This window comes from Musca autumnalis, unplaced genomic scaffold, assembly GCF_047663935.1.
Source record: "Musca autumnalis isolate F117 unplaced genomic scaffold, ASM4766393v1 scaffold_7, whole genome shotgun sequence".
NCBI classification, from domain to species: Eukaryota; Metazoa; Arthropoda; class Insecta; order Diptera; family Muscidae; genus Musca; species Musca autumnalis.
In genome coordinates this window covers 956,642-1,028,730 of record NW_027412310.1, presented here as the reverse complement: position 1 = coordinate 1,028,730, position 72,089 = coordinate 956,642, and the positions used below count along the sequence as shown (strand labels likewise).

Below are 72,089 nucleotides of genomic sequence, written 5' to 3'. Positions count from 1 at the left end.
ACTTTTCGTGTAGCACAGTGTTAAAGTTGAACATATTTTTAAAATTTAAGAAACAGGTTAAAATAATTAAATTCTGCAGCTTTTAAATCGCCAAAACGTAGTTTTTGCTACATAAACTTGGCATTTTCAAAATGGATATTTAAAAAAGAGGTAATTCTTAATATTTTAGGAAAAAATTGTACTGAAAAAGTCTTGTAGAAATGTGTTTAAAAAATTCGTCAAAATGTGTCCAGATTTTGCATAATTTTGAAATGTATTGGAGTATAACAAAAAAGAGTGTCGAGAAGGTCGTGAGAATTTTGTTTTGTATTTTCCTCTTGATTTTGTCTTTGATATTGCGCAAACAAAACTTGCGTCTTGCTTTCGCATTTTGAGTTATGTCAAAAATGGTGGAAATAGATGTGCGTAAATTTTTTATTGCATTTTGGGGTTTTTGTTTTGATTTTCCTGTTATTGTTTTACAGTATGTCGTGTTTTGGTTTAATGTCTGTGGTCACCCTACATAAGACAATGTGTGCAGGACCACCATTATGTTATAGTTACTATATATAATGATTTATATGAAATAATAGCGATGCACAAGGGGTAAAATCGGAAAAAATGGAGATTAATTAACACAAGTAAAAAAAGTATCAGTCGGCTTGGCCGACAGAGATATACCCTCAGCCTGTGTATATTGAAACAATTTTTTCCCATAAAACGTAGGTATTTAGAGGGTTTTAAAAATTTTGAACGCATGAACCGACAAATATGTTGATTAGATTAAAGAGCAGAAGTTTTGCGGGGGAATTACTTAAAAGAATGGATCGACATTGACCATTATGGAAGTCGATCTCCAGCCACTACATACGTTGCCATAGGGGGGTTTTACTCCCTTTGGGCTGTCTGCTTAAGAAGTGTGGTTTTGCCCCTGAAAAAACTTTTACCATCATAATTGAGGCAGCGAATGCAAGTTGCTTCAACAAAAATAAAAGTGATTCGATAGCAGGTCTTAAAGTGAACTTATCCGAAATTTGTTTGGGAGGTACTGGATGAAGTGGACAAATATAGTCCATATTTGGACCTGATCTATATCTCGTAGATATATAAAGATGTGTTAAGTATGGACCAATTTGGCCTCTCCCTTCAAAAGTTACCGTACGAATAATTTTTCCGAACATTTTTGAAATTTTGTGGTGTCATAGGGGTTTTGTGAAACTTTCAAGCTATTTTCTCAGGAAGTTTGGACTTGCCCCTGCTGGAACTTGTACCGTCGTATAATAGGAGTAGACCAATTGAGTCCATATTGGAACCTCATCTAGGTCTGCTACATATTTGACGATGAGCAAAGTATGAACCAAATCGGTTACCCCCTTAAAGAGTTATCGTGCGCACAAATTTTCCGAACTTTTTTGGGGGAGGTACCGGAAGGAGTGGACCGATATAGCCCATCTTCGAACTTAAACTAAGTTTGGGCAAAATATTACGAAAGCCAAAATTTGAACCGAATCGGTTCATCGGTTCGAGAGTTATCGTGCGCTCCAGCCAGCAGGACAGACAGACGGACGGACATGGCTGGATCGACTCCAAATTGTCTGAAACACATTTCGTCCAAACATACTTGGGGTCTAAAACCATTATTTCGATGATGCACATTTTCATCGTATCAAAGTGTATATACCCTTCTTAGCCTAAAGGCTGAGGGTATAAAAATTAAATTCGGTTTTTGGTATAACTGTCGTTACATGGTAAAATGGTACAAAATTCTAAGTCTTTAACCAAAATCTGAAGATCATATATTGTTTACTTCTACAGTTACACTGTGGTAAAGCTAAAGAATTTTTAATAATTTAAAGAGCACCATAAAAATTAAATTTTTTTGGTGTATAAAGAGTAATATTTTTTACGCATCAAGATTGCCCTTTTTAGAATGGAATCGTCAACTTCAATTAGACATCTGAGTCTTAGAAAAATATATTTATGGCAAAAGAAGTTTAGAAGAACATTAAAAATTAATTTAAAATGTATCCATTTTTCCTATTTTTGAAAAGTATTCATAGTTAAAAATGTAGCGGAATATTTTATATGGAGGTTAATCCAAAACGAGAATATATAGAGATGATGTTTGATAGAAATATTTTCCATCCCTTCAAAATGCACAATTTGTGCTAGTTAAGTTGCAATATATGCATAAAATATTCGAAAACCCCCTAATTTGATTGTACCTCTATATGTGGCCGATACCAAAACATTCACCTATATTGACAGATTTTCACACTATGAATTCTTAGGCATTCAGAACTATAAATCCTAATTTACAGATAAATGTACTAAAAAATGTGGTCAAGACCCTCGAAATACATAAAATCGGGGGATACCCTTGTATGAGAGCTACACTAATATACTGACCTAACTTAATAATTTTTTGCCAAATATTAGCTTAACCAATAATTTATCATATTAGAAGATTTTAGATTCATCAAATAAGAAATGTAGGCAAAACCGTAAAAACACTTCATAGTTTTTATGGTACCCATTTATGAGAGCTTCGAACATACCTCTCCAATCCCTCAATTTGCTCCAAAACTGTGTTCCGTTATATTGATTGAAGTGTAAACATTCAAAAAATATTAACATTAGATGACTCAAATGCTTCCCTGAATTAATCTCCGTTTTTTGGAATCTTGCCCCAATGTGCAGCGAGGGGAAATGGAATGGACTGTAAGTATGTGTGGACAAACAAGCAAACTCCCTTAAGCCTAAACAAAATCAAAGCCATAACTTTTATTTGATTGCGTCGCTCGGCAACAGATAAAAACAAGAGCTATGTAATGAGTGATATGACAATTTTGATGGCCATTCGAGTGGAAACATATTGTGGATCAAATACCGAAAGAGATGACGCTAATATTAACTATCAGTGTTCATGTTAACTTACACGTTGTTTTAGTGTTGATTTATATTTATGTTACACTGAATTATTATCGTAACGTTGACATTATGTATATTTATTTATTTCGTCTATGGAGTACAAATGCCTTACAGACTAATGCATTAAAAATAAATTAATTCTAACCTATTTTGTAATTTTATAATAGTGTCAGAGAAATCTTAGTTTGACTGTACATTAATTCTATTAAATTCGCAAAGGATTTTTAAGGTTGGCTCATTCATTGCATACATTGTTCTATGATAAGGTATATAAAAATATTCAGTATTCCTCAGAGAACGGATAAGAGCTTTCAAACGTATTAATTCCAGAAGTTGGGGACAATCAATCAAACCATCCATTTTGCATTATTTAACACACTTTTCTTCCGAAAAATATTAAATCCACTTCAATGAATATAAAACTGGAGAGTTGTAATTTTTAGCGAAGATAATGCTTATAAAATTCATGAATAAACTTCTACGAGGGAAACTAAGTTGCCAGATTTTGTGGCCCGCCAACAGATAAAAACAACAGCAGTGTAATGGATGATTAGTACACTTTTTTTTGCATATTGGAACCTTACATAGTAGATGCTTATTCTTCAACGGTTATAAGAACAAGAAGGAATTCAATGTTAGGTATATATTAGATAATTTCATAATTAATTTTTCGAAGTTAATATCAATTAGTTCCATTTAAACAATGTCGACATTACAATACTTTAAAAGTATTTGGGAGATATTCTTAAAATTAGGGATTTTAGTTTTGACGTATTGAACAAGTATGAAACGGCTATATTTGGACGGGAGCGACCATGTGATGCCACTACACCACTACCTCTGTGCACTAACTTTCCACGGAAATCCTTTTATATGCTTGCTTAAGGTACGTTAGGTTAAAGGACGCGCGTCTGTTATAAAGACGGCCGCTCCATTGTGAGACCTAATGGTCCATTATGTTCATCCTGGTAGTGTGCTGAGAGAGAAAAATTTACGGAAAAGATAGTGGACGGAAAGAGTAGTTGATTGACAGAGTATATATAAAGTTTGGAAATTAGATTAGTTAGAGATTGGATCGTGTGTTCACCCATGGTACGCAATCTTCTCGTTATATGCTGCTCGATTGTCTCTATATCTTCTTCATCTTCCCTACATTGTCAGTTTTGAATGACAGATTTGTTCAAATAATCGGTTGCTTGCTACTGTGGCCGTTCATCTTTGTCATTCATCATGCAAGCACAAAATATTTTGTGGTTGGTGGACGGTTGGACAGTTATCTATAAAAAATTGACATTTAAAACTGTCAAAGTGTACTGCACTTAACAGTGATATGGCACATACATATATACATACACCCTCATTGCTGGAAACGTAGTACGTTTTCGTTTATTTTATAATGGAGAGTCGGACAGTTTTGGCTACATATAGGTACATACATTGTTAAAGTTCAAATTGGCTTTTTTATATTTTATTCTGAAAAAAATTAAATATTTATTTCAATATTGATTTTTACTGAAATGTCTTAAAAAAATTATAACAGTTGTGTATTTTTCGATACACTGAACAAAATTACGTGTATCTTTCGATACACTGTTAAAAATTATTGGTATATATTTCGATATACTAAATTCAATTTGCTGTGATTTTCGTTACAATCAATCATTTTGTACAAAATTAGAAAAATTTTGGTAGTTTATTCCAATTTTCGTTCTTATTTTGCATTTCTGCTTTTAATTTTCGATTAAAATGGCCCTCACATCATACGAGTTCTTTATTCGAGCAATTGATGCTCTAATTTATTTCGATGCGAGCTTCACTTCTTTACGTGATGAAGATCTCGACATTTATTTTCTAGAGGTCTATGGGTCAGAGGCCAAAGAACTATGGAATAAAGTCAAAGACACATTTGATAAGTGCTTGGATTATAATCAGACCTCCGAAAAGTCAAATACTTGTGACATCACTTCCGCTAAGACAAAATATGATGTCGCATACCGATCATATATGCATGTCTTGGCAAATATAAATAGAAAGACGACTTCACTTCGTGCAACACCACATCCTTCCATGCAAATTCCTATTCAGGAGAATTTGACTCCAAGGTTGGATGATTCGCATCCATCCAGTAGTACCACTTCGGCTCCTTCTACAAATGAGAGTGCTACGCACAATCTTAACTTGACTCCTTGTGATATTGATGTATTCAATGGGGGTTTTGAATCATGACCAACATTCAGAGACTTGTTTTCAACAGTCTACATTAACAACTCCAGCATAAGCGACGTCGAACGGTTGTGCCATTTAATCAAAAAAACAAGCGGTGAGGCTCGGGAACTTGTTTCCAAATTTCCTCTCACCCATCGAAGTTTTAATTTAGCATGGAAGGCATAATTAGATGCATAGGACAACGTCCGCATCTTGGTTATTAATCAAATCAAAGTGTTATTCAACCTTCCGGTCTTAAACAGAGAGACAAGTTCAAGTCTGAAGAAATTAAAAAGTGGTATAAATAGGTGCCACTTCATCCAACAATGTTGTAATGGGGACATCTATGGTGAATGTTATTCACAAGGGTACTTCGTATCCGGTTCGTGCCAGCATCAGAATCATCATTCATTTCGGAGCGAGTGGTTTCTAAACTCGGTATTTCTACCAACTCCGCTTTATCCTCCATTACTGGACTTAACCAATCGGTTTCGGCTACTTCTAGCCAAATCTCCTCCATTGAGATAGGGTCTTCGTTCAATAGACATTTATCTATCAAGGTTAATGCTTTGGTTTTTTCAGAACTCTCCAATAATTGCCCCACTCTTTCATCTAATATTGATCTGTCTTCTCGACTGCCAAATATAAGTTTGGCAGATCCAACTACGTTGGATTCCGGTCGATTGGATCTCCTACTAGGAGCGGACATTTATCCTAAAATAATTACTGACGGTATCATCCACAACGTAATTGACACTTTATTGGCACAAAATACTGTCTTTGGCTGGGTTCTAACGGGACCAATTCCATCATCAAATAATCGAACGTCTTCGAAATCAAACGTTTCCAATAATTGATCTTCCAGATTATAGTTTTATATTTCGAAACATTTCTATCGATATCCGGTCGTCTTGTTTTAAAAACGCTTCGAAAAACTACGTTAAACTATTGTAAGACGATCATTACCATGTTCTATGCTAAGGCGTCTCCTCCACGGGAGTTGCACACACCTTTCATAATCACCAATCTAGGACTTTCGTCCTGAACGCCAGTAGACACACTTCTGGTACTTCCAGCCGCAACTTAATGTTTTTCGACTAGATCAGCACGCTCCGCTCTCTTCTACGAGAGATTGCACAGCGGCCTGCTCCATATCAAGGCTTCGCCTGGACTATGATACGGCGTCTCCTCTACGGGAGTTTGTACACGTCTTTCATAGTTCTTCAACAAATTAATATCTACAAACACTCGCTGGGATCATCGTCCCGGAGCCTGCTCTTCTACGAGAGCTTGGACAGGCGCTGTTTGTTTGATTAACCGTTAACTATGATAAGGCGTCTCCTCATCTGGAGCTTGCACTTGCCTTTCATGGTTATTCAAGAAGTAAATACCTTCAAACACTTGCGCTGTTTTGCTTGGTTACTCAACTAACTTTTACTAACAAATAAAACATTTTCATCATTATCGCCATCCAACTGCTCACTGAATTGACAGCTACACATTTTGTATATTTACTATTATAAAAATATTCGTTTATTTTGCAACAAACGTAGTTTTTGCAAGGCCGGCGGAATGTTAAAGTTCAAATTGGCCTTTTTATACTAATTCGACTGACTTTCAGTCATGTGTCAACCCCCCTTGTCAGAAATAGTCTACTACGTAAATCATTCAACTTTGCACTTTCGGCGCAAAGTAATATTGACATATTCTGACAAGAGAGGCTGACAGTTTGCCCGCCAAAGTCTAGCTTTAACTACGTTGAGTAGAGTGTGTTATTGGACACAGAATAAACGAACTACGTTCACGGACTCCGTCCACTTAACAATAATAATTACTAGACATCGGATTTTTGCATGTTTTTTATTTCTCATCCGATTGGACTCAAATTTTGGATCTAGGCGTTTTGAGGGTCAAATTTTCGATATTTGGGGTCATATCAAAAATATGCAAAAAATATGCAAAATATATGCAAAATATATGCAAAAAATATGCCAAAAAATATGCAAAATATGCAAAAAATATGCAAAATATGCAAAAAATATGCAAAATATGCAAACAGTTTTTGGTCGAAAATCGTCAAAAATGTCGTAAAATTTACAATTAAAGTTGGAAATAATCATCAAAAAAACTTTAAAGTGTCCTAAATTAAGACTGTTGGCCATTCAAACGCCGATTTTTTAGCAGATTATTGTGTTATTGATACCTCTTACGACGGTGTGGTGTAGGGTATATGGTATTGTAATACTATTTTTATTGTTAAACTATGCAAAAATATAAAATTTGATAAAATATCAATCATTTTATGTAAATTTAATATTTTCTTTGTCTTAATTTGTAGCTTTAGGCTGGTTTTAACTCAAAGGGAAGAAATCGATGTCGGATTTTTTTAGGAGGGGGTGCCGCCTGATTAGATTTAAGATTAAGATTGCCAATTGAGCACCATTGGAATAAGTTAACACGTGCTACTGGAGCCTCGAAGTTATGAAAATCTCGTCTCTCTCGGCGACCTATATCTGTGAAACAGTTAAAGCTATTTGCCAGTATTATGCATTAAATTAAAGGCCATTCTGTTTATTTTATATTCAAAAACAAAATGCGTAAGTATTACTGAATTCGAGATAGAAAGCCAGTGTCCCGATTAACGTGACTACGTACGCCTTAGGGCGAAAATGGAGCCTATCTGGGTGTATAAGTTCGATACATTGATTACGTCACTGTATATGTTCGATACATTGTCCTCCCCTTCCGCAGCATTACAATTATAACCACATTAATTGGCCGCTCCTTCGAGCACAATGGGGAAATCTTCTCTGCCTTACTTTTAGGAGCCATATTCGCTTAGTTCGGATGCTGGGAGAGAATATTCATTCTTTCCCACACTCTCTCCTAAAAGTCACATTCGCTTAGTTCGGATGCAGAGGGGCGCTTTCCAATGCTGCGTTCGTCGTTGTTGATCTCGACCTTGTTAGCGCTATTATGCACATTGGCGACGTCACTTGTTATTTCGCTTTCGTTAACAACACACGTCATAAAGGTAAAGTTTGTTTCCTTGAAACACATTACTTACCAATAAAGAATTGAAAAAACTTATATCTATACAAATTACATACACCACATTTGTTTTATTTCTTTTCTTTTTGGGATTCGTCTACACTGGTATCACGCCAACATTTGGTCCAATCGAGCCGGATCAAAAACCTGCATAAAGAAGTTGTTGCTAATTTGGTTTTTTTCCCTATTTTTAAAGGAGAACAATCAACATCACCAACATCCTCCCTCATCAGTACGCATCGTCTCACCAACAACCACATCAAAAATCATTAAACCATCATCCACAAACAACATCATTAAAAGGTACGTAGTTCAGTTTCTTTTATATTGAGCATACCGCGAGTGTTGTTGTTTTTACATTTTTTTTTCGGGTTTAACAAAGTGATCTTTTGATAATTTGTTCGCTACGTCGCGTACTGGTCGCCCTACAACTGCCTTAACGCGTGTGTTATTACATCGAAAACTTCTTACAGTCCACCAATCGTCGTACATTTGCTAAATAATCGTATTAAAATAACCAATATTCCCAATATTGTGTCTTTATTTTAATACATTAAATGATTATTTACAAAAATCTAAAATATTCTAATTTAATTTCTGCCTAATTTGCATTCGTTCGCATTTTATTGGATTTATTTATTTGCCGGTAGTGCTTTTTATTTATTTTCTCCCTAAAGGCTTTCGTACACACATTCTCTTTGTCGTTGAAATCGTCAGCCACTAGTGAGAAAAAACATTAACAACACTGCTAATATCCAAGTGCCCTTTTTTCTAATTATTCGCAAAGCTACCAACAATTTCTTATTTGTTTTCGTAGTTTTATTTGTCGTGTGATTGCAACAACAATAATACCCAAAACTTCCAACCGGCTTTTTACGCGTCGTTTAATAATATACAGAGCTACCAACAAATTCATTTCTCTCCCAACTATCGTCGTCGTTCGCTTGTTTGGTTGTGGGTCAGTTAACTACTCACATACGTCCATCGCTCTGCTGACGCTGGTTGTGTTTTATTTTTTTTTATTTTGTGCGGTATTCGTTGCGGGCTGTCGCACCTTGGGCACAAGGGTAAAAAATATATATTTTTTGATAAATTTTTAATAAAAAAATTTTTGTTATTTTTTCTCGAATATAACTTCGGGTTGCGATTTAATATTGATTGTTCGTGATAATTTACGATTCAAGCACCCTACAATCAGCATTATCGACCCTATTTATGTAATAAATTACTGTTTTTTTCATTCTTTTGGAATTATTTGTAACTTTTTACCTATAATTTCAATTCTAATCCTTTTCAACAATTTTTTTGGATCAATTCGCCTTTACCACATAGTGTGAAGTGCACCCTACTGTCGGTAAAAGATTGTGTTTTTTCGAAATTTTTCGTAATTCTTTTTCCGTTCTTCGTTGGTATTAGCCATCGTGCATATTCCTCTCGATATTTTCTGCAAAATTTGACCGTGTGCACCCTACATTCGGTTCTAGTTGACTTTCTAATATAGTTAAAACGTGACTTTTTGAACTTTTTTGAATTTTTCTCGATATTTTTTGGTCTCTTCTGTCTACCAATGATGTCGGTCACTGCATTAACCCAATTTATTCGCGCTTCTGACAATGTTGTCAAATTTATAGCGGTTTTCAACCTTATTAAACCTGAAAATCATAATGTTTTCAATCTGGAGATTCGTAACACGGAACTCCAAGATTTGTGGAAGAAAGTGAAGGATACTTATGATAGGTATTTGGATCATCTTATGTCTGTTGAAGGTACGAATTCTGAAGACATTTCCTCAGCCGACGCAAAGTATCAAGCCACTTGCGAAAGCTATGTCCTTTGTTTGTCGACTATAAATGAAAAACTGGAGGAGCTTAAATCAGTAAAGTCTCCCCCTGCTTCCCCATCGTCATTGCTTATTAGTACTCCGCAAAACCGTCCATCTCAAAATAGTCAACAACTCAATTCTTCGATTCGTGGGTCTAATAGGCCTAACATTAGTCAACCACCTGCTTCTAATGGTGGCAATATGTCTATCAATAATTCGATTTCTCCACATTTGTCCACTCCTGTTCATCTAGATTTTCAGAACCCTTCGGACATTTCCATTGGTAATTGGAGTCTACCACCATACGTTTCCAATAATATGCATAATCTCAAGTTACCACCTTACGACATTGAGGTTTTCCGTGGTGACTTTTTATCGTGGCCCACATTCCGGGATCTTTTCTCGGCAATGTTTATTAATAACACTGGTTTAAGTGACATTGAGAGGCTTTGTCACTTGGTGCAAAAAACAAAAGGTGAGGCTAGGGAAATCGTTGCCAAGTTTCCACTCACCCATAGGAGTTTCGCTTTAGCTTGGAAGTCGTTAAAAGACACTTATGATAATAAACGCATTCTGGTTCACAACCATCTTAAGCTGCTATTCGACCTTCCCGTGTTCGAAACTGAGACAAGTTCCAACTTAAAAACCCTACAGCGGGGAATCAATAGTTGTATTTCTGCTATGTCAGTCTATGATGTAGCTACGGATCACTGGGATCCAATTTTAGTCTTCATTTGCCAACAGCGTTTGCCTAAATTAACTGCAACGTTGTGGGAACAGAGTATTAGAGACAAATCTTGTTTATCCTCGTGGGATGAGTTGGACAAATTTCTAACAGAAAGAATCCAAACATTAGCCTGCTTGAGAGACATGAGAGGTTCCTCTTCTAATTCAATGCCGAAAAGTAAAGTTAAATCTAACTTAGCTACTTCTTCGGCCAACAACAAATCTAAATCTTTCTGTATTCTTTGTAAAAAAGAGTCCCATTCACTGCGCACCTGTCCTAAATTTAGAGCACTTTCCTTTGAAAAGAGATTTGAGACTGCTAAAAAGCAGGGTTGTTGTTTAAACTGTCTTTCAGTGGGACATTCAGTCAAAGACTGCTCTAGTACCCACAATTGTAACATTTGCAACGGTCGCCATCATACTATGTTGCATAGGCCCACTTCAACTACTTCCTCTAGACCACAGACATCTCTTCCCTCGCTTACCCATACCAATCCTCAACCACTAGATGCAAATGTCGCTTCCACTTCCACTGGCGCTAATCCTACAGTTATGAATAGTAACTCGTTCCATGCATCCCAAAATCGAAATGTCTTGTTGGGTACAGCCATGGTTAACATTATTCACCTAGGAGTTTCGTATCCTGCCCGGGCTCTTATCGATCCCGGCTCAGAGACTTCGTTTATTACCGAATCTCTGCAAAAGCGCCTTAAATTGCCCACCGTAGCTGCTACGGTTTCAGGCGTTAATGGTTCCGCATATGCTACTTCGAAGAAAAATTGTGCGCTTCGCCTAGGTTCTCGTTTCGGATCCTCTTTAGTTGTCGAAACTTGTGCGTTTGTGCTTTGTAAAATATCGGGTAACCTTCCGTCATTTTCCCTCAGTTCAAACATCACTTCTTGTTTGCCTAATCTTCGTTTAGCAGATTCTCATCTTTTCGATTCTAGGCCTGTTGATTTATTGTTGGGGGCAGATTTGTATCCACAGATTTTGCGGGAAGGGACGAAACGCAACATTGGGGGTTCATTGTTAGCCCAAAACACGATATTCGGCTGGATTCTGACTGGTCCCATGCCTTCTTCCTCAGTCCAGGTCTTTACGACTGTGTTGGATATAGCTGAGGAAGAATCTCTCGACAAAACACTACTCCGGTTCTGGGAACTCGAAGAAGTACCCAGATTGAAGCATCCTTCACCATCGGACATGTTTTGCGAGAAGAATTATCGTGCCACGACCGTGCGAGATTCGGAGGGTCGTTACGTAGTAACGCTTCCCTTTAAATCCGAGTTTCCGCAAACATTGCAACTGGGGGACTCTCGTAGTAACGTCTTAAAACAGTTTTGTCGGTCGGAAAATTCGCTTCTTAGAAGGCCTTCAGTCAAAACAGTTTATGATCAGGTTTTGCAAGAATACTTGTCGTTGGGACATATGTGTCCAGTTCAGCCCCCTCAACCTTATAATTCTCTCTCTTGCTACCTTCCACATCACCCTGTTATCCATCCTGAAAAACCGACCACAAAACTTCGCGTAGTGTTCAACGCTTCAAATAAAACGTCAAATGGTGTTAGCTTAAATGATCTTCTCCATGTTGGGCCAACTCTTCAAGCAGATTTAGTTCTCTTAATTTTGCGATGGCGTTTATTCAAATTTGTCTTCAATTGCGATATCACTCAGATGTATCGCCAAATTCGTGTTGATCCCAAACATTCACCATTTCAAAGAATTTTGTTTAGATCTTCTCCTTCAGACCCTATCCAAGATTATGAGTTGCAAACGGTCACATTTGGGGTAAACTGCGCGCCCTTCCTAGCCATTCGTACTCTTCTTCAGTTAGCCCAGGACACTCAGGCCGATTTTCCTCTCGCCGCGCATATTCTGCGCAACTGTATGTACGTAGACGACGTACTTGCTGGCGCTCACGATATTCACACTGCATTATCATATCGTGATCAGCTTGTTGATGCTTTAGCCACTGCAAAGTTTGAACTGAGGAAGTGGACATCAAATCACAAGTCCATTTTATCTCGTTTTTCACCTAACGAACTCGTTGATGCCCAGGTCCTTTCATTCGTAGAATCCAGTAGTTCCAAACCCTTAGGAATTCGCTGGAATGCACATTCCGATTCATTCTTTTTCGAGGTAGACCCCCTTCCTAAAAGGTCTCAATATTCCAAACGGGAAGTCTTGTCATGTATAGCAAAACTTTTTGATCCCGTAGGTTGGCTTTCGCCTGTAATTGTTGTTGCAAAGATCATTATGCAGCAAGTTTGGTTAGACAAGATAGATTGGGATGACTATCTTCCTACCAATACAAAAACCTCTTGGGAGTCTTTTATCGCAAATTACTCGTCTGTTAATTCAATTAGTATCCCTCGATGGGTTCAATATTGTCCAGAAGGCCTAACTGAGTTACACCTCTTTTCTGATGCCTCGGAAAAGGCATATGCGGGGGTAGTTTATTTGCGCACTCAGTCTCCACTCGGTCAAGTTAATGTGCATCTTTTAACATCAAAAACCAAGGTTGCACCCATAAAATCGGTCTCCTTGCCTCGTCTTGAGCTGTGTGGAGCAACCTTAGCCTCCGAACTACTCAAGTCCGTCGTAAATGAGATTCATATCCCTATTAATAGAGTTTGTTGTTGGACCGATTCCACTATTGTTCTTTCCTGGCTTCGTAAAACACCTTCTAGTTGGACAACTTTCGTAGCTTACAGAGTTAGTCGAATTCAAGAAAATATAGGAAATGGTCAATGGTATCATGTCAGATCCGAAGATAACCCGGCTGATTTGGGAAGTCGTGGTGTTTCACCTCAAGACCTAGCTAATTCTTCCCTTTGGTGGCATGGTCCTGAGTGGTTATTGTTAGATTCCTCGCAATGGAGAATAAATGACACCACGTCAATCGATACTGATTTGGAAATGCGTCCAGTCAGAAGTCACTTCTCCTTCTTCAATTCTTATCAAGACATTCTGGATAGATTTTCGTCACTTGGAAGAGCTTTGAGAGTATTGTCTTATGTTTTCAGATTCTACAATAATTGTCGCCCAAATTCTCAAAGTCGTAGAACATTCACTTCCATTGCTTTAGAAACATCCGAGATTAAAGCGGTTAAACTCCGTCTAGCTATTCTCGCTCAAAAAGTCCACTTTGCTGAAGAGTACAAATGTTTAATGGAGCAGTCTTCTTTGCCTTCTAAAAGTTCCCTTCTTCCCCTCAACCCTCGTTTGGATCAAGACGGTGTCATGCGCCTTAATGGCCGTTTAGCAAAGTCCCCAACACTGTCATACACTGAGTGCCATCCCATAATATTGCCATATGCTTGTAGATTTGCCCGCCTGCTTGCAGAATTCGTTCACGCCATTTCCATACATGGTGGAAATCAGATGATGCTCCGTATACTCCGTATCGAATATTGGGTTCCTCGCCTAAAAAATCTTGTTCGGTGTGTCATCAATCGTTGTAAAACGTGTATCCTTGAGAAGAAGCGGTCATGTAATCAAATCATGGCTGCTCTCCCTCAGGAGCGAACTGTAGTCACTCGCCCTTTTCACACTACAGGAGTTGACTTCGCGGGACCCTTTGATATGAAGTCATTTACGGGTAGAGCGTGTCGAATCACCAAAGGTTATGTATGTGTCTTCGTCTGCTTTTCCACTAAAGCAGTTCACTTAGAAGCCACTACTGACTTATCTTCTGGCAGCCTTCTATAGGTTTATTGGTCGTCGTGGTTGCCCTAAGACAGTGTTTTCCGATAATGGGACTAATTTTGTCGGCGCATCTCGTGAAATTGAAAGTAACTTCAAAACATTCATTAAGGAAGGTCGGGAAAAAGTCTGTTCTTCTCTAGGTTTTCAAGAGATTTCTTGGCAGTTCATCCCAGCGGGTGCTCCCCATATGGGAGGTCTGTGGAAAGCTGCAGTCAAAAGTTTTAAAAAACATTTTCGCCGACATGCAAAAACGTTTAAGTATACGTTTGAAGAGCTTTCAACTGTTCTAGTTCGCATCGTGGCTTGTTTAAATTCCCGACCCCTTTGTCCTATAAATGATAATCAAACGGATGCCGTAGCACTTACTCCAGGTCATTTTCTCATCGGCGCTCCTCTTCTTTCGCCACCTGAAGAAGTACTAGTCGATTCCCCTCTTAGTTTGGTCAATCGATATCGTAAACTAAAGGCTCTCACACATCAATTTTGCATTCGTTGGAAAGAGGAATATTTAGTAGAATTACACAAACGATATAAATGGAAACATCCTCAGCGCAATCTTCAAATTAACGATCTTGTTGTGCTCCGTCATGAGCAATTACCCCCTACTTCGTGGAAGCTAGGACGCGTCGTTCAAATCCATCCTGGAACGGATGGTCACGTTCGGGTTGTAGATCTCCGGACGGAACAAGGCATTGTTCGGCGACCAGTCACGAAGATAGTTGTAATCGACCATGAATAACTATACACTTTCATTCGTTGTCATATAAATCTTTGTTTGTATAGGAATGGCTTCATCTGCGGATATCTTCCCAGTCGTCGTCTTGCCAGAAGAGGATGAAGACATGATGTCAGATGGAGAGGTTGAGAAGGAGTTGCTTATTTCTAAAATTGACGAGGTTGTAGCAGCCTCTGACCGGAGGGCTCCAGGTTCGTCAGGTGCGAAAAGCGTAGCTCTTCCTCAGCCAACAACTTCATCAACACAAACTAAGGTCGATTCTAGGCCATCTCAACCAAACCCAATGTCCTGTCGCTTATGCTCCTTACCACATCCTCTATATAAGTGTTTTAAATTCAAGAAGATGTCACATCATAAACGGTTGCGATTCGTGATATCTCATGGGTATTGTCATAACTGTCTCCAGTCCAACCATACATCGTCGGGATGTCCATTGGCTCAATTGTGTCATTTTTGTCGAGAGCCGCATCATAGTTTGCTGCACTCCCGTGAACGCACCCCGAGCCAACCTACTAATCGTAGTCGTCGTGCAAACATGCGTCCTAATCCGCCTACAACCGTCGTTCGTCCTTCCGTCGAATCTCCTGCTGCGAGACCCATTCCACCACTACCAATTACGCGATTAGTCACTCTGGCACCCACAGCTGTTGTCCGTATTTGTTTCCAAAACGGCAGCATGCTAGTCCGCGCGCTGATCGATCCATGTTCGGGTGTCAGCCGAATTTGTGAGACTTTGGTCTCACACCTAAATTGGCCAGTTTCGTCGGTGGATGGCGCACGTTATTGCGACATTATGGTCACGTCGTGTTATGACTCTACCCAGCGACAATATATGACGGCTCAAGTTGCAAAATTGGATTGTGGACGAACCCCCCCGCTTTCTATACCACCATCGATCGCCGATTCTTTTGTGGGGCTCCCATTGGCGGACCCCGAATTCTTTAAATCTCGTGCTGTGGCTTTGGTGTTGGTGCCGGAAATTTACTCCAAAATTATTATCCCGTCCCGGGTTATGGCTCAACCTGGGTTACCCACCGCCCAATACACGTCGTTCGGCTGGGTCATTTCGGGTGCTGTATACCCCTAAATTGTAAAAACAAAACCAGAATTATAAAATAAATTTGAACTCAATAAAATGAATTAATCGAAACCAAAACTGCTCAATGAAACTGAATTACTGTATCTATATCTTCATCTACATAATTACTAACTATAGTTTTAAGTTTTGCTTGCGAATTAGTCTAACCCTGTTGCCTTGCTGATAGCACGTCAAGGTGGGCGGCAAATGTATAAGTTCGATACATTGATTACGTCAATGCTGCGTTCGTCGTTGTTGATCTCGACCTTGTTAGCGCTATTATGCACATTGGCGACGTCACTTGTTATTTCGCTTTCGTTAACAACACACGTCATAAAGGTAAAGTTTGTTTCCTTGAAACACATTACTTACCAATAAATAATTGAAAAAACTTATATCTATACAAATTACATACACCACATTTGTTTTATTTCTTTTCTTTTTGGGATTCGTCTACACTGGTATCACGCCAACACTGGGTATAGCCGACTACTTGGAGAACGCATTGTTTTAGTTATTCGTCCGGTTGTAATTTGTGGTGAGCTCGACTCGGAGTTAATGTGACGTTTTTATGAATTTCGAACAGTTGTTCTTTTGTAAGTTTGGGCCGAATATTTCCGGAGAAGTTTCCATCTTCGCTTTGTTAAGATTTTTGTCGCATTTTGACTCTTTACGGTGTTTTGTACTGTCGGATCAAGCAATGCCAAGCCAACAAGTTCAGGACTAAGATACCATAGGTGATTTATCATTTTTTATTTCCTTTTTCTCTCTATGTTTTCGTATTTCAATAGATTTTCAATGAGGTCTAGGTCTTCTTTTGATGCTAAACGCTTCGTAGAATCCGAAGAACCATCTGTCCCGAAAATAATCAAGCGCGGCTTCAACAAGAACTCCTAACAGTGAAATTGTCATTGCTGCTGGACCCCTGTAAAGTATAGGAACGTTAGTCGTATCATTTTTCTACAGTAGAAGCTCTCGGAGAGGACCCACAAAAAGTATATGATCTTTAGAAGTGAATAATTTAGATTTAAATTATTGTTTGTTAACAATGGGTTAACACATTTGAGTCCTTAAAGGGTTAACCTCGTTTAGATCTGTCAACGTCACTGTCAACAGATTTCAACGACTGGCGAATGGCGCCAAAGCCTCCACCTTCCTTCATGTTATGATCGTTGACATTTACTTATTCTCGTCTCTTCTATCTCACGATACGAAGTCGCGCTCCCCCGCTATTGTGCAAACCAGGTAATCTGTCTTACCAACCCTTATTTATTATTATTATTATTAATAAACTCGGCCTTTGCCATTATTATTTAAAACTAAAACCCCACTATTGTGTTTTTATTTATTTATCGGTTTGGGCTTTGCATATTTCCCCGCATTGGCGCAAACATTGGTCCATTCGTACCGGATTACGAACGAGCTGTTGTCAAAGAAGTAATTGTTTTCTTCTTTTTTTGCAAAGCATCAACATCATCACCATCAATACAGTCCACCCACATCATCTCATTATCAATCTTGTTTACATTTAAAGCAAACAGGTACGTACAGTGAAAAAAGTGCCGGTGAAATTAAATAAATAATATTCTTAAAAAGAAATAAATATCGAAGAAAAAATTGTGTGAAAACAACAACAATCGCGTCGTTTATATTCCTTGTGGCCGTTTTACAACGCGTCGCGTACCCCGTCCCCCTCCGTCTTGAATGCAAATATTGTTTTGCCGACGGCAATTGAAAATAAAGAAAAAATCAAAATAATTGAAGAAAAGTGTATTTTTTGGCTTTTCTGTTGAAAATAAAATATTGATGTGCGGTGTCATTTTAATGTGCATAAAATTCCCCATCGATTGGTGTAATTGAAATTTTAAAATTGTTAAATTTTTTGCAAAATTGCATTTTTAATAATTAAAATATTATTCATAAATCACCCCCAAAAAATACACGCACTTCAATTGCATTGGTTTGTTTGTTTGTTCGTTCGTCCACTAGTGATCAGTAATAGGTGTACCTACACACAAACGCCATAGAAATCATACGGCTAATATCGTTGCCTAGTCGGTCAGCCACTTGATACGCATATACATACATAAGTTTGGTATTGTCTGTTGTGTTACAGGTGACCCTCGATATACGCAACGTAACATATTATACAGGTGACCCTCGATAAACGGAACCAACATAAAATATTAAAATTTTTTGAATTTTATTTTCGATTATTGAGTGATAATTGGGTGTTAGAAAACGACGTTTTTGAAAAAATTAATAACGCGTACACCCTACGATCGGTCAATACGACTTTTTTAAAATAAAAAAGTGTTAAACTTGATATTTTTCGTACGGAATTTGAAACTTTTAATTACTCTTGTAGATTTTTGATTAAAATTTTTATTTTTTAATATTTATTTTTGGAAAATACGCTACTACCGAATGTTCGATTGCCTAAATAGTAGGTAAACTGTGGAAATAAAAGTTATAAAATCTCAATATTTTCGGTAGAAAATATAAAAATTAAAATATTTTGAATTTTTTGTGCGCGAAAATACGGTTTTTGGAAAATTACCGGGAAAAATATACAATTTAATAAAAACTAACCATTTTTATATATTTTTTGATATTTTTTTGGAATATATTTGAAATATTTATTATTTATTTAAAAATTTTTCACATATTTTGCGTCGTATCTTTGCATTTGGTTGCTAAATATCTCATCGCAGATTATAATTTTGGTGATTATAGACCAATTTTTTGATATTTCACTATTGTGTGAGAGGTTCAAGGCATTTATTTCGCGAACATTTCCGATTTCTTTGGCCCTATAGTGCGGTTTCGTTAGATTTTCGGAAGCTTTTGGTGTTTTTCTTGGACCTTTGAAAAATTCGGTCGATTTTTTGAAACTTTGGAGTTTGTGGATAACTTTTTGATCCCTTTGTGGTTTCTTCGTATATCGTGCGAAGTAGAATCAGTTTTATTCTTGGGTTTTGAATACATTATAAGAGCAAATCGTGCTTTAGTCCTTCCCTTCTTGCTTGTTGTAGTACATATTTCGGGAAACTTGTTCAAAATGCCATTCACCCCAATAGATATGTTCACTAGAACTTCGGATGCGGTCATCCAGTTTAATGCTCGTTTCAATACGATGCGTGATGAGCAGCTTGATATTCATGCGCTACAGGCTCATCTTAGTGCATTAGAAAAACTTTGGACACAAGCACAGGAAAAATTTGAAAGGTGCTGTGATTTTATGATGTCGTCAGTAGAGACGACGAAAGAGGTTATCGATGCGGTCGATCAGAAGTACAATTCGTCATTTCAAATTTATGTCGACTGCCAGTCAGCAATTAATAGGAAACTAGGGCAATTTAAGAAATATCGTACCTCCTCTATTAATGGTAGTATTTGTGGTTCGGTTGCTTCGTTGATAGAAACGCCAGGAGAGAATTTAGCTAAGTCGCTTAAAGAAAACCCGCAAGCAACGCACAACAATTTGAGTTCTTCGACTCATGCTTCTCGCGAAAATCATTCGCAGATAGAAACTCCGCTTTCCTCTATGGCGAGAAATAATAGTGCCAGTTTTAGGACTATGGATGAAGTTTCTCATTTGGATTGTGTCCACAACCTTGCCCTACCGCCATGCGATACGGACATTTTTGAAGGCGATTTCCATTCGTGGCCAACCTTTAGGGATTTGTTTACGGCTATATATATTGTTAATGGTCGTCTTACCGACGTAGAAAAACTTTGTCATCTCGTTAGGAAGACTTCTGGTGAAGCTCGCGAGATTGTATCGAGGTTCCCCTTAATTAATCGTAGTTTCGAGCTCGCGTGGAAGGCACTAGTCGAAACTTATGATAATCCCCGGCTTCTGGTTCACAACCAATTGAAAGTTTTGTTTGATATTCCGGTCCTCTATAGTGAGACTAGTTCGGGATTAAAGTCGATCCAACGTGGTATCAACGGATGCCTATCGTCGATGTCCGTGTATGATGTCAACACGGAAAATTGGGATCCGATATTAGTATTTTTGTGTCTCCAGAGATTGCCAAAAATCACTCAGACTCTTTGGGAGCAGAGTGTAAAAGATAAATCCTCTCTTTCGTCATGGAAAGACTTGGATACCTTTCTCACTGAGCGAATTCGTACACTCATGTGCCTTCATGATATGCGTGGTACAGATCAGTCTAAGCGGTCAAATAATAGTAAAGTTCAAGCGCATCATTCGAATACCAGAGTTTCAGAGCCGCCGCGTTCTCCCCGCGCTTCGAAAGGTTCAAATTGTATAATTTGTCAAAATCAGCGTCATAAATTGTATGACTGTCCCCACTTTAAGAGCCTTAAACCCGCAGATCGGTACAAAGTGATGAAACGTCATCATCTTTGTATTAATTGTCTTAGGAACGATCATGAAGTAAAGAATTGTGATAGCAAACGTCGGTGTTCGAAGTGTAATAAGACCCACCATACTTTGTTGCATCGGGAGGATATTACATCGAATAATTCAACTCGAAGTTCCACCGTGACTAGCCATGTCCCCCAAAATTCTAGTACTACTTCTTCGACTGTCCCCCCTAATTCGGAAAATTGCGCACCATCCACGTCCGCTGGTTGCTTGCCCCGACAAGTGTTTCACGCCGCGCAGAACAAAGCTGTACTTTTAGGTACCGCAATGGTGAATATTGTTCATCTAGGTGTTTCGTACCCTGCTAGGGCGTTGATAGATCCTGCTTCAGAGTCCTCTTTTATTTCCGAGCGACTCCAAACTCGTTTGAAGCTTCCTGTTCGTTCTGCGAATGCTGTAATTTCAGGAGTTAGTTGTTCACTCTCGGCCACTGCTAGTAAAGCTTGTCGTATTCAAATTAGCAGTCCCTTCGACCCTTCTCTGGAATTAGAAACCAACGTTTTAGTTTTGCGTACCATTTCAGGAAATCTCCCCTCTTTTATGGTTAATTCTGACTTAAGGTCGCAAATTCCCGATCTTCGCTTGGCAGATGTTAACCTTTTTGAATCTCGTCCTGTCGATTTGCTGTTAGGTGCTGATCTGTATCCCAAAATATTGCTAGATGTTTGTCGTCCCATTTTGTCTGGAGCACTACTGGCTCAAAATACTGTATTTGGCTGGCTTGTTACGGGTCCTGTCCCTGCAGCACAAGTTCGAACTTTTGCCACTACTGTTGAGGTAGCAGAGGAAGACAAAATCAACCAGACCCTTTTGAGATTCTGGGAAATCGAGGAGACTCCCAAACGCAAAATATTATCCCCAACGGACCGTTTTTGTGAGGAGAATTACGTCCGAACTACTCGTAGGGACTCAGAGGGTAGGTATATTGTTACGCTGCCGATTAAATCTGAGATTAGCGCTATCGGGTACTTGGGAGAGTCTCGCACGAACGTCCTCAAACAATATTTTCGGAACGAGAATTCTTTAATGAAAAAACCTGAAATAAAACTAGTTTACGACCAAGTATTATCGGAATATTTGGAACTTGACCACATGAGACCGGTATCCGCAAATACTTCAATGGATGTCCTTTCGTGTTATCTACCCCATCACCCCGTGATAAACCTTGAAAAACCGACCACGAAACTTAGAGTAGTGTTTAATGCCTCAAATAAAACTTCGAATGGGCAGAGTCTTAACGACATATTGCACGTAGGTCCAACGTTACAGCAAGATTTAGTTCTTTTGATCCTCCGTTGGCGTATCTTCAAATTCGTGTTTAACTCGGACATTACTCAAATGTATAGGCAAGTTCGTGTGGACTCAAAGTATTCGCCTCTTCAGAGAATTTTGTATCGGGATTCAACAACAAAACAAGTCCAAGACTATGAACTACAGACAGTGACGTTCGGTGTAAATTGTGCACCATACTTAGCGATTAGGACGCTTCTTCAACTGGCAGATGATACTGAGTCAGAGTTTCCCCTCGCGGCGCATATATTGCGAAAATGTATGTACGTTGATGACGTTTTAGCCGGAGCTCACGACATCGAGACTGCATTGGCAGCTAGGGACCAGTTGATTAGGGCACTATCGTCGGCAAAGTTCGAGCTGAGAAAATGGACAGCGAATAGTAGAGCTATTTTGAATCGTTTCCCCCCTGAGCATTTGGTAGATGCTCAACTTTTATCGTTTGTAGAAGCTAGTAGTTCTAAACCCTTGGGCATTAGGTGGAATGCGCGTTTAGATTGTTTCTTCTTCGAAGTGAGTCCTATTGTTAATAAACACTTCACTAAAAGGGAAGTTCTTTCGGCAATTGCAAAATTGTTTGACCCCGTCGGATGGTTGGCCCCTGTGATTGTTAGGGCGAAAATGATCATGCAGAAGATTTGGCTGGACAACATTGGTTGGGATGATCCACTTCTGGCAGCTACTGAGGCTGAATGGAGAAGTTTTGTTGAAACATATCCCCATGTTAACTCGATTAGGATACCTAGATGGGTTCAATATGTTCCAGGATTTTCTGCTGAACTTCATGTCTTTTCCGATGCCTCGGAAAAGGCATACGCGGGGGTAGTCTATATACGTGTCGAGTCCCCTGATGGAAACATTTTCGTTAATTTGCTATCGTGCAAAACAAAAGTCGCCCCGTTGAAATCAATTTCGCTGCCTCGCTTGGAACTTTGTGGAGCAGTCTTAGCATCAGATCTATTGAAAACTATTGTGCGGGAAATAGATCTGGAATTTAATCAAATTTATTGTTGGACAGATTCGACGATAGTTCTTGCTTGGTTGAAAAGAACCCCCTCTACTTGGACTACTTTTGTAGCCAATAGGGTGTGTCGAATCCAAGAAAATGTTGGCAATTACAATTGGTACCATGTCAAATCAGAAGAGAACCCCGCGGATTTAGGAAGTCGTGGTTTGTCTCCGGTAGAATTGTCTGCCTCCCCCCTATGGTGGAACGGCCCTAGTTGGCTAGGTAAAACTAAATCGGAATGGTCTATTCGTGATCTGGCTCCGATTAGTACTGAAATGGAAATGCGCCCGGTTAAATGTCACTTCTCTTTTTTTCCGTCGACATTTAAAGAGATTTTGGAAGATTTTTCTTGTTTGCGTAGAGCTCTTCACTTCATTGTATACGCGTTTAGATTCATTCGTCAAACGCATCCCCGGTATAGAAACCATTACTACTATCCTTCTACACGCATTTCTTCGGCAGATATTATTGACGCACGTAATTATTGTGCAATTACGGCTCAAAAAATATATTTCGCCAACGATTATAAGAATTTGTTAGACAAGAAGCCGTTAGATAGTAAGAGTTTGTTGGCTCCTCTAAATCCTTTCGTAGATGACAATGGCGTCATGCGAATGAATGGTAGACTGGTATATTCGCCTACACTTGCACCTTCGGAACGTAATCCTATTATTGTCCCCTATAGGAGTGTCTTTGCTCTACGGTTGGTAGAATATATTCACCAAAAATGTGTTCATGGTGATATTCAGTTAATGATGCGAACTTTGAGATTGGAATATTGGATTCCTCGTATGAAAAATTTGGTTCGGTTGGTTGTTCGGCGTTGCAAAGTGTGCCTTTTGTTGAAGAAACGGGCTTGCAATCAATTTATGGCTGCCCTTCCCCCAGAGAGAACAACTCTTAATCGGCCTTTTACCAATACTGGCGTGGACTTCGCAGGTCCGTTTGATGTAAAATCTTATCTAGGTCGGTCTTGTAAAATAACCAAGGGCTATGTATGTGTCTTTGTGTGTTTCTCTACAAAGGCAATTCATTTGGAAGCAGTGTCCGATTTGTCGACTGCTAATTTTATGGCTGCGTTACATAGATTTATTGCTCGACGTGGTTGTCCCCATTCCATTTTTTCGGATAATGGAACAAATTTTGTTGGAGCTTCGCGAGAACTTCAAAGGAATTTTAAAGATTTCCTCCGAAAAAGCGCTGACTCCGTCTCCTCGTCTTTATCAGACCAGGGCCTATCGTGGCATTTTATACCTGCTGGTGCCCCTCATATGGGAGGGTTATGGGAAGCGGGAGTCAAGAGCTTCAAGTTACATTTTCGAAAGCAATCTCGAAATTTAAAATTCACGTTTGAGGAATTAGCAACGGTATTGGCTAGGATCGAAGCGTGCCTTAATTCTCGTCCTTTATGTCCAATGTCGGACAGTCCAGACGAAATAGTGGCACTAACGCCAGGTATTTCTTGATTGGTGCCCCCTTGTTAGCCCCGCCTGAACCTCTCATCACAGAGCAACCATTAAGTCTAGTCAATCGGTTTAGGAAAGTTCAGGCCCTTGCCCACCAGTTTAGTTTGAGGTGGAAAGATGAATATCTCAAGCATTTGCATATGAGATATAAGTGGAAATTTCCACAACGAGAAATAGCGATAGACGATCTAGTTGTTGTTCGTCATGATCAACTTCCGCCCACGTCGTGGAAATTAGGGCGTATCGAAAATGTTTTTCCGGGCACCGACGGGCACGTTCGAGTCGCGGACGTTCGAACCGAAAACGGCGTTGTAAGACGGCCCATTACAAAATTGGTCGTTCTGACCGACCACACCCCCGCAATCGAATAATATGGTTCTCTTCTCGTTATATAGTATGTCGATGAAAATCTATTCGGAAGACGAACTTTTGAACGTTGATGACAATATTGTTATGGAACCTCGCCCCACCGATCCCCAAACTGGAATGTCGTCGGCTGCAGTGGAAGAAGCCCTTGTTGAGCCAATTGCGGCTGTAAAAATATCCGAGCCCGGGTACGAGTCCAATAATGAGGATTCATCTGCGGCCCCCGCTCCTACCAGCGACACCATGCAAACCGAGTCCGAATCCATCTCTGTGGGTTCATCTGCGGCTCCGGTCCCTGCGTCATCCCCCCAAAATGATACTATACGAACCGAGTCCGGATCTTCGGGTCCATCTGCGGCTCTGGTTGCCACACCTCATTCGGAGGAGTCGGCCAAAAGCTTAAGGTCCGAAACCCATAAGGTTTCATCTGCGGCCTCACACAAATGTCGCCTTTGTGATCGCATGCACCCGCTGGATAGATGTAGTGACTTCCGGGTTATGAATGTTGACATGCGACGTCGCATTGTCGTAAAATATAATGACTGCGTACGGTGTTTATCTAAATCCCACCAAGCTAGGGACTGCCGAAGCAAAAGAAAATGTGCCGTATGCAATGGAGAACACCACACGCTCCTTCATGAAGATGCGAAGACCGTGGTTAAACCCACAAATAATCGTCAGCGTCGTCCGCAGACCGATTATAGATATCGGCCACGTAACAGTCCGTATAGTCGTCCGTCTGATAACGCACCCCCCTCGCAGACAGGATTGGTCGGCTTGTTGTCCCTCCAGACAGGTATCTGCCTATCCCCGACTTTGATAGTCAAGATTGTGTCGTCCGATCGGCCCACTATTGTGAGGGCGGTTTTGGACCAATGCAGTAGGCAGAGTCAGATATGTTCCTCTCTGGTGCATAGTCTTCGACTCCCTACTTCTATGATCGAAGGTAGCCAAATATGTCGCCTGACCGTTAGTTCGATCTATGACCGGAGTCAGTCCATTTCAATTGTGGCTGTGGTGACCAATTTGGACCATGCGCTTACGCCTACAGCGGCAATCCCAGAGCGCATTCAGGACTCATTTTTAGGTCTTCCATTGGCAGATCCCGATTTTAATAGGCCTGGTGGGGTGGCCTTGGTACTCGGGCCGGAAGTTTATGCCAGGGTCATAACTCATCGGGTGCAAGCGACGCCAGGGTTGCCGATAGCCCACTATACCATTTTTGGTTGGGTGTTGTCGGGCATATGTAACATATAGTGTTACCAACATGTTTTTTGAAAAAAATAGAATGAATTGGAAAAAAAAAATAAAAAAAAAATAATTGAATTGAAAACATTTATATTTATGTATTGTATTTTAGTTACAACATCGCAATGTGTTGTAAGGTGGCCGGCATGAATAATTTAGATTTAAATTATTGTTTGTTAACAATGGGTTAACACATTTGAGTCCTTAAAGGGTTAACCTCGTTTAGATCTGTCAACGTCACTGTCAACAGATTTCAACGACTGGCGAATGGCGCCAAAGCCTCCACCTTCCTTCATGTTATGATCGTTGACATTTACTTATTCTCGTCTCTTCTATCTCACGATACGAAGTCGCGCTCCCCCGCTATTGTGCAAACCAGGTAATCTGTCTTACCAACCCTTATTTATTATTATTATTATTAATAAACTCGGCCTTTGCCATTATTATTTAAAACTAAAACCCCACTATTGTGTTTTTATTTATTTATCGGTTTGGGCTTTGCATATTTCCCCGCATTGGCGCAAACAAGAAGCTTTATCCGTTTATTTCGGAGAATAAACAGCGAAAAATACTAGCAACAACTTCAAGGAAGATACCTCAAAACAAGGCCATTTGCGTGCACCGGAATGGAAAACTATTACCAGGTATTCCCAAAACAGTGCAGAAAGAATGGGTTGCTGTTCTGGTATCATCTGGTATGGGGGTAAAGAACAACTCCTGGGCTCAGGGGAGAAACAAGACTTAGCAGTGTACGAATACCTAGAATAATGGGGTCTTACCACCTTGAGCAGATGTTAAGTATAGAAGAAGTATTGTTGAGAGGGATTTTTGACTGCAAGTTTGGCAGCACGTCCGGACATCAAACAAACATATTCACGCGATTTCTATAAGAATAGTCTGCGATTGACAAATCCAAGTTCGATGTAGGCGAGCATGTTTTAAAACTACTTCCCAGCTGACTTCCCAAGAATAAGAGGTCGTAGAAGCACTTTGTGTTTTCATCTTTCAAGCCCGGTTTAACGTTTCTTATTTTGTTTATTTATTTTGTATCAAAGGACAACAACTGAGTGTTATAAATGAGAGCGTGGGTTATTGATTTTACAAAACCTATAATGAACAAGATAATGGTTATGTAGATATAATATTGGATGGATTGGGTAAACATAATCAAAAGGTTGAAAAGGATTAGAGACAATAGATTGAGTTTAATACAACAAATAGTGAAAGCGAAATTCAGAAATATTTTTTAGGTCGAAAAAAAGATCTAAGCCGCATTGAAAATTTATTGAAATACGAAACAAATATCAGATAAAGGAAATAACAAAATGATATATCATCTGTGGTATCTTAGTCCTGAACTTGTTGGCCTGATCTAATAGTTCAAACCACCGTAAAGAGCCAAATGCGACAAAAATTTTAACAAAGCAAGCAGAAGAAGATGGAAAAAACCAAACTAATAGTACGGTTCCACTAGAGTTGTTTTGCCGGGTTAACCCACTTCGAGAGTATTTATTTGACTTTTGCGCTATGAAATTGACATTTGAAATCCAAACCCACTGGGTTAATCCGGCTAAGTGTAACCGGGGTATTACAAAAGAACAACTGCCGAAATTTCCAGTAAAAGTCTACCAGGCGTAATTACAGGGTATACTTACGTGTTGTTCAAGAGATTAAGCATTAACTCCGAATTTCTTGAAAAAGATCCTGTAACGTGACCGCAGAAGGGTAAAGGATGTTAAACAACTTGAAAGTTGTGAACGACAGACATAGCAGAGCAAGGAGTCGAGTTCATCACCAAGTAGTCATCTTTACCCAGATGTCTCCAAAATCACATTATGTCAGCCCTTTAAATAAATTTAAATATGAACAAAATGTAAAAGACATTTGTTTTCATTCCCAAAAATTGATAATATGGGAAGAAATAAAAAATAATTTAAAAAATTAAGTTACAATGTTTCATTTATAAAATCACTTAAAACTAGAACATAATTTTTAATGATGGATTCTCTCAAATAAAACGCTGGTGGCCGTTTAATATTGCCACAATTTTTAATTCAAATGCAAGCGTTTTAATTGAGAGATTTAATCATTAAAAAATATTTTCTAGTTTTAAGTGCATTTGTAAATAAAACACTGTAACTTATTTTTTTTTTAACTATTTTGTTATTTTTAACTTTTCAGCATTTAATTTTTTGACCACTGGGAACCTCATAACAAAATTATAGCCAATTTAGGCCGAAAATGTAGATAAAAATTTTAAAATACCTGAAATCGTGTTGTACCGTTATATAGGGGCTATACCAAAACCTTGACCTGAGTCCAACATTTTTAGTGAGGAAGTTTCTGTACCATTGGGAACCCCAAATGCCAAGTTATAGCCAATTCGGCCTAAAAATTTTACCAGAATCCTTAAAATCTTTAAATCGGGTGGTACCGCTATATGGGGGCTCTAACAAGAAAATGGACCCATATTGGTTTTGGTTTCATATTCATGTATTGTCATCCAAGTCTGAAAAGTGTGCAAAGTTTTAGTTCGATTGGTCAACTACAACTGTGTGGAAAATAAGTTACTAGATTTTAACTAAACAGACACAAAAGCAAGTTAAATTAAACACTGTAAAAAGGGTTTTTTCACAATAGACTCCATTTTCACCCTAAGGCGTTTTCGGGACATTGGCTTTATTATATTGAATTTAGTATTACTTACGTATTTTGTTGTTCGGCTAAAAATATTAAGAATAGTATGGCATTTAATTTAATGCATAACACGTGCAAATAGTTTTAACCGTTTCATAGATATGGGTAGCTGAAGTCGTCAAATAGCCAAAAAGTCGAGATTTTCATAACTACGAGGACCCAGTGGCATGTGTTAACATATTCCAATTGTGCTCAAACTTTAACAAACTTAAAATCTAACCCAAATAAACACTTTAGGGGAGTGTCGCATAAAAAATCCGACATCGATGTTTTCCCTTTGAGTTAAAACCAGACTAATGCAACAAATTAAGACAAAGAAAATATTGAATTTTAAATAAAATATTTGACAATTTAACAAATTATATATTTTTTAATAGGTTAATAATAAAAAATGGTATTAGAATATACATATAACTATATTTTTATATCCACACTGTGGTAAGGGGTCTCAATAGCATAATAATCTGCTAAAAAAATCGACGTTAAACGGCCAACAATTTTAATTTAGGACACTTTGATGATTTTTCCCAACTTTAATTGTCAATTTTACGACTTTTATGACGATTTTCGGCCAAAAACTGTTTGCATATTTTGCATATTTTTTGCATATTCTGCATATTTTTTGCATATTTTTTGCATATTTTTTGCATATTTTGTGCATATGCAAAATATGCAAATATGCAAAATAAATACAAAATATGACCCTGCCATTGAATTTAGATTTCTTTGAAACGAATTTTGGTCCAACCAGAATCTTCGTATCTCTATTATTAAAAAATATGCAAATATGCAAAATCCGATGTCTAATAATTACAATATAATTGTTCCACAAACATTCCATACGGGACAAGGGAGACTTCTCTCATATCAATGAGTGCACCCCGATTCATATTAGCTCAATGATATGGGACCTACTGTTTATTGCCGAGTCCGAACTGCGCACATTGGGGCAAGATTCCAAAAAACGGGTATTAATTCAGGGAAGCATTTGAGTGGTCTAATGTTAATATTTTTCGAATGTTTACACTTCAATCAGTATAACGGAACACAGTTTTGGAGCAAATTGAGGGATTGGTAAGGTATATTCGAAGCAAAAAATTATTATGTTAGGTCAATATTTTAGTGTAGCTCTCATACAAGGGTATATCCCGATTTTATGTGCTTCGAGGGCCTTGACCACATTTTTTAGTATATTTATCTGTAAATTAGGATTTATAGTTCTGAATGCCTAAGAATTCATAGTGTGAAAATTTGTCAATATTTTCGTATATGCCCCATATAGAGGTGCAGTCAAATTTGGGGTTTTCGAATATTTTATGGATATATTGCAACTAAAATGGCCCAAATTGTGAATTGTGCATTTTGAAGGGATTGAAAATATTTCTACCAAACATCATCTCTATATATTCTCGTTTTGGAATAAACTCCATATAAAATATTCCGCTACATGTTTATTTCTAAATACTTTTCAAAAAATAGGGAAAAATGGATAGATTTTACATTAATTTTTAATATGTTCCTAAACTTCTTTTGCCATAAATATATTTTTCTTAGATTCAGATATCTACCTGAAGATGACGGTTCCATTCTAAAATAGCCACTTTTGATGCGTAAAAAAATATCACTCTTTATACACCAAAAAACATTTTTTTTATGGTGCTCTTCAAATTATTAAAAATTCTTTAGCTTTATCACAGTGTAACTGTAGAAGTAAACAATATATGACCTTGAGATTTTGGTTAAAGACTTAGAATTTTGTACCATATTACCATATAACGACAGTTATACCAAAAACCGAATTTAATTTGTTTTAATTAATCTCTAAATTTTTTCGATTTCAGCCCTTGTGCATCGCCATCATTTCATATAAATCATTATACATATATAGTAACTATAACATAATGGTGGACCTGCACACATTGTCTTCTGTAGGGTGAACACAGACATTAAACCAAAACACGACATACTGTACAACAATAACAGGGAAAATGAAGACAAAAACACCAAAATGCAATAATTTGACCCACGGCTATTTCCACCATTTTCGACATAACTCAAAATGTGAAAGCAAGTAGCAAGTTTTGTTTGCGCAATATCAAAGAAAACAATCAAGAGAAAAATACAAAAAAATTTCTCACGACCTTCTCGACACTCTTTTTTGTTATACTCCAATACATTTCAAAATTATGAAAAATCTGGGCACATTTTGACGATTTTTTAAACACGTTTCTACAAGACTTTTTCAGAACAAATTTTTCCTAAAATATTAAGAATTACCTCTGTTTTAAATATCTATTTTGAAAATGCCAAGTTTATGTAGCAAAAACTACGTTATGGCAATTTAAAAGCAGCAAAATTTAATACATTTCACCTGTTTCTTAAATTTTAAAAATATGTTCAACTTTAACACTGTGCTACACGAAAAGTAAACAACATACGACTTTGCTATTTTGGCTAGTGAAGTAAAATTTTATACTCGTTGACCCTGTCAAAACAGATTATCAAAAATTTGTGTTTTTCAATTAAGACCCGTTTTTTCAATATTGACCCAACGTGCGGCGTGTCTTAAGACACCACTTATAGAGAAGTTTTACATGGCTGAAATACTCAGGAAATGTCGCCAAGATTACTGAGGGGTATTTTGCCACCGTTGAAATTGTTGATGTTGCCGGTCTTGGGAATCGAACCCACGACCTTCAGCGTGCAAGGCGGGTGTGCATACCATTGCACCACGGTGGCACCCAGTCCACTTAACAATACTAACAACAATTATTGCTTACGAAAAAAGGTAAAAGCTTTACGAGCAAACATTCAATAAACATACCAAACATCAATAATAACCCTCATGGTAGAACAAATACAAGGTAAAGTTAATACTACAACAAATACAACTCAACAACAACCACATTGAAATTTGTTTTTGTTTGTAAACCTTAGTGTCAACGTAAATGTAAACAAAACAAGGAAATGTCTATAAATTATTGGAATTTAAAAAACAAATAATTTTTCACATTTGATTGAATATTTTGGAAAACATGAATGAAAACTCGTTAGATTTTCAATTTGAATGTTTCCATATCATTCCACTAAATGCATAATTTCTCGCAGAAAGTAGAATACTTGCAAAAATGTTTCGGGTCGCTGGTAATTCATTGAAAAAAGAGAAGCTGTTTCAATCATTTGCTTTTGAAAACAAAAAAGCACATGTTTATTAGGGCTTTATTCTTTTCAAGTTTAACAAAATACTACACATATTAACAAATATTGTACCGCCTCTATAAGCGGTGTTTTAGTGTGCGGCATGTCGTTCGAGGTTACATGTCAATGATATAAAGCCGTCTTTATGGGAAATAGTTTTTTTCTGATGAATAAATTTGTTCTTTAAAAATATGTATCCCTAATATACATCGAACATAAAATGTCGTATGGAATTTGACACTAACACTACAACCCAGTTTAGTCAGCTGGGTATTGCTGCTACCTTTTCTTGTTCTACCATGAATAACACTTGTGTTTTTATTTCTCTGCTTCTTCGTTTATTTACACCGCACAACCTCTACGAGGCAAACAACAACAAAACTACGCTTTATTGTGGATACTCCACATATCCTAAAATATACAGTCCACTTGGTGTTCCACCTAAAATTCTGCTTTCGCAACTAAACATCTGGTCTCTTCAGGCTGGATTAAACATACATGTTTCTTATAAAATAATTAATCAAATTAATCAATTAAATCAATTAATCATAGATAAGTGAATGGGTCCCTAGGGATCTTTTCAATTTTCCAAATCAAATTACTCAAAAATCGTCAATGGGAAGTATTTCCAGCCTCCACATGTATTCCAAAGAAATTTTGTGGAGAATCGTTAAAAAGTTAAAAATAGAAATAGAAATAGCTTTTGGTGATTTTTACCGAATGAACCAATGGTAAAATGACCAATATTAGTAGCCATTACATTACTGTTGACCAAATGTAGCAAAAAAACTTCAAGACCTCTTAAATGAAATTACTCAAAGATCGTCAATGGGAAGTATTTTCAGCCTCCGCATGTATTCCAAAGAAATTTTGTGGAGAATCGTTAAAAAGTTTTTTTAGTTAATCTTTATTTACAATCTGTTAAAAGCAACAATAAGTAAATTGTATAAAATATAAACTATTGGCATATATAACATGGTATGAATTCTAAAAATTCAACAAAATTTGCAACATATTCAAAATTGGGAAAAATATTAAGGTTAGTTACATAATTTATTTTATTTATTTTCTAAAAGGGAAATCTAGAATGTTAAATCGTTTAAGTCGAGATATATGATCTGAATCATCTAAAAAGACAATAGCAAGGGTATTTACATGATTACTTGTAACAATCTTATTGTGCAGATGTGGCACGGGATGGTCTGGCTGCGGCTTAGCTCGCCGGAATGGTGAGGTTCTTTTTCTGCTTCGATTGTACCCATAATATTTTTGTACCTGTCAGTAATTTTTTTAACGGACTTTTAAATTTACATATGGAAAATTATACAACAATAAAAAAATTAAATTGTAAGGCAACTGAAAACAAACCTTCAAGTCTTTTAGTTCAAAATATGTACAGATTTCCATCCGTTGAGGTTTGGATGTTTTAACCTCATTTTGGCCACTCACCCCTTATGACTTTACAGCCATCCTTGGTATTTCTAGTGCCAAAAAATATCATTAAGTAATACCCCATTATTGCTAAATCAAAGACTTTACTTAGTTCATTTTTAAATGAAATACACTAAATTTCACTAAATTTAGACATTTTAACCTGGTTCTTATAATCAAATAAAATTAGTATTTTTAGGTTTCTTATAAATTACATTATAAATTTTGAGATTATGAAACAGTTCTTTTGTGTATTTTATGTGTACTTTTTTAGTATACAGATTCCTTTATATATTTATAAATGCATGCAGTTTTATCTTTTTTATTATAGTTTTGAGTAGCAAATTTCTTATAAATTTTATATTTTTTTAGTCAATATATATTAATCTTTTTATATATCTTTTTTTTATGTCCTAGTATATAAAATTTTATGATCTTTATATACATATCCTAATCATTGAAATAAGGAATTATTCATATTTTAATTTTCTTTACAACTTTTTTTGAAGTTATTCGATTTTTTTGTATTGTGTAATCTACAAACATCTAATTTTTGGTGTAATATGACATAATGTTAATGCCTAAAAGTAGGCTTTAGTATTGGTATGACAAATTGAATTTCCACATAGCAAAAAATTGAATGTAATGAAATTTGCAAAATACTTGAAGAATGTTGACCACGTGTCAAAGAAAAATGTAGTGGTTACGTAACATAGTGTTTTGTACAATTTTCTTTGTATATGACGATTTTAGAAAAATATTTTACATGGTTTTAATACCTCTTTGGGCAAGTTTTAATTGTTATATTTCACACTGTTATATTCTTTTTGGTTTGTGTACTCACTCGCTTTGCTTAGGTAACCTGGTGGCTAATCTTCTGTTGGCCAAAGAACTATGGAATAAAGTCAAAGACACATTTGATAAGTGCTTGGATTATCTTCAGACCTCCGAAAAGTCAAATATCACAATAATCACTTCCGCTAAGAGCAAATATGATATCGCATACCGATCATATATGCATGTCTTGGCAAATATAAATAGAAAGACTCCAAGGTTGGATGATTCGCATCCATCCAGTAGTATCACTTCGGCTCCTTCTACAAATGAGAGTGCTACGCACAATCTTTACTTGCCTCCTTGTGATATTGATGTATTCAATGGGGGTTTTGAATCATGGCCAACATTCAGAGACTTGTTTTCAACAGTCTACATTAACAACTCCAGAATAAGCGACGTCGAACGGTTGTGCCATTTAATCAATAAAACAAGCGGTGAGGCTCGGGAACTTGTTTCCAAGTTTCCTCTCACCCATCGAAGTTTTAATTTAGCATGGAAGGCATTAATAGATGCATACGACAACGTCCGCATCTTGGTTAATATTCAAATCAAAGTGTTATTCGACCTTCCGGTCTTAAACATGAGAAAAGTTCAAGTCTGAAGAAATTAAAACGTGGTATAAATACGTGCATTTATGCCCTGACTATCTACGATGTGTCAACTAACGGTTGGGATCCATTATTAGTGTTTCTTTGTATTCAACGGTTACCAAGAGATACTGTTACATTATGGGAGCAAATCATTACAAATAATTCAGATTTGTCTTTATGGCAAGATCTGGATATCTTTCTTACAAAAAGGATCTAAACTTTAGAATGTCTTCATAATATATGGGGGTTAGATTCAAAACCTATCTCCGATGGTAAAAATCAACAAAGACATTCTCCCAATGCACCATCTTCTAATTAGCCCATTTCCAATTCTAAGAAATATTGTCCAATATGTCCCCGACAGAAGCATCATCTTCGAATTTTTAGGGAATTTCAAAAACTGTCAGTTCCTGATCGTTTTGATATTGTAAAACGGAATTACTGTTGTGCCAACTGTCTTTCTCGTGAGCACCATCTTAAGGATTGCAGTAGCCGTTTTAATTGTTCTTACTGCAACAAAAGACGCCACAGTCTTTTACATCGTGAAATGACAGTAAGATCTCCCATTTCGGGGTTAACATCGCCATCGATTTCTATTTCTAGTCGTCGATTTAGTTCTGATACTGGTTCCCAATCAAATTCGACTCCGAGTTCGTCCGATTCGCCCACTACAATTAAAACACCACCAAATCCTTCCACTTTCGTGAATAGACAGGTATTTCATACCACTTTATCCAACAATGTTGTAATGGGGACATCTATGGCGAATGTTATTCACAAGGATACTTCGTATCCGAATCATCATTCGTTTCTGAGCGAGTGGTTTCTAAACTCGGTATTTCTACCAACTCCGCCTTATCCTCCATTACTGGACTTAACCAATCGGTTTCGGCTATTTTTAGCCAAATCTTCTCCATTGAGATAGGGTCTTCATTCAATAGACATTTATCTATCAAGGTTAATGCTTTGGTTCCTCCAGAACTCTCCAATAATTGCCCCTCTATTTCATCTGATATTGATCTGTCTTCTCGGTCGAGTGGATCTCCTACTAGGAGCGGACATTTATCCTAAAATAATTACTGACGGTATCATCCACAACGTAATTGACACTTTATTGGCACAAAATACTGTCTTTGGCTGGGTTCTAACGGGACCAATTCCATCATCAAATAATCGAACGTCTTCGAAATCAAACGTTTCCAATAATTGATCTTCCAGATTATAGTTTTATATTTCGAAACATTTCTATCGATATCCGGTTGTCTTGTTTTAAAAACGCTTCGCAAAATCTACGATAAACTATTGTAAGACGATCATTAACATGATCTATGCTAAGGCGTCTCCTCTACGGGAGTTTGCACTCGCCTTTCATAATCACCAATCTAGGACTTTCGTCCTGAACGGCAGTAGACACCCTTCTGGTACTTCTAGCCGCAACTTAATGTTTTTCGACTAGATCAGCACGCTCCGCTGTCTTCTACGAGAGATTGCACAGCGGCCTGCTCAATATCAAGGCTTCGCCTGGACTATGATACGGCGTCTCCTCTACGGGAGTTTGTACACGTCTTTCATAGTTCTTCAACAAATTAATATCTACAAACACTCGCTGGGATCATCGTCCCGGAGCCTGCTCTTCTACGAGAGCTTGCACAGGCGCTGTTTGTTTGATTAACCGTTAACTATAATAAGGCGTCTCCTCATCGGGAGTTTGCACCCGCCTTTCATGGTTATTCAAGAAGTAAATACCTGCAAACACTTGCTGGGATCATCGTCCCGGAGCCTGCTCTTATACGAGAGCTTGCGCAGGCGCTGTTTTGCTTGGTTACTCAACTAACTTTTACTAACAAGTAAAACATTTTCATCATTATCGCCATCCAACTGCTCACTGTACTGAGAGCTACACCTTTTGTATATTTACTATTATAAAAATATTTGTTTATTTTGAAACAAATGCTAAAGTTCAAATTGCGTTTTTTATTCTAATTCGACTGACTTTCAGTCTTGTGTCAACCCCCCTTGTCAGAAATAGTCTACTACGTAAATCATTCAACTTTGCACTTTCGGTGCAAAGTAATATTGACATATTCTGACAAGAGAGGTCGACAGTTTGCCCGCCAAAGTCTAGTTAAAGCTACGTTGAGTAGAGTGTGTTATTCGACACAGAATAAACGAACTACGTCACGGACTCCGTCCACTTAACAATAATAATTATTATATAATTGTTCCACAAACATCCCACACGGGACATGGGAGACTTCTCTCATATCAATGACTGCACCCCGGTTCATATTATGATAAGGGACACCACTTATAGAGAAGTTTTACATGGCTGAAATACTCAGGAAATGTCGCCAACATTACTGAGTGGTATTTTGCCACCGTTGAAATTGTTGATGTTGCCGGTCCTGGGAATCGAACCCACGACCTTCAGCGTGCTAGGCGGGTGTGCATACCATTGCACCACGGTGGCACCCAGTCCACTTAACAATACTAACAACAATAATTGTTTACGAATAAAAATAGGTAAAAAAACTTTTTAAGTTAAACGGTTTTATGTTAAACATACATTGCAATGTTTAAGATAAATGTACTAAAAACCAAAAAATAATAAAATAGATGCAGTCGTGGGAATTATAAACATATACATAGACTAGACTAAAATAAAACCGTGGGGCACGTCAATTGTCTACAATCGTTCATTAAAATGTTTGTTTTGTAATGTTACACTATAATTAGGCAGTTGTTCAACCGACAACGATGGACGTGTGATAAGTAGGGCTAGAATGTGGAAACGAGCTAGCAAGCTCGATTATAAGCGAGTTTTAGGGTTTCATAGTGGTGAGCGAGTAGTACTTTGTCGATTAAAGACAAACTACGAGCAGTGAAACGCTTCCTCGCCAGACAGCAGTGTGAATGTCCAACGATAAACTAGTTGAAACATCTCTTTTTTTTACATGGAGTGTATAACTATTGGGATTTCCATGAGCAAGAAATAGTAAGTAATTTCCTCACCGTCTGCGGGCCAACTGCCTAACGACGAATTAAACGATTCTTCTATCGCACATTAAGTCGATAATTTGTAGACAATTAACGTGCCCCACGGTTTTATTTTAGTCTAGTCTATGCATATGTTTATAATTCCCACGACTGTATCTATTTTATTATTTTTTGGTTTTTAGTACATTTATCTTAAACATCGCAATGTATGTTTAACATAAAACCGTTTAATTTAAAAAGTTTTTTCACCTATTTTTATTTTCTAGTTTTTAGTTTTTATTTCGCATTCTGTTTATACGTATACGTAGTCCCTGCAAAGATCTTACTCTACTAAGAGCCACGTAGGCTTGACCTTCTTCAAACAGTTTCGCACCTAAGTATACGACTGCGTGATCCACAGTGCTGCCCTGCATTTTATGTATAGTAGAAGCCCATGATAGTATTAAAGGCAACATTCTTCTTTCAGCCGTCCCGTAATTGTACTTAGCTGGAAACTGTATGGCTTACGGGTGTATAAGATGTACTGTATAGTGCACTGTATTCTTCTTGTCAAGCCCTTTTATTTGATACCCATATTGGTGGGATTGATAAAAAATTGTTATCAGCCATTTGGTAGCGGCGGCCATCTTAGATTTCAATTTTGCATAGTAAATTGTATTCTATTTGTTGAGACCTTTCATTTGATACCCATTTTGAGGGGATTGATATAACCTAAGTTATACGCCATTTTGTAGAGGCCGCCATCTTAGATTTTATATAGTACATTGTATTCTACTGGTTGAGCACTTTCATTTGACACCCATATTGATGGGATTGATAAAACCTACGTTATCCGCCATTTTGTAGCGGCCGCTATCTTGGATTTCAATTTTTTATAGTATATTGTATTCTGCTTGTTGAGCCCGCCATGTTGAGCGGCCGCCATCTTGGATTTAATTTTTTATAGTATATTGTATTCTGCTTGTTGAGCCCTTTCATTTGATACCCATATTGATGGGATTGATAAAACCTACGTTATCCGCCATTTTGTAGCGGCCGCCATCCTGGATTTAAATTTTTTATAGTATATTGTATTCTGCTTGTTGAGCCCTTTCATTTGATACCCATATTGATGGGATTGATAAAACCTACGTTATCCGCCATCTTGGATTTCAATTTTTTATAGTATATTGTGTTCTGCTGGTTGAGCCCTTTCATTTGATACCCATATTGATGGGATTGATAAAACCTACGTTATCCGCCATCTTGGATTTCAATTTTTTATAGTATATTGTATTCTGCTTGTTGAGCCCTTTCATTTGATACCCATTTTGATGGGATTGATAAAACCTACGTTATCCGCCATCTTGGATTTCAATTTTTTATAGTATATTGTGTTCTGCTTGTTGAGCCCTTTCATTTGATACCCATATTGATGGGATTGATAAAACCTACGTTATCCGCCATCTTGGATTTCAATTTTTTATAGTATATTGTATTCTGCTTGTTGAGCCCTTTCATTTGCTACCCATATTGATGGGATTGATAAAACCTACGTTATCCGCCATTTTGTAGCGGCCGCCATCTTGGATTTAAATTTTTTATAGTATATTGTATTCTGCTTGTTGAGCCCTTTCATTTGATACCCCTATTGATGGGATTGATAAAACCTACGTTATCCGCCATTTTGTAGCGGCCGCCATCTTGGATTTAAATTTTTTGGCATAAGATGAATGTAGTGGCTGGACTCATGTCTGGGAAGTCCATATTTCCCGAGATATAGGCTCCGAAAGTTCCGAAAAAAACTCATTTAATTTTTGCCAAAAATATTATTTTTAATATTGAAAACAATACATTATGTTCTCAGGTATGTATTGGAATGGCGCTTACGTCAACGTATATATATATATATATATATATTTCAATTTTTTATAGTATATTGTGTTCTGCTGGTTGAGCCCTTTCATTTGATACCCATATTGATGGGATTGATAAAACCTACGTTATCCGCCATCTTGGATTTCAATTTTTTATAGTATATTGTATTCTGCTTGTTGAGCCCTTTCATTTGATACCCATTTTGATGGGATTGATAAAACCTACGTTATCCGCCATCTTGGATTTCAATTTTTTATAGTATATTGTGTTCTGCTTGTTGAGCCCTTTCATTTGATACCCATATTGATGGGATTGATAAAACCTACGTTATCCGCCATCTTGGATTTCAATTTTTTATAGTATATTGTATTCTGCTTGTTGAGCCCTTTCATTTGCTACCCATATTGATGGGATTGATAAAACCTACGTTATCCGCCATTTTGTAGTGGCCGCCATCTTGGATTTAAATTTTTTATAGTATATTGTATTCTGCTTGTTGAGCCCTTTCATTTGATACCCCTATTGATGGGATTGATAAAACCTACGTTATCCGCCATTTTGTAGCGGCCGCCATCTTGGATTTAAATTTTTTGGCATAAGATGAATGTAGTGGCTGGACTCATGTCTGGGAAGTCCATATTTCCCGAGATATAGGCTCCGAAAGTTCCGAAAAAAACTCATTTAATTTTTGCCAAAAATATTATTTTTAATATTGAAAACAATACATTATGTTCTCAGGTATGTATTGGAATGGCGCTTACGTCAACGTATATATATATATATATATATATATATATATATCTGGTCCAGAAAGTCCGTATTTCCCGAGATATAGGCTCCGAAAGTTCCGAAAAAAGATCACCAAATATATAATATATAACTTCGGAAAAAAATAATGTTTGTCCACAGGTATGAATTAGAATGATGTTTGAGATTATATACATATAACATGTTCGGGAATTCTGTATATCCGGAGATTGGAATGTGAGATTAAATCTTCTAAAATATGAATATAAGGTTTTGGCAAAAGTTTATTTTTTGGTAAGTTGTTGGCACTGGTAAGTATAACGTTAAGGTAGTTGAGATTTGCATAAGCCCATACGACTGGTTGTGGTTTAATATTTAGAAAAAATGCTATAATTACCGAGATTTGAATTTGTCCATAGGAGAAAGTCTTAAATCCCCGGCCGAAGGCCGGCTATTTAAGGAAAAATTTATAATTTAAAAGAGCATTTTGTTCCCGTTCCCGAGATTTGAACTTGTCCATAGGAGAAAGTCGTAAATCCCCGGCCGAAGGCCGGCTATTTAAGGAAAAATTTATAATTTAAAAGAAAATTTTGCTCCGGTTCTCGAGATTTGAACTTGTCCATAGGAGAAAGTCTTAAATCCCCGGCCGAAGGCCGGCTATTTAAGGAAAAATTTATAATTTAAAAGAAAATTTTGTTCCGGTTCCCGAGATTTGAACTTGTCCATAGGAGAAAGTCTTAATTCCCCGGCCGAAGGCCGCCTATTTAAGGAAAAAATTATAATTTAAAAGAACATTTTGTTCCGGTTCTCGAGATTTGAACTTGTCCATAGGAGCAAGTCTTAAATCCCCGGCCGAAGGCCGGCTATTTAAGGAAAAATTTTTAATTTAAAAGACAATTTTGTTCCCGTTCCCGAGATTTGAACTTGTCCATAGGAGAAAGTCTTGGTAAGTTGTTGGCACTGGTAAGTATAACGTTAAGGTAGTTGAGATTTGCATAAGCCCATACGACTGGTTGTGGTTTAATATTTAGAAAAAATGCTATAATTACCGAGATTTGAATTTGTCCATAGGAGAAAGTCTTAAATCCCCGGCCGAAGGCCGGCTATTTAAGGAAAAATTTATAATTTAAAAGAACGTTTTGTTCCCGTTCCCGAGATTTGAACTTGTCCATAGGAGAAAGTCGTAAATCCCCGGCCGAAGGCCGGCTATTTATAATTTAAAAGAAAATTTTGTTCCGGTTCTCGAGATTTGAACTTGTCCATAGGAGAAAGTCTTAAATCCCCGGCCGAAGGCCGGCTATTTAAGGAAAAATTTATAATTTAAAAGAACATTTTGTTCCCGTTCCCGAGATTTGAACTTGTCCATAGGAGAAAGTCTTAAATCCCCGGCCGAAGGCCGGCTATTTAAGGAAAAATTTATAATTTAAAAGAGAATTTGTTCCCGTTCCCTAGATTTGAACTTGTCCATAGGAGAAAGTCTTACTGAATTCCCCAGCCGACGGCCGTCGATTTAGCGAGCATTTATAATTTAAAATGGTCGAGATTGCATCTGTCCATGTGGTCGGTTTTAAACCTGATTATTAGTGATTAGGTGATATTTTGGGTTTCCCTTTTGTTTGAAAAGTGGGTGAAACAGAATTTAAGATTAGTTTACTAAGTTAACCGTTATATTTGTGCGTTGGTGGTGATGAAAGTTAAAAATTAAAACAAATTTAAAATGGAGGAGATTCAATTACTTGAAATTTATAATTTATTTGGTAATTCGCGAGATGGCCCTATTAGTAGAAGTGCTTTGGGGAAATTGCAAGAGTGGGGGCTTATACCTCAAGAAGGGGTCTTAAAATGTAAAAAAGGGCACGATTTGCGGCTTTCTCCCTACTCGAATATTGATGGCTGGATGTGGAGGTAAGTATTTTAAGAATATATAACATGGTAATATGTAATTTTTTTCTTTTTTATAGATGTCAGAAAGTATATCGTGGCCGTCAACGTGGAAGCTGTGATGTCAAACGTTCCATTCGTACAGGAACGTTTTTTGAACGATCACAGTTGTCCATGTGCAAAATAGTGGTATTTTGTTTTATGTGGGTCCGAAGAGGTGGTCTTCTAAGGGACATTTGGAAGGAAACAAAAATTAACAAGCGTACGGCTGTAGATTGGAGCAATTTTTGCCGTGAGGTTGTTGTTTACAGCTCTTTCCAAAGGGAGTTGGAAATTGGAGGGCCAGGAACCATAGTGGAGATTGATGAATCAAAAATAGGCAAGAGAAAATACCACAGAGGTCATCGAGTAGAGGGGCAATGGGTTTTCGGGGGCATTGAGCGCGGAAGCAATAAGTGTTTCATTGTCCCAGTTGAAGACCGCTCATAGGAAACCTTATTGCCCCTTATTAAGCGGTATATACGCCCTGGCACACTCATTGTTTCCGATTGCTGGAAGGTAGGTTTTGGCATTTTTTATTTATACATATGTATATATTAATAATTATGTGTTTACAGGCCTATAGGACCCTAAATAAGGAGGGATATATACATCGCACCGCCAATCATTCCCTACATTTTGTTGATCCCAAAACGGGGTGGCACACCAATGGGATAGAAGGTTTATGGCGCCATCTGAAGGTAAGCCTCTCTGCATATAACCGTCGAAAGATTTTTTTCAACGGTTATGTGCAGAGATTCATATTTTTCAGATGGTGCAAGGCAAATAAGAAGGACCCACTGCTTGAATTCTTCCGGTTCGCGGGTCAGCTGTATAATCCAGCCAATCCTACGGCTGACAGCGAACGGGAGGAATTTAGAGTGGGTTCTTCAGAAACGCCTATGATTTTGGAAGTGGAGGTTGGCTCTAATGAACGCGAATGTTCAGAAACCGATTTTTCCACTGACAGTTCGGAGAGTTCACAATGGAATCCACCACCAGCGAAGAAAAGAAGAACGTGAACGGATTTTGTTTTTTTGTTTGTTTTCTATTGTTGTTGTAATATTATAAAATATTTTTTGTTGTGTTTTAAATTTAGTTGCTTTCGGAAAAAATCATTATTATAAAGTAATAAAAATAATATGACCAGGAAGAATAATTTTATTATTAACTTTTATATATGTTTAGCAATATTGGTATAATTTGGGTTTTGTAACCGGATTCACGGGTTAAATACGGAGTATCCGGGTCTATCCGGGTAGGCACTGCCTACCTCTGATAAAAAAACCAAAAAAATGGGATTGTATTAATTATACTAGAATTTTTGAAAAAGGGGTTTCTTCGGAACTTTCGAAGGCTATATCTCGGGAAATATGGACTTCCCAGACATGATATATATATTGGCGTAATCAGCATACCGAGACCTATCTGTGTAAAAAATTTCAAAATTTTCTGAGTCCAGCCACTACATTCATCTTGCTCCGCTGACCACTTTCATTTGATACCCATATTGATGGGATTGATAAAACCTACGTTATCCGCCATTTTGTAGCGGCCGCCATCTTGGATTTAAATTTTTATAGTATATTGTTGTTGAGCTTGTTGAGCCCTTTCATTTGATACCCATATTGATGGGATTGATAAAACCTACGTTATCCGCCATTTTGTAGCGGCCGCCATCTTGAATTTATAATGATAATGAATAAATATATTTGTATTGTCACTAAAATCCAAAGCGTATACAAAATTTCAGATTAATCGGTTGACAGGAAAAGGGTGAAATTTGAATTACTAAATTTGACCCAAGAATAAATAATAAATAAAATAAAAATAGGTAAAAAAACTTTTTAAGTTAAACGGTTTTATGTTAAACATACATGGCAATGATCTTAAACATGTACTAAAAACCAAAAAATAATAAAATAGATACAGTCGTGGGAATTATAAACATATGCATAGACTAGACTAAAATTAAAACCGTGGGGCACGTCAATTGTCTACAATCGTTGATTAAAATGTTTGTTTTGTAATGTTACACAATAATTAGGCAGTTGTTCAACCGACAACGATGGACGTGTGATAAGTAGGGCTAGAATGTGGAAACAAGCTAGCAAGCTCGATTATAAGCGAGTTTTAGGGTTTCATAGTGGTGAGCGAGTAGTACTTTGTCGATTAAAGACAAACTACGAGCAGTGAAACGCTTCCTCGCCAGGCAGCAGTGTGAATGTCCAACGATAAACTAGTTGAAACATCTCTTTTATTTACATGGAGTATATAACTATTGGAATTTCCATGAGCAAGAAATAGTAAGTAATTTCCTCACCGTCTGCGGGCCAACTGCCTAACGACGAATTAAACGATTCTTCTATCGCACATTAAGTCGATAATTTGTAGGCAATTGACGTGCCCCATGGTTTTATTTTAGTCTAGTCTATGCATATGTTTATAATTCCCACGACTGTATCTATTTTATTATTTTTTGGTTTTTAGTACATTTATCTTAAACATTGCAATGTATGTTTAACATAAAACCGTTTAACTTAAAAAGTTTTTTTACCTATTTTTATTTTCTAGTTTTTAGTTTTTATTTCGCATTCTGTTTAATTCGTTTAGTGCTTCATTATTGCAAGGTTTCTTGCCCGTTAGTTTATTGCAGCCCAACTCCTCTATACGTAGTCCCTGCAAAGATCTTACTCTACTAAGAGCCACGTAGGCTTGACCTTCTTCAAACAGTTTCGCACCTAAGTATACGACTGCGTGATCCACAGTGCTGCCCTGCATTTTATGTATAGTAGAAGCCCATGATAGTATTAAAGGCAACATTCTTCTTTCAGCCGTCCCGTAATTGTACTTAGCTGGAAACTGTATGGCTTACGGGTGTATAAGATGTACTGTATAGTGCACTGTATTCTTCTTGTCAAGCCCTTTTATTTGATACCCATATTGGTGGGATTGATAACAAATTGTTATCAGCCATTTGGTAGCGGCGGCCATCTTAGATTTCAATTTGCATAGTAAATTGTATTATACTTGTTGAGACCTTTCATTCGATACCCATTTTGAGGGGATTGATAAAACCTACGTTATCCGCCATTTTGTAGCGGCCGCCATCTTGAATTTATAATGATAATGAATAAATATAATTGTATTGTCACCAAAATCCAAAGTGTATACAAAATTTCAGATTAATCGGTTGACAGGAAGAGGGTGAAATTTGAATTACTAAATTTGACCCAAGAATAAATAATAAATAAAAAACAAACGGGGTGAGCTAAATAAAACCATTTAATAAAACCTACGTTATCCGCCATTTTGTAGCGGCCGCCATCTTGGATTTCAATTTTTATAGACTTTAATATGCAAAAAAAGCTGAAAGAAACAGCCGGAATATACAAACGGAAACCTCCATCTATACTCTTTCATGATAATAACCAAGCCGTTTTTGAAATCTCGCAAAGAAAGCAAATATGGAAAGAATACATATTAAAACTATTTACAGATCATGAAAGATCAGATTGTGATCGTAATTAAAACTCTGACATAAACGAAAATTCTCTCGTAAGTGTAAATCCTATTACCAAAGAAGAAGTCAAATATGCAGTAAAATCGTTAAAGGACAAAAAAGCCGTTGGTCCAGATGAAATTCCAGCCGAAATGCTCAAATTAATCGATGAAAACAATATACAATTGTTTGTGAAACTGTTCAATAATATATACGAGACAGGACAATATCCGCGAGATTGGTTGAAATCTACATTTGTCCCCATACCAAAGAAAGCAAACGCCAGAAAGTGCAACGATTATAGATTAATTAGCCTAATGAGCCACGCCTTAAAAGTATTCCTACGTATAATTCACAAAAGAATATACCCCAGATGCGAGGCAGCAATGGGAGAAACGCAATTTGGATTTAAAGAGGGAATGGGAACTCGAGAAGCACTAGTTGGTGTTCAAGTGCTAATCCAAAAGTGTCGCGATGTCCAAAAAGACGTATTTATGTGTTTTGTAGACTATGAAAAGGCTTTTGACACTGTTAAACACGACAAGCTAATGGAAATTCTGACATCCATAGGCATTGAAAACAATGACATAAGATGCATAAAAAATCTATACTGGAACCAGACAGCATCAGTAGAAGTATCCGGTGAAACTACAGATGAAGTAGTAATATCAAAAGGTGTTCGACAGGGGTGTATACTTTCACCATTATTGTTTAATGTATATGCTGAACAAATATTTCGAGAATGCGTAGAAGGAAAAAGGATTGGGATACAAATACATGGACAATTCATTAACAATATTCGATACGCTGATGACACCATGATAATAGCGAGTTCTTTAGTTGGACTCCAAAGTCTCTTAAGTTCCCTCAACGAGATAAGTAATTCATACGGATTATACATTAATCTTAATAAGACAAAATATATGATCGTTAGTAAAAGTACCAATTTCTACAACTCCACACTAAAAATCCGTGAATCAGAAATAGAGAGAGTAAAATCATATAAATACTTGGGTGCACAAATAAATGAGCAGTGGCAATCTTCTAATGAAATACGATGTCGTATAGAAATGGCGAGAGAAGCGTTTCTCAAATACAAAAAAGTACTAAGCAGCCACGACATCAACATTGAGCTTAAAACCCGCTTTATCAAGTGCTATGTATGGTCTGTTCTATTGTACAGGGCTGAAACATGGACTGTAAAATCAGCAGACGAGAAGAAATTGGAAGCATTTGAAATGTGGGCATACCGACGTGTGCTCAAAATTCCATGGACCGATCGAGTGTCAAATGCCGAAGTTCTGCGAAGAATGAATGTACAACGGCAGCTAATTAAAACCATCAAAACCCGGAAAGTTTCCTATTTGGGACCTTTGATGAGGAACAACAAATATAAGATCCTGCAGATCATTCTCAAATCCCAAGTTGAAGGAAGACGTGGTAGAGGTCGAAGAGAATTGTCCTGGCTAAAAAATATTCAAGACTGGACCGGATACCGCGATGAACTCAGTCTTCTAACAGCGGCTAAAAACCGACAATTATCACTTTCCACATAAACTATATATTTGCAAGAACAATGTAATAAAATGTAATATTGTATGATCGCTTAACATCCGGATAACGGATATGCAAATAAAGAAGAAGAAGATAGTATATTGTATTCTGCTTGTTGAGCCCTTTCATTTGATACCCATATTGATGGGATTGATAAAACCTACGTTATCCGCCATTTTGTAGCGGCCGCCAACTTAGATTTCAATTATTTATAGTATATTGTATTCTGGGACAAGGGAGACTTCTCTCATATCAATGACTGCACCCCGGTTCATATTATGATAAGGGACACCACTTATAGAGAAGTTTTACATGGCTGAAATACTCAGGAAATGTCGCCAACATTACTGAGTGGTATTTTGCCACCGTTGAAATTGTTGATGTTGCCGGTCCTGGGAATCGAACCCACGACCTTCAGCGTGCAAGGCAGGTGTGCATACCATTGCACCACGGTGGCACCCAGTCCACTTAACAATACTAACAACAATAATTGTTTACGAATAAAAATAGGTAAAAAAACTTTTTAAGTTAAACGGTTTTATGTTAAACATACTGTTTAGGTGATCACTCAAAATAGGCCGTAGATAATAGTTGTTTGTGGAGAGTGAGCAAATACAAACCCGTGCAAACCGATAAATAAACAGAAAAAATAAAAACACAAGTTTGTAGTGTGTATAAAATAATAAGGGTAAATGGGGTGATTTATTTGTTCAGGCGAAAAGTGCCGATGACTTTACCTTGTATTGGGGAGACGCGTGCTTACAACTGGCGATTATAACGACAAGTGAAGTTATGTTTTAGAGAGCAAAAGTGAAACAAGGCTGAGGCAATTAATGCTTATTGGAATATTCTCACTACGATCCGAACTGAGCGAACATAGTTCCAGGGAGAAATTGCAGAGAAATTCCACTACCAAGAGAGTACTCTCTACGATCCGCACTGAGCGAACATAGTCTCCGAGAAGATTTGTAGGGTAATAAATATCACCCTACGATCCGCCGTAAGCGAACATAGTTTCTCGGAGGGTTTGTAGAGAATACTTAAGATAGGGAGATCCCTCTGCGATCCGAACTAGGCGAACAAAGGCTCCCTGGAGATTTGTGGCGAAAATACCCAAAAAGTATCTAACTTAAACATTAGCCGCCAGCCTTGAAACACGTAGGCGTGTTACAATATAAAAGAGATGATTAGCAGTTTAAAGGTAACTTAGACTAGGGATCCAAAAAAAGTATGTAAATTCAGTTTATGTGAGCTTTTCTGATCGATTTATTAATTTAGGCAATTCATTCAATATTAAAAGTTCATAGTTCAAATAAAGTATAATTTATATTCAGCGTTGAACCGAACCCGAAATTATCCATCCGAACATAGAATATTGAGCCAAGGGTAACCCTGGCTGAGAGAGAACACGGGGGAGTATAATGCGGGAGTAGACTTCGGGCCCCAACACTAATGCTACTGCACCTGGAAGAAAGAACGTGGGATCCGCCAATTCTAAACCCACAAATGATTCTTGCAAGGTCTGGGGTAGGGGTACGGACGGTGTGACCCCGCGATTTAATTTTGCAACCCGAGCCGTCACATACACATTTAGTCGCATCATAGGATGACTGAATATCTAATTCACAATAGAGCTCCGAGGAAATGGTGAACATCGGCAAGTTGAATGCGCGGATCAGCGTTTCGCAAACGTGACTATTCCGGCAACATGGGTCTACAATAGCGCGAACCGGGACTGTACGATTGATTAATCTAAGCCGGACGATGAGTGTTGGGGCAATCGCGACAACCCTGCCAACAGGAAGTGTTGCAGGTGAAACGATAGTGGGTGTTGTACCGTGACGTACAGGCACAACTTGGTTCGCGGGTTGCGAGTTCGTCGCAGCACGTGCAGGGACGCTTTGAGTGGAGGAACGATGCGTGCGCGAGTGAAGCAAAGTATGATGCTTTTCCTTACACCTAAAACAGCGCTGCTTGCTGGTACAAGTATTGTACTTGTGTCCTGGTCGAAAGCAGTTTGAACACAGATGCAACCCTACAATTGCACGCAAACGCTTCGTGTGGCTCATCTTCTTAAACGCGTTGCAGCGATAGAGTGGATGGGACCCGGTACAAAAATAACACTTGTTAGGTGCGCGATTTGGTTTGATTGTGGTAGAAGTTGAAGCCACGACCGAATTATTGGCTACTTCCACCACCGCAGTCGAGACGGTTTGATTGTTTGCTCCGCTTGCAGCTGTCTCCACAGAAACCTCATTAGGTTCCCTGACACCGGGAGTTTCCTCACTTAAAAGCCTCTCCTCGTCCGACATAGGGAAATCGTCATCGTCATCCAAATAAACGGGGGGGAATAGAGGTGCAGATGGGTCCATAACTACACAACAAACATAAATACAAGTTAATTGAGAGACCTCGTCGATGAATTCGAGACTGGTCGACTTTGAACACCCTGTATCACGATACTGAGTTCCGAATCCGATAATGTAAAAGTGCCGGGACTTATACAAATGGTGAAAGGAGGACTTGATAGAAATTATTATGAACATGCACGATTGATCTATTAAGAATTTGTTTAGTTAGGAAGAATGACGAGTTTGGAGACCGGTCGCCTGACAATACCTTGTGCAGTTCGAATGTCGACAACACGGACATGACCGTCGTCACCAGGAAAAACCTTAACTACACGACCAAGTTTCCAAACCGTAGGTGGTAATTGCTCGTGGCGAATAACAACCAAATCGTCTACCTGTACGTTTCTTTCCGGAGTTTTCCATTTATACCTCTTGTGCAAGGAATGCAGATAATCCTCACGCCATCGAATACAAAATTGCTGGGTGAGGGCTTTGACCCTACGATACCGATTGACTAAACTAAGTGGAGCTTCGTTTATTAAGGGTTCCGGAGGGGCTAACAAAGGGGCACCTATAAGGAAATGTCCCGGGGTGAGAGCAACTAATTCTTCGGGAATATCCGATATAGGACACAAGGGTCGAGAATTAAGGCATGATTCGATGCGAGCTAGTACCGTACAGAGTTCCTCAAATGTGTATTTGAAGTTTTTCGAATATTTACGGAAATGACCTTTAAAGCTTTTAACAGCTGCCTCCCACAGGCCGCCCATATGCGGAGCGCCAGCAGGAATAAATTCCCATGTAACTTCTTGAAAACCGATTGAAGAACGAATCATGTTCCTATTCTCATATATAAATTTTTTAAAGTCATTTTCAAGTTCTCGAGAGGCGCCAACGAAATTCGTACCGTTATCTGAAAATAAAGATCGAGGGCAACCACGACGAGCAATGAAACGCTGAAAAGCGGCTAGAAATGCTGCCGTCGATAAGTCCGATGTTGCTTCAAGATGAACCGCTTTCGTCGAGAAACAAACAAAAACGCACACATAACCTTTCGTAATTTTACACGCCCTGCCAGTAAACGACTTAATTTCAAAAGGCCCTGCGAAATCCACCCCGGTGGTTGTGAAAGCACGTTGGATAATAGTCCGTTCAGGGGGCAACGCGGCCATAATCTGCTGACAAGATCGCTTTTTCTCTAGAATACAAGTTTTACAATGGCGAATACTTTTGCGGATAAGGGTTTTGATTCTAGGGACCCAGTACTCGATGCGAATTATACGCAACATAAGTTGATTGCCGCCATGAATTGATATCAAGTGGATATACTCAATAAGAAGACGGGTGAATCTACTGGAATAAGGCAATATGATAGGGCATTTCTCTGAGTATGACAAAGATGGAGATTTCGCCAAGCGCCCATTTAAACGCATTAAGCCGTCACGATCCAAAAAAGGGTTTAAAGAAAGAAGCGAACTCGATGAGGGCATGGCCTGCTTTTCCGAAAGACACCTATATTCTTCTGGGTAAAAAACTTTCTGAGCTATTATAGCTAAACGTTTTTTCACGAAAATGATTTCATCTGGGGTAATTTGTGTGTCAGCGAAATGATGTTGTCCTTTATGAGAGGAATGAATACCATGATAAAACCGAAATACATACGATAAGATACGTAAAGCTTTGTCCAGAGAAGAAAATCTTTCAAGAACTTCATCGTATTGGGAGAAAAACGAAAAATGGGATCGAATACTTCGAGCTTCCAGATCAGTCTCTAATGTCGAATGATCAGTTAAGTTCCATTGCGATGTATCAAATGAGAGCCAACCTGGTCCATGCCACCATATAGCAGATTTATCTAAATCGAGAGGGGAAAGCCCACGACTTCCTAAGTCGGCTGGATTGTCTTCCGATCTAACATGGAACCATTTTCCACTACCAAAGTTTTCTTGAATGCGATTTACCCGATTTGCCACAAAAGTGGTCCAAGTGCTTGGAGTTTTGCGCAACCACGACAAAACAATAGTTGAGTCAGTCCAACAGTAGATTTCGTTAATAGGAATTTCAATCTCCTCCCATACCGATTTGAGAAGATCTGATGCTAAAACCGCACCGCACAATTCTAAGCGAGGTAACGATACTGATTTAAGTGGAGCGACCTTTGTTTTCGACGTTAACAAATGCGTGTAAATTTCTCCCGTTGGAAATTGTACACGCAGATATACAACTCCGGCAAAAGCTTTTTCCGAAGCATCAGAGAAAGCATGTAACTCAGCTGTTCCAGCTGGAGTATATTGGACCCAACGTGGAATCTTGATTGAATTTACGTCCGGGTAACGGTTTACGAAATCATCCCATAAGGTTTTAGTTCTTTCCGGAAGATAATGATCCCAATCAATCTTATCCAACCAAACCTTTTGCATAATTATTTTTGCCACGACTATGACAGTGGCTAACCAACCAACGGGATCGAATAGTTTGGCGATAGTAGACAAGACCTCCCGCTTTGTATACAGAGTTTTCTTTGCGATAGGTGGAACACAAAAATAAAACTTGTCTAAGTGCGCGTTCCAGCGAATACCCAATGGCTTAGAGCTGCTGGATTCCACAAAGGCAAGAACTTGAGCATCAACCAGCTCATCAGGGGAGAAACGAGCGAGAATGGACTTATGATTTGAAGTCCATTTCCGAAGTTCAAATTTTGCTGTAGCTAAAGCTGAAATAAGCTGATCCCGAGCAACGATGGCAGTATTTAAATCATGCGAACCAGCTAAGACATCATCGACGTACATGTATTTACGCAAAATATGGGCTGCCATAGGAAATTCCGATTCTGAATCATCAGCTAAATGCAGAAGAGTACGAATGGCCAAGAAAGGGGCACAATTTACGCCGAAAGTTACAGTTTGTAACTCAAAATCTTGAATAGGGTCCGAAGGCTGATCCCGAAAAACTATTCGCTGGAGAGAGGAGTGTCTAGGATGTACCCGAATTTGTCGATACATCTGGGTTATGTCACAATTAAAAACGAATTGGAACGTGCGCCAACGAAGAATCAATAAGACGAGATCTGCCTGAAGGGTGGGACCGACATGAAGAATATCATTAAGACTTACGCCATTCGAAGTCTTATTGGACGCATTGAAAACTACACGCAACTTAGAAGTCTGCTTATCCGGATTAATGACACAATGATGGGGAAGATAACAGACAGCTTGTTCTTCCAAAGAGGAAGCAGAAAGTGGTCTCATGTGATCGTGTAATAAATATTCTCTAAGAACATCATCATAAATGATCTTAACCGCTGGCTTACGCAAAAGTGAAGTTTCGTGACGATAAAATTAGCTAAGTACATTGGAACGAGATTCGCCCAGCTGTACCGAAAGAGGATATTGACATTTCAGGGGGAGAGTGACCACATATCGACCATCGGGATTTCGAGATGTTGTCGCACGATAATTCTCTTCACAAAACTTATCCGAGGGAGAGAGGATTTTCCTTTTGGGAGTGTCCTCCAACTCCCAGAATCGGAGTAAGGTTTGGTTGAGAGCTTCAGATTCTGGCGAAGATAAATGAGTTGTGAAAACATGCAATGGGGAATTGGGAATGGGGCCAGTGATGACCCAACCAAATATAGAATTTTGTGCCAGTAATGACCCGAAAATATTATGGTGAATTCCATCTAAAAGAATTTTAGGATATAAGTCCGCCCCAAGCAATAAATCAACTGGGCGACAATTAAACAGATTAGGGTCCGCAAGCCGAAGATGAGGTAGTTGAGACATAAAGTTAGGAGGCAATGAGAATGAAGGTAAACTACCGGAGATTTGTGGAAGGACAAAGGCTACAGTCTCTAACAAAACCGAGGAGTTAAGTGCAGAACCGATCCGGATAGAACAATTTCTTTTAGCTGTGGCGGATACGGCACCATTAACCCCAGAAACTGTGGCGACTACTGAATTTGCTGGTAAATTCAGCCGGCGTTGGAGATTTTCAGTAATAAATGAACCTTCTGACGCAGGATCAATGAGCGCCCTAACTGGGAAACCTTCACCGTTATGAATAATGTTGACCATGGCAGTTCCTAAGAGCACCCTACGACTTTGAACCGTGTGATGGACCTGATAGGTTATTGTTGGATTAGCGCCAGAAGATGTAGATGCAACGTTGTCAGTATTCTGGTTCCGAGTGGTTGTGGCAACAGATGGAGTAGACATGGAAGAGGAACTCGATGTTAATACAGGCCGATGTAACAGTGTATGATGCACGCCTTTGCAAATGTTGCACTTATGAGTGCTCGAACAATCTTTTACCGCATGCCCTTTAGAAAGACAATTCCAACAATGTCCATTCTTTTTGACAATATCTGTTTTCTTGTCCAAGGGGAGTTTTTTAAATTTGGGACACGACCGCAAGGAATGGCTTTGTTTGAGACATAAAACACAAGCAGTTTGGTTTGAATATGTGGATTTAGGAACAACCGAAGTATTAGTAAAATGCGAGCTCAGTTTCTTCTGACCAGTTTTATTAAAAGTTTCGGGGCCCTTAATATCCCTCAAACAATCTAGAGTTTGAATACGTTGAGATATAAAAGAATCGAATTCTTCCCAAGACGATAAAGCAGATTTGTTACTTATGCTCTGCTCCCAGAGAGTTACTGTAATTCGCGGCAATCGTTGTATGCAAAGGAAGACTAAAATTGGGTCCCAAGTTTCGGTAGGAATATCGTACACTGCCATTGCGGAAAGACAACCATTAATTCCCCGCTGAAGAGTCTTCAAACCTGAACTAGTCTCGCGATCAACGAATTGGAGGTCAAAAAGTAGCTTAAGATGACTGTTGACAATTACCCGTTTGTTGTCATACCTATTTTTGAGAGCGGTCCAAGCTAACTCGAAACTACGATGAGTTAAGGGGAATTTGGACACGATTTCTTTTGCCTCACCGTCTGTTTTACTAAGTAAATGACAGAGTTTTTCGATATCGCTAAGACGCGAATTCTTAATACAGACCACAGTGAAAAGATCTCTAAATGTCGGCCATGACAAGAAATCCCCATGAAAAGTTTTCATATCGCAGGGCGGCAGTGCGAGATTATGTACCATATCCGGATTAGACGAAAACAGTGAGTAGTGAGTATGGAAACTATGCCCAACGGAAGTAGGAGCCGGAGTATCTACTTGAGTACCCATTTCTCGCAACGCTTGGGTTGAAGTGCTCAAATTATTTGTGTTTTCGCCTTGGAATCTTTCTACCGAAATCTCTGAACGATTCAATGGTGATTGTGGAGAAGATTTGGAGGATTGCCGAATTTTTCCTAATTTACGATTCATCGCCGCTTTACACGATATGTACGTCTGATGGCAGACTTCATACTTGCTGTCTATGGAATCTATATCTGCCTTATTAGCATCTACCGACGACATCATATAATCCAAGCAATTATCGAAGGTTTCTTGGACCTTTGACCATAACTTGTCGAGTTCTGCGCTACGGAACTCCAAATCGTATTCATCTAATTGGTCCTCGCGCATTGAGGTGAAATGCGAGTCATATTTTATCAAAGCATCCGAAGCTCTGATAAAGAAATCTAATGGTGTAACCGGCATTTTGGGGAGTGTTAATCGCTTTAAAATAAGAAACTCTTTTTATTCCGAAAGAATTAAACAAATATTCTCTAATTTGTTCGAAAAATTGGAAAAGGGGATCAAGTTTTACCGAAAAGTTGCAAAAATTAATTCAAATTTATTATTTATGCAACTGGGTGTAGCGTGAACCAATGACTAAAAAGTCCAAATCCGACTTATTGTTTGAAAATGGAAACACAAATTAACAAAATCTCGAAAATTAACGAAAAATCGAAAAATTTGGGCCTTTTCATGCAAAAAATGACAATTTTTAAATCCAAAGGGACCGACTGTAGGGTGCACAACTTCGAAACAGTAAAAAAAGCACAAAACCGCATCAGAAAATTTAAATATATTGATAAAAAGTATGATTGTAATATAAATATATATGAAATATTTAATAAATATATATAATATTTACCAAAAATATAAATATATATATAGCGCCGATTATAGGGTGCACGATGTCTAAGTACCGTTTATACCGAATACCGATTAATTTTCCAAAAATACGCAAATATTTTTTTTTTTTTATGAAGAAATATTTAAAAAATTATTCATGTAAAAAAAATATTTTTCTCCTGTGACCCACTGTAGCAGTAGAAATAACGAATATAATAGAAAAGGGAACAAACACAAGCAGTCCAGCTGTCGTCGCTATACTGGTATGGCTGGTAAACAGGTAGATAGACCACAACGTATTGTATTGTTGTTGGTAGTTTTTTTTTTGTTTTTCGTTTTTTTTTTTTTATTTTCCGACGCAAAACCAAATGCAAAAAAGGCGGGTGATTTATAATACGTTTGTTGTTGTTTTTCTCACTAAAGGGCTCTCCCTTTGGAATAATTTTATGTAGGAATAGTGAGAAAATAAACAGAGATAAATATAACAACAACACGTATTGGAGATCACGCGAAAAGAGAACACAATTTAACACTCGCGATTTGCTCACTTTAAGAAAAAACTGAATTTACATACCTGGTATATGTTTTGATTAAATATGTGTGTATTGATGGTGATGAAATTGGATGATTTTGTTGATGTTTGGATGATGAGGATGGTGGTGAGGTGTGATGGTGAATGCCTGTAGTGTACGAAAAGAGAATAAACACACCGGTTAACACAAACAACACCGTATAAGCTGTCCTTCCAATGATCCGGCTCGATTGGATCAAATGTTTAGGTGATCACTCAAAATAGGCCGTAGATAATAGTTGTTTGTGGAGAGTGAGCAAATACAAACCCGTGCAAACCGATAAATAAACAGAAAAAATAAAAACACAAGTTTGTAGTGTGTATAAAATAATAAGGGTAAATGGGGTGATTTATTTGTTCAGGCGAAAAGTGCCGATGACTTTACCTTGAATTGGGGAGACGCGTGCTTACAGCTGGCGATTATAACGACAAGTGAAGTTATGTTTTAGAGAGCAAAAGTGAAACAAGGCTGAGGCAATTAATGCTTATTGGAATATTCTCACTACGATCCGAACTGAGCGAACATAGTTCCAGGGAGAAATTGCAGAGAAATTCCACTACCAAGAGAGTACTCTCTACGATCCGCACTGAGCGAACATAGTCTCCGAGAAGATTTGTAGGGTAATAAATATCACCCTACGATCCGCCGTAAGCGAACATAGTTTCTCGGAGGGTTTGTAGAGAATACTTGAGATAGGGAGATCCCTCTGCGATCCGAACTAGGCGAACAAAGGCTCCCTGGAGATTTGTGGCGAAAATACCCAAAAAGTATCTAACTTAAACACATACATTGCAATGTTTAAGATAAATGTACTAAAAACCAAAAAATAATAAAATAGATGCAGTCGTGGGAATTATAAACATATATGGTAACATGGGGCGGCTTCGCCACTGGGGCGCCTTCGCCAGCACCGATTTTCTTGATAATTATAACTGCTACAGAAATGCCGTTAAAGGGAAAATTGTGAGTTTAACGAAGATCTTTCATCTCCCAAAAATTGGCATTTCTATCAAATATATAATTGCTGATGCACACAGTTTCATGTTTTTGAGGTATTGCGAAAAATATTCATGGTAGGTATATTTTATGATATCTTGTATACCTTTTGTGATATCAAAATTATATTTTATACTGTTAATAGACAACTACTGAAGAATATAAATCCAAATAATTTGCGTGATAAAAGTAATTATAAATGTCAATATATTCATATTATGAACTATGTAGGGGGTGGGGCGGCTACGCCATGATAGGTGTGTTGTGGGTTAATGTGAGAAATGTATCAGATTTAACTTAAATTATTTATGCTATTGATATACCACGCTATAATGTGAAGTTGAAATCAAATATTGTGCTAAACCTATATAATTTGGAAAAAATTAATTTTTATGCCTAAATTCAAGGTACCTACTTCAATTAACGGCTAGAATATGTTTCTTTTTGTAAATTTTAGAATCATTTTTGATTATTAAATAGAAAACATGTTATTTTTATGCATAATGTTGATATTTGGGGAGGAAGTATGGTAAATGCCAGTTTTAGAGTCCGTTGATATATGTCCTATGTCGATGGCGAAGCTACCCCATGGGTGGGGAGGCTTCGCCACTTTTTAGACATTTTGTAAATTCTCAAAAATAATATTTTAAAAACAAAATTATAATCATTTATATATCAAAACTTATAGTCAAGACATGCTAATATTCTTACCAAAAATAATATTTGGAAAAACTTTAATGATGTCGATATGAGAACATTTTGAAAAAAACGTGGCGAAGGCGCCCCATGTTACCATATATAGACTAGACTAAAATAAAACCGTGGGGCACGTCAATTGTCTACAATCGTTGATTAAAATGTTTGTTTTGTAATGTTACACTATAATTAGGCAGTTGTTCAACCGACAACGATGGACGTGTGATAAGTAGGGCTAGAATGTGGAAACAAGCTAGCAAGCTCGATTATAAGCGAGTTTTAGGGTTTCATAGTGGTGAGCGAGTAGTACTTTGTCGATTAAAGACAAACTACGAGCAGTGAAACGCTTCCTCGCCAGGCAGCAGTGTGAATGTCCAACGATAAACTAGTTGAAACATCTCTTTTATTTACATGGAGTATATAACTATTGGAATTTCCATGAGCAAGAAATAGTAAGTAATTTCCTCACCGTCTGCGGGCCAACTGCCTAACGACGAATTAAACGATTCTTCTATCGCACATTAAGTCGATAATTTGTAGACAATTGACGTGCCCCACGGTTTTATTTTAGTCTAGTCTATGCATATGTTTATAATTCCCACGACTGTATCTATTTTATTATTTTTTGGTTTTTAGTACATTTATCTTAAACATTGCAATGTATGTTTAACATAAAACCGTTTAACTTAAAAAGTTTTTTTACCTATTTTTATTTTCTAGTTTTTAGTTTTTATTTCGCATTCTGTTTAATTCGTTTAGTGCTTCATTATTGCAAGGTTTCTTGCCCGTTAGTTTATTGCAGTCCAACTCCTCTATACGTAGTCCCTGCAAAGATCTTACTCTACTAAGAGCCACGTAGGCTTGACCTTCTTCAAACAGTTTCGCACCTAAGTATACGACTGCGTGATCCACAGTGCTGCCCTGCATTTTATGTATAGTAGAAGCCCATGATAGTATTAAAGGCAACATTCTTCTTTCAGCCGTCCCGTAATTGTACTTAGCTGGAAACTGTATGGCTTACGGGTGTATAAGATGTACTGTATAGTGCACTGTATTCTTCTTGTCAAGCCCTTTTATTTGATACCCATATTGGTGGGATTGATAAAAAATTGTTATCAGCCATTTGGTAGCGGCGGCCATCTTAGATTTCAATTTTGCATAGTAAATTGTATTCTATTTGTTGAGACCTTTCATTTGATACCCATTTTGAGGGGATTGATAAAACCTAAGTTATACGCCATTTTGTAGAGGCCGCCATCTTAGATTTTATATAGTACATTGTATTCTACTGGTTGAGCACTTTCATTTGACACCCATATTGATGGGATTGATAAAACCTACGTTATCCGCCATTTTGTAGCGGCCGCTATCTTGGATTTCAATTTTTTATAGTATATTGTATTCTGCTTGTTGAGCCCGCCATGTTGAGCGGCCGTCATCTTGGATTTAATTTTTTATAGTATATTGTATTCTGCTTGTTGAGCCCTTTCATTTGATACCCATATTGATGGGATTGATAAAACCTACGTTATCCGCCATTTTGTAGCGGCCGCCATCCTGGATTTAAATTTTTTATAGTATATTGTATTCTGCTTGTTGAGCCCTTTCATTTGATACCCATATTGATGGGATTGATAAAACCTACGTTATCCGCCATCTTGGATTTCAATTTTTTATAGTATATTGTGTTCTGCTGGTTGAGCCCTTTCATTTGATACCCATATTGATGGGATTGATAAAACCTACGTTATCCGCCATCTTGGATTTCAATTTTTTATAGTATATTGTATTCTGCTTGTTGAGCCCTTTCATTTGATACCCATTTTGATGGGATTGATAAAACCTACGTTATCCGCCATCTTGGATTTCAATTTTTTATAGTATATTGTGTTCTGCTTGTTGAGCCCTTTCATTTGATACCCATATTGATGGGATTGATAAAACCTACGTTATCCGCCATCTTGGATTTCAATTTTTTATAGTATATTGTATTCTGCTTGTTGAGCCCTTTCATTTGCTACCCATATTGATGGGATTGATAAAACCTACGTTATCCGCCATTTTGTAGCGGCCGCCATCTTGGATTTAAATTTTTTATAGTATATTGTATTCTGCTTGTTGAGCCCTTTCATTTGATACCCATATTGATGGGATTGATAAAACCTACGTTATCCGCCATTTTGTAGCGGCCGCCATCTTGGATTTAAATTTTTTGGCATAAGATGAATGTAGTGGCTGGACTCAGAAAATTATGAAATTTGGCATACAGGTAGGTCTCGGTGTGCTGATTACGCCAATATATATATCATGTCTGGGAAGTCCATATTTCCCGAGATATAGGCTCCGAAAGTTCCGAAAAAACTCATTTAATTTTTGCCAAAAATATTATTTTTAATATTGAAAACAATACATTATGTTCTCAGGTATGTATTGGAATGGCGCTTACGTCAACGTATATATATATATCTGGTCCAGAAAGTCCGTATTTCCCGAGATATAGGCTCCGAAAGTTCCGAAAAAAGATCACCAAATATATAATATATAACTTCGGAAAAAAATAATGTTTGTCCACAGGTATGAATTAGAATGATGTTTGAGATTATATACATATAACATGTTCGGGAATTCTGTATATCCGGAGATTGGAATGTGAGATTAAATCTTCTAAAATATGAATATAAGGTTTTGGCAAAAGTTTATTTTTTGGTAAGTTGTTGGCACTGGTAAGTATAACGTTAAGGTAGTTGAGATTTGCATAAGCCCATACGACTGGTTGTGGTTTAATATTTAGAAAAAATGCTATAATTACCGAGATTTGAATTTGTCCATAGGAGAAAGTCTTAAATCCCCGGCCGAAGGCCGGCTATTTAAGGAAAAATTTATAATTTAAAAGAGCATTTTGTTCCCGTTCCCGAGATTTGAACTTGTCCATAGGAGAAAGTCTTGGTAAGTTGTTGGCACTGGTAAGTATAACGTTAAGGTAGTTGAGATTTGCATAAGCCCATACGACTGGTTGTGGTTTAATATTTAGAAAAAATGCTATAATTACCGAGATTTGAATTTGTCCATAGGAGAAAGTCTTAAATCCCCGGCCGAAGGCCGGCTAGTTAAGGAAAAATTTATAATTTAAAAGAACATTTTGTTCCCGTTCCCGAGATTTGAACTTGTCCATAGGAGAAAGTCGTAAATCCCCGGCCGAAGGCCGGCTATTTATAATTTAAAAGAAAATTTTGTTCCGGTTCTCGAGATTTGAACTTGTCCATAGGAGAAAGTCTTAAATCCCCGGCCGAAGGCCGGCTATTTAAGGAAAAATTTATAATTTAAAAGAACATTTTGTTCCCGTTCCCGAGATTTGAACTTGTCCATAGGAGAAAGTCTTAAATCCCCGGCCGAAGGCCGGTTATTTAAGGAAAAATTTATAATTTAAAAGAGAATTTGTTCCCGTTCCCTAGATTTGAACTTGTCCATAGGAGAAAGTCTTACTGAATTCCCCAGCCGACGGCCGTCGATTTAGCGAGCATTTATAATTTAAAATGGTCGAGATTGCATCTGTCCATGTGGTCGGTTTTAAACCTGATTATTAGTGATTAGGTGATATTTTGGGTTTCCCTTTTGTTTGAAAAGTGGGTGAAACAGAATTTAAGATTAGTTTACTAAGTTAACCGTTATATTTGTGCGTTGGTGGTGATGAAAGTTAAAAATTAAAACAAATTTAAAATGGAGGAGATTCAATTACTTGAAATTTATAATTTATTTGGTAATTCGCGAGATGGCCCTATTAGTAGAAGTGCTTTGGGGAAATTGCAAGAGTGGGGGCTTATACCTCAAGAAGGGGTCTTAAAATGTAAAAAAGGGCACGATTTGCGGCTTTCTCCCTACTCGAATATTGATGGCTGGATGTGGAGGTAAGTATTTTAAGAATATATAACATGGTAATATGTAATTTTTTTCTTTTTTATAGATGTCAGAAAGTATATCGTGGCCGTCAACGTGGAAGCTGTGATGTCAAACGTTCCATTCGTACAGGAACGTTTTTTGAACGATCACAGTTGTCCATGTGCAAAATAGTGGTATTTTGTTTTATGTGGGTCCGAAGAGGTGGTCTTCTAAGGGACATTTGGAAGGAAACAAAAATTAACAAGCGTACGGCTGTAGATTGGAGCAATTTTTGCCGTGAGGTTGTTGTTTACAGCTCTTTCCAAAGGGAGTTGGAAATTGGAGGGCCAGGAACCATAGTGGAGATTGATGAATCAAAAATAGGCAAGAGAAAATACCACAGAGGTCATCGAGTAGAGGGGCAATGTGTTTTCGGGGGCATTGAGCGCGGAAGCAATAAGTGTTTCATTGTCCCAGTTGAAGACCGCTCAAAGGAAACCTTATTGCCCCTTATTAAGCGGTATATACGCCCTGGCACACTCATTGTTTCCGATTGCTGGAAGGTAGGTTTTGGCATTTTTTATTTATACATATGTATATATTAATAATTATGTGTTTACAGGCCTATAGGACCCTAAATAAGGAGGGATATATACATCGCACCGTCAATCATTCCCTACATTTTGTTGATCCCAAAACGGGGTGGCACACCAATGGGATAGAAGGTTTATGGCGCCATCTGAAGGTAAGCCTCTCTGCATATAACCGTCGAAAGATTTTTTTCAACGGTTATGTGCAGAGATTCATATTTTTCAGATGGTGCAAGGCAAATAAGAAGGACCCACTGCTTGAATTCTTCCGGTTCGCGGGTCAGCTGTATAATCCAGCCAATCTTACGGCTGACAGCGAACGGGAGGAATTTAGAGTGGGTTCTTCAGAAACGCCTATGATTTTGGAAGTGGAGGTTGGCTCTAATGAACGCGAATGTTCAGAAACCGATTTTTCCACTGACAGTTCGGAGAGTTCACAATGGAATCCACCACCAGCGAAGAAAAGAAGAACGTGAACGGATTTTGTTTTTTTGTTTGTTTTCTATTGTTGTTGTAATATTATAAAATATTTTTTGTTGTGTTTTAAATTTAGTTGCTTTCGGAAAAAATCATTATTATAAAGTAATAAAAATAATATGACCAGGAAGAATAATTTTATTATTAGGTTAGGTTAGGTTAGGTTGAAAAGAGGGGCGAATATAAGAATCGCCACATGCCCGTATGGGGCATACACTTAAGCCAGTATAGGCCTGTTGTGCGCTCTAATTTCGGAAGCCTAAGGGGAATAAATTTTTTATTGCTTAATTTATTGAAAAGAAAATAAATTTATCAGTTAAGAAATTCTGTGCCATTGACATAATCTCTTAAGTTTTTGAACTCGCTTGCCCTAATTTGGTGGAGTTCTGGTATAGTGTTATTTCCTAGAAATTGGTTTCTTAGCGTCGCGAAGGCTGGGCAATGACAGAGATAGTGTTCCAACGTTTCGTCGTCCTCTCCGCATGCTCTGCATTCGCTGCTTTCTGCACAACCGATTTTGTGAAGGTGTGCTTGTAGCCCTAGGTGTCCTGTAAAGATGCCTGTCAGTCTACTAATGTCTTTTTTACTCATTTGCAGGAGTTCCTTTGTTTTATCCTGGTCTGGGTTTCCCCAGAGGATTTTTGTATTTTTCCCTTTCTCTTCAGTGTTCCAGAGGGATGTATGGGCGTTTTCTGCCCATGCTTTTAACTCTAGACGCGTCGCTTTTAAAGGCTTAGCATTCTCTAGGCTTATCGTAGCTTGCTCTCTGGCTTGCCTTGCCAAGGAGTTGGCTATCTCGTTACCCCTAATCCCTTTATGTCCTGGTACCCATATAATGTTAACAGAACCATGGTGGGAGTAGTCGTTGATTGATTTTTTACACTGCAGGACAGTTTTTGATTTCACCGTCTTGCTTGTTATTGCTTTAATTGCTGCTTTACTGTCCGTTAGGATGTTTACAGTGATTGGCCTTGTGTTAGCTTTAAACCAGTTCAGACACTCTGTGATCGCTCGGATTTCGGCCTGTAGGATCGTATTATGATCCGGCAGTCGAAGGGAGATTCTAGTTTCCTGGTCTTCGATATATAGACCCAGACCCGTTCTCCCCCCTAGAACGGCCCCATCTGTGAACCCACAGCTTCCAGTTGGCATCCGTTCTAGGGTTCCATCGATCCACATGTCCCTGTCTGGTATTAAAATTTCACACAAGGCGGATTCAATTGTTTCAGGTATACGGTCTGATACAATATGATCTATTGACTCACCCGTTGTAACCTGTAATATGTTTTGGTGGTATGTTTGGTGGTCTCTTACGATCCACTCGCTCATCGACTTAAGTCTTATAGCTGCGATGGCTGCCTCATACCTTACCTGAATTTCTATTGGGTGGACAAATAAAATTGTCTCTAAAGCCCTAGTTGGTGTAGTCCTCATTGCCCCGCTAATACTTAAGCAGCACGTTCTTTGGACTTTTTGCAGTACTTTTACGTTGCATTTCTTGTCCGTAGCTGTCCACCATACCACAGAAGCGTAAGTTAGAATCGGTCTAATTACGCTTCTGTATAACCAGTGTGTCATCCTAGGATTGAAACCCCATTTTGAGCCTATAGCTCTTCTGCAGGTTGACCAACATCTGTGGGCTTTATTAGCCCTTTCCTGAATATGGTCTCTCCATTTAAGTTTCCTGTCTAGAATTACTCCCAGGTACTTAATTGTTGGAGAAATGTTTATCATCTTATCTAGGAAAACGGGTTCTTCGTAAGCTCCTATTTTCGTTTTCCTAGTGAATAGACATAATTCTGTTTTTTCCGGGTTGACATTTAGACCTCTCGGTCTAGCCCAGTTGTATGCTATTTTTAGAGCCGTTTCGGCCCTTCTACAGAGTATATTTGGATTCTTTCCCCTAAGAAGTATTATAACGTCGTCTGCATAGCAGATGGGTTCAAATCCTTCGTCGGTTAAGTTCCTTAGTAGACTATTTATGGTGGTAACCCATAGGAGAGGTGATAGTATTCCTCCCTGTGGCGTCCCCTGACCAACTTTGTCTCTTTTTGTTACGTCTTGTAGCGCGCAGCTTATCCATCTATTCCTTAGCATGTGGTCTATCCAGTGCCTCAAGGCCCGGTTTACCTGAAACTCGTCTAAGGAGTGGATTAGCGTTTCGGTGCTGACGTTGTTGAACGCTCCTTCGATGTCGATGCAAACTGCGAGAGTATACAATTTCATCTCGAAGGTTCTCTCTATGTGGTGTACTACCTCATGTAATGCGGTTTCCACTGATCTACCTTTTACGTATGCATGTTGTTTGTACTTGAGCATATCGTTAGGGATGTTACTCTTTATCATGGTGTCGACCGTCCGTTCCATTGTTTTGAGTAAGAATGAAGTTAAACTTATCGGACGATAAGATTTTGGTATTGCATAACTTGACTTGCCGGGCTTGGGAATGAATACTACCCTTGCCTCTTGCCAGGCCAATGGAGTATACGCAAAGTTTAAGCAAGCATTGAAAATCTCGACCAGATTGGACGAAATATAGTCCACTTCCCTTTGAAGTAAGGCTGGGAAAATCTGGTCTGGTCCCGCTGCTTTGTATGGTGAGAAGCTCATTATTGCTTCTTTAATCATCAAGTTGTTGATTTTTGGTGCTTCTTCTGATGCATGAGCTATCTCCATCGGTGACACCGTATGTGCCGTAGTACTCGACGGGAAGTGCGTTCTCATCAGAAGGCTTAGAGTTTCCTCGGCTGTTTCCATCTTTTTACCCGTCTCATCAACCAGAAGCTCGGGTTGTGAGTGAGTTTTAGATAGAAACTTTTTAATTTTAGAGACGTCATTCACGCTATCTACCTGTTCACAAAAAAGCTTCCAGGAGTTCCGTTTGGCGTTTCTTGTCATTTTGTTGTATTCTTTTAGTTTTGTTTGGTAGTTGTCCCAGAATACAGCTGCTTTTTTACGTTTTGCCCTATTGTAAAGTCTTCGGACCTCTTTGCCTTTGTTACGAATTTCCCCTGTCATCCAGGGTTTTTCGTAGGCAGATTTCCTCTCTCGAAGTGGACAACTTTCTTCGAAAGACCTTACTAGAGCCTCTGTTAGTTTATTGACATTCCTATCAATATCTTCTTTGCTTAGGCAAACCTCAACTTCTTGCCCTAGTCTATCTTTAACTTGTTTTCCGAATTTAGCCCAATTAGTTTTGGATTTATTTCGGAAAGTTATCGGATTCGGCGGTGGCCTTGATATTTTAAACCTAATATACCTATGGTCAGAGAAGGAGTGTTCCTTTGAAACTCTCCACTCATGTACCTCGTTTATTAGATTTTCTGAACATATTGTTACATCTAATACTTCCTCCCTAACTCTGTTAACAAAGGTTGGTGTATTTCCTATGTTAAGGGTTATCAGGTCGTTAGTATTCAAAAATTCTAGAAGGGCTTGACCCCTCTTGTTAGTATTAGTACTACCCCACGAAATGTGGTGAGAGTTAGCATCGCTACCTACTAGTACTTCGTTACCTGTTTGCTTGATTTTCCTCACCAGTTGCTGTAGCTCCGACGAAGGTGGTAATGTCGGCGAGTCGAACGGCAGGTAGATTGATGCGAGGTATATATTACCATTCCCTTGCTTCAACACTGTGGCGTCCGAGGTTGACAACTCTGGGGAGAAAAGAAAGCATAAGTTTTTATGGCATATAATACAGGTCCTCGGTCGGTTTCCTGTATTAGCGTAAAAGAGTTGGTAATTAATGTGGTTTAGTCCGGAAACCTTGTTCTTTACGGTCCAAGGTTCCTGGATTAAACCGATGTGTATTTTACCTTTGTTTATTTTATCCATCAGGGCTTGAGTTGCCGTTTCGCTCCGATGGAGGTTTATCTGGATGACCTCAATCATGAGTCATCCAGTAATCGTGCTTCTTGGGAGTCGCTGATGGCTTCGACCCCCTCTTCGGAATTGCTCGGTGGTTTGTCCTCCTTGCTGGTTTGGTGGGCATCCTCTTCTTCTTCCCCGACTCGTGCCCTTCCAACTTTAAAGGTGACTGCATTACAGATGTAGTACGCCTTACCCTTTGTCTTTGTAAGACTGGATAGTGAGAGGTCGTCAATTCCAACCACAAGGAGAGTGCCATCCTCTTTCTCCTCCCTGTGGAAGACTTCCCACCTCTTCACTTCCAAGGTCTCATTTTGCTTGCCAAAGACCTCGAGCATGCGTTCTGTCTCGAACTTGCAGCCATACCCTTTGACGTAAACCGTCGCTTTAGTCAGATGAGGTATCTCGTCCTTCCTCACCAGCTTCAATTTTCCGCCTTCCCAAGGAGTTGTCACACTGTTGATGACTTCCTCGAGAGCGGCCGGGTTCGCGTGCGGTCCCAAGTGGTATACTAAAAGGTCCCCTTTGAGCTCGCTGCTGACTATTTTTATTGGCCCACTCTTTAGAATGTGTTCCAGTATTTTATCGCTGACCATATTTTCGATGGCCTGCTGGTGCTCTTTAGGTAATCTGCCGGACCCTCTACTGGTATCGATCACTGCATAGCACCTCTCGTCCCTGTAGTTCTTCCTGGCCACCTTGGCGTAAGAAGATGGCGGCTCCGAGCCAGTCTCTGCGCCCATCTTCCTCTTCTGGAAGGCCCTGGGCTTCTTATCAGAGCCCTTGGTACTTCCAGAGGATTCCGCGGTCGCGCTCACCTTCTTCGTGCCCGAGCACTCCTTTTCGCCCTCCGTCGAAGGGTTCTTTGGGCAGTCTCCTTCGCGTGGGTTTTGAGAGGAATTGCTTGGGGCATTTGATGGTGGGAAGCTCATTTTCTTCTTACTTGGTTTAGCGGTATTTTCTTCCTCTGGAGATCTAATCCTCTTCGCCGCTTCCGAGGAAGTGGAGGGATTGTTGATCTCTTTTGGTGCGGCCCGCTGTTTTTTGTTTAGCTGTGCCTGGATCCTCTGGTACCTACGTCTCTGGGCTCCAGTCCACCGAACTTTTTTCTCCGTTGTAAGTTTAGATATGCTTTCGCTTACCTCTTCTACCATCTTGTGGACCTCCTCGTTAACGGGCTTCTCCACAACGGTGGTGTTGATTTTGCAACTGCTGTCTGATTCGGAGTCAGGGTCGCTTCCATCCTCGGATGGCTGGGTCCAGATTAAACTCCCCCTTCGCTTCCCTTTCTCCTCATCTTTTTTACCTTTCGGTTGCGTGCTTGTAGCAGTACCGTCGACCACAGATGCCAAGGCACCCACATCTGTGGGAGATGTTTGCTCACGATCGCTTGATGACGACGAGGTGTGACTCGCAGGCAGATCACTATTCCCCGCCGGTACTGGGTTATTTAGGCCCTGCACCGTAACTTTTATTCCTTCTTTGTCCTCCATGTTTGTTTTTTGTTTTAGGGGAACACCCCCGTAGTCAGTTTTTTGTCCGCGGGAACCTCAGAGGTTCCAGAGGTAGGTGGTCGTGCCACTCCACCCTAGACGGGTCATGTCACAAGTGATTTCCCTCGTAAATGATAGAGTAGCCCGACCATCCACCTCCCCCTATCCGCCGGTGGGGACGCGCCCGGTAGGAGAACTGACAAACACCCTCGGGAATTTTTATTATTAACTTTTATATATGTTTAGCAATATTGGTATAATTTGGGTTTTGTAACCGGATTCACGGGTTAAATACGGAGTATCCGGGTCTATCCGGGTAGGCACTGCCTACCTCTGATAAAAAAACCAAAAAAATGGGATTGTATTAATTATACTAGAATTTTTGAAAAAGGGGTTTCTTCGGAACTTTCGAAGGCTATATCTCGGGAAATATGGACTTCCCAGACATGATATATATATTGGCGTAATCAGCATACCGAGACCTATCTGTGTAAAAAATTTCAAAATTTTCTGAGTCCAGCCACTACATTCATCTTGCTCCGCTGACCACTTTCATTTGATACCCATATTGATGGGATTGATAAAACCTACGTTATCCGCCATTTTGTAGCGGCCGCCATCTTGAATTTATAATGATAATGAATAAATATATTTGTATTGTCACTAAAATCCAAAGCGTATACAAAATTTCAGATTAATCGGTTGACAGGAAAAGGGTGAAATTTGAATTACTAAATTTGACCCAAGAATAAATAATAAATAAAATAAAAATAGGTAAAAAAACTTTTTAAGTTAAACGGTTTTATGTTAAACATACATGGCAATGATCTTAAACATGTACTAAAAACCAAAATATAATAAAATAGATACAGTCGTGGGAATTATAAACATATGCATAGACTAGACTAAAATTAAAACCGTGGGGCACGTCAATTGTCTACAATCGTTGATTAAAATGTTTGTTTTGTAATGTTACACTATAATTAGGCAGTTGTTCAACCGACAACGATGGACGTGTGATAAGTAGGGCTAGAATGTGGAAACAAGCTAGCAAGCTCGATTATAAGCGAGTTTTAGGGTTTCATAGTGGTGAGCGAGTAGTACTTTGTCGATTAAAGACAAACTACGACCAGTGAAACGCTTCCTCGCCAGGCAGCAGTGTGAATGTCCAACGATAAACTAGTTGAAACATCTCTTTTATTTACATGGAGTATATAACTATTGGAATTTCCATGAGCAAGAAATAGTAAGTAATTTCCTCACCGTCTGCGGGCCAACTGCCTAACGACGAATTAAACGATTCTTCTATCGCACATTAAGTCGATAATTTGTAGGCAATTGACGTGCCCCATGGTTTTATTTTAGTCTAGTCTATGCATATGTTTATAATTCCCACGACTGTATCTATTTTATTATTTTTTGGTTTTTAGTACATTTATCTTAAACATTGCAATGTATGTTTAACATAAAACCGTTTAACTTAAAAAGTTTTTTTACCTATTTTTATTTTCTAGTTTTTAGTTTTTATTTCGCATTCTGTTTAATTCGTTTAGTGCTTCATTATTGCAAGGTTTCTTGCCCGTTAGTTTATTGCAGCCCAACTCCTCTATACGTAGTCCCTGCAAAGATCTTACTCTACTAAGAGCCACGTAGGCTTGACCTTCTTCAAACAGTTTCGCACCTAAGTATACGACTGCGTGATCCACAGTGCTGCCCTGCATTTTATGTATAGTAGAAGCCCATGATAGTATTAAAGGCAACATTCTTCTTTCAGCCGTCCCGTAATTGTACTTAGCTGGAAACTGTATGGCTTACGGGTGTATAAGATGTACTGTATAGTGCACTGTATTCTTCTTGTCAAGCCCTTTTATTTGATACCCATATTGGTGGGATTGATAACAAATTGTTATCAGCCATTTGGTAGCGGCGGCCATCTTAGATTTCAATTTGCATAGTAAATTGTATTATACTTGTTGAGACCTTTCATTCGATACCCATTTTGAGGGGATTGATAAAACCTACGTTATCCGCCATTTTGTAGCGGCCGCCATCTTGAATTTATAATGATAATGAATAAATATAATTGTATTGTCACCAAAATCCAAAGTGTATACAAAATTTCAGATTAATCGGTTGACAGGAAGAGGGTGAAATTTGAATTACTAAATTTGACCCAAGAATAAATAATAAATAAAAAACAAACGGGGTGAGCTAAATAAAACAATTTAATAAAACCTACGTTATCCGCCATTTTGTAGCGGCCGCCATCTTGGATTTCAATTTTTTATAGACTTTAATATGCACAAAAAGCTGAAAGAAACAGCCGGAATATACAAACGGAAACCTCCATCTATACTCTTTGATGATAATAACCAAGCCGTTTTTGAAATCTCGCAAAGAAAGCAAATATGGAAAGAATACATATTAAAACTATTTACAGATCATGAAAGATCAGATTGTGATCGTAATGAAAACTCTGACATAAACGAAAACTCTCTCGTAAGTGTAAATCCTATTACCAAAGAAGAAGTCATATATGCAGTAAAATCGTTAAAGGACAAAAAAGCCGTTGGTCCAGATGAAATTCCCGCCGAAATGCTCAAATTAATCGATGAAAACAATATACAATTGTTTGTGAAACTGTTCAATAATATATACGAGACAGGACAATATCCGCGAGATTGGTTGAAATCTACATTTGTCCCCATACCAAAGAAAGCAAACGCCAGAAAGTGCAACGATTATAGATTAATTAGCCTAATGAGCCACGCCTTAAAAGTATTCCTACGTATAATTCACAAAAGAATATACCCCAGATGCGAGGCAGCAATGGGAGAAACGCAATTTGGATTTAAAGAGGGAATGGGAACTCGAGAAGCACTAGTTGGTGTTCAAGTGCTAATCCAAAAGTGTCGCGATGTCCAAAAAGATGTATTTATGTGTTTTGTAGACTATGAAAAGGCTTTTGACACTGTTAAACACGACAAGCTAATGGAAATTCTGACATCCATAGGCATTGAAAACAATGACATAAGATGCATAAAAAATCTATACTGGAACCAGACAGCATCAGTAGAAGTATCCGGTGAAACTACAGATGAAGTAGTAATATCAAAAGGTGTTCGACAGGGGTGTATACTTTCACCATTATTGTTTAATGTATATGCTGAACAAATATTTCGAGAATGCGTAGAAGGAAAAAGGATTGGGATACAAATACATGGACAATTCATTAACAATATTCGATACGCTGATGACACCATGATAATAGCGAGTTCTTTAGTTGGACTCCAAAGTCTCTTAAGTTCCCTCAACGAGATAAGTAATTCATACGGATTATACATTAATCTTAATAAGACAAAATATATGATCGTTAGTAAAAGTACCAATTTCTACAACTCCACACTAAAAATCCGTGAATCAGAAATAGAGAGAGTAAAATCATATAAATACTTGGGAGCACAAATAAATGAGCAGTGGCAATCTTCTAATGAAATACGATGTCGTATAGAAATGGCGAGAGAAGCGTTTCTCAAATACAAAAAAGTACTAAGCAGCCACGACATCAACATTGAGCTTAAAACCCGCTTTATCAAGTGTTATGTATGGTCTGTTCTATTGTACGGGGCTGAAACATGGACTGTAAAATCAGCAGACGAGAAGAAATTGGAAGCATTTGAAATGTGGGCATACCGACGTGTGCTCAAAATTCCATGGACCGATCGAGTGTCAAATGCCGAAGTTCTGCGAAGAATGAATGTACAACGGCAGCTAATTAAAACCATCAAAACCCGGAAAGTTTCC

The 72,089-nt window shown here is 38.3% G+C and overlaps 2 protein-coding genes across 3 annotated transcripts; both read left to right on the top strand.

The window, feature by feature from the left end:
• The first annotated feature begins 17,374 nt into the window (after positions 1-17,374).
• LOC141388175 (uncharacterized) lies at positions 17,375-26,096 on the top strand. 2 transcript variants are annotated; one of them, XM_073958206.1, is made up of 2 exons: positions 17,375-17,673; positions 24,793-26,096. In XM_073958206.1, the coding sequence occupies exon 2, from the start codon at positions 24,794-24,796 to the stop codon at positions 26,018-26,020; it is 1,227 nt and encodes a 408-aa protein (XP_073814307.1). In that variant the 5' UTR covers positions 17,375-17,673; position 24,793; the 3' UTR covers positions 26,021-26,096. The 2 variants fall into 2 exon arrangements, with proteins under 2 accessions (XP_073814307.1, XP_073814306.1); XM_073958205.1 differs by having other exon boundaries at positions 17,422-17,777.
• Positions 26,097-61,282: 35,186 nt separating this feature from the next.
• Positions 61,283-63,050, top strand: LOC141388181 (uncharacterized). Its single transcript, XM_073958209.1, has 3 exons — positions 61,283-61,887; positions 61,944-62,421; positions 62,481-63,050. The coding sequence occupies exons 1-3, from the start codon at positions 61,700-61,702 to the stop codon at positions 62,922-62,924; spliced, it is 1,110 nt and encodes a 369-aa protein (XP_073814310.1). The 5' UTR covers positions 61,283-61,699; the 3' UTR covers positions 62,925-63,050.
• Positions 63,051-72,089: the final 9,039 nt, after the last annotated feature.

Bases quoted from the DNA above. Each gene is read 5' to 3' on its own strand.
- LOC141388181 (XM_073958209.1), top strand. From the start codon at position 61,700: ATGGAGGAGATTCAATTACTTGAAATTTATAATTTATTTGGTAATTCG. The intron at 61,888-61,943 runs GTAAGTATTTTA...TCTTTTTTATAG, and splicing joins ATTGATGGCTGGATGTGGAG to ATGTCAGAAAGTATATCGTG. The intron at 62,422-62,480 runs GTAGGTTTTGGC...ATGTGTTTACAG, and splicing joins TTGTTTCCGATTGCTGGAAG to GCCTATAGGACCCTAAATAA.
- LOC141388175 (XM_073958206.1), top strand. From the start codon at position 24,794: ATGTCGATGAAAATCTATTCGGAAGACGAACTTTTGAACGTTGATGAC.